This window comes from Callospermophilus lateralis, unplaced genomic scaffold (genome assembly GCF_048772815.1).
Source record: "Callospermophilus lateralis isolate mCalLat2 unplaced genomic scaffold, mCalLat2.hap1 Scaffold_144, whole genome shotgun sequence".
Lineage (NCBI taxonomy): Eukaryota > Metazoa > Chordata > Mammalia > Rodentia > Sciuridae > Callospermophilus > Callospermophilus lateralis.
In genome coordinates this window covers 1,114,571-1,186,659 of record NW_027512584.1, presented here as the reverse complement: position 1 = coordinate 1,186,659, position 72,089 = coordinate 1,114,571, and the positions used below count along the sequence as shown (strand labels likewise).

The following is a 72,089-nucleotide window of genomic DNA, read 5'->3' as shown; positions in this document are numbered from 1 at the left end:
ATAACATAGACAGTTGTTAGACTCATTTGATCAGTATGCAAAGCTGGTAAATTTTTCAAACTATTAGCAGAATTAATATAGTGCAATGGAAATTAATTAAGTTTTTAGAAAATTTTGTGATGCTGGGCACTGAACCCATGGCCCCATACATGATAAATACATTATTTGCCCCTTATCAAATTTCAGAGTTCATTAAGTTAGAAAAAAGTAAATAAGTTCAGTGCAACAGAGCTTTAATGAGCTTGTGTTCTAAACATGAATCTTCTCATGGTAAGTGTTTTGATAAAACTCTTGATTTTTTTTTTAGTGAAAAGGTAATCCTATACAGTATGCAGTAAATTATACTGAATAATTCTAATAAGGATTTTCTGCCCTTTCAGAAACATGAATGTTTTCCATTTTACATGAAATTTTAGGAAAGGAATTAACAGGCATGTTAAAATGAAGCAAATGTTTAAAGAAACACATACCTAAATGTTTACTTTCCAGTCTTATTCAGGATAGAATAAAAATATGAAACAATCTCAAGCTAAAACAATAGGCGTATGTTTTTAAAAATATTTGTCATTTTATATTGTACTGACATTTAACTTTTAGGGAAAATAATCTCCAAATCATTAGTTGTAGTTCTACTGAGATACATAGAGATGCCACCTGAATTAATTTAGAAGATATATTATTAAGCCTAAAATATGATACTGTTTTTTTTTCTTTTTTCTTTTTGAAAATATCATGTTCTTATTTGGCATTATATTCTCACCTAAGGAAGTAGGTGGTCATTTATTCTCCAATTGTAGCCTTTAAAGATCCTTTTGTCACCTGCAGTTCCAAGATAGAATATGTATTTGGTGAAAGAAGATCAACACATTTTGGGACTGCAAAATGAAAAAGAACTCTTGCTTTTGTGCCATTTCAAGTGATTTATTTTACTCAGCAGGCCTCTCTTATTGGCCTGGGAGTTTACTTTGTCCAGTGAGCCAAGAAGGGTTGGCTGCAAGAGGTCCTTATAAGTGCCAAGCTCACACTGATCCAAAAACAACAACGATCAAATCAATAGCCTCTCAGCCTCTGGCAATGGCTGCATACACTAAGTACCACCTGAGAATTTTGTATTTGGTTGATTAACAAATAGAAGGTGGAGGAACAAGGAAAATATCATATTTGGCTCAAGGAAAGATGATAAATTAAATAATGACTATAAATTATTTCAAAATTAAATAAAGGGAACAAAAATTTTCCATTTGGCAAGTAATATGATGGCCGTTATGGTATGAATATCATTTCAATCATCACAATTGCTATATAAATTTCTACTTTTCACAGATGGGAAAGTAAGCCTACATGCACAAGTATTTTATTATTATATGAATAAACATGTTAAAATGAATGTTTTCAGTGGTACAAGGAGGGAAAAAACCTACTTTTTAAATATGTAAATTCAAACTACTTTGCAACTCACCATTAATTTCAGTGTAGAATTAAGGGAGTAAATATTTTACAGCAACATTGGATTTCAACAATTTTAATACAAATGTTTATTATAATTTATTTTCATATTTCATGTTCAAAAATAGTTTAATACTATTTGACTTTTTTTCAATTTCAGCCTCAATTTTTATGTATTGTTTTTTTTAAATACAACACTGCAATTTTATTATACATCATGAAAAAGCAGGCCTTATGAATGCTTATAGTATACTAAGAAAACAGTGATGAAAAACCATGAGCAGAATTTTTGCATAATGATAATGGAATAAGTGTCCATGAAATATTTTCTACATTTCCTATGTAGCTCAGAAAGTAAGTTGTTTTTTTAAAATTTTTTTATTGGTTGCTCAAAACATTACAATGCTCTTGACATATCATATTTCATATATTTGAATCAAGTGGGTTATGAACTCCCATTTTTACCACGTGTACAGATTGCAGGATCACTTTGATTACACATCTACGTGTATACATACTGCCATACTAGTGTCTGTTGTATTCTGCTGCCTTTCATATCCCCTTCTTATCCCCCTTCCCTCCCCTCCCCTCTCATCTTCTCTCTCTACACCATCTACTGTAATTCATTTCTCTCTCGTTTTTTTTCCCTTTCCCCTCACATCCTCTTATATGTAATTTGTATAACAATTAGGATCTCCTTCCATTTCCATGCAATTCACCTTCTCTCTCCCATTCCCTCCCACCTCTCATCCCTGTTTAATGTTAATCTTCTCATGCTCTTCCTCCCTGCTCTGTTTTGAGTTGCCCTCCTTATATAAAAGAAGACATTCGGCATTTGTTTTTTAGAGATTGGCTAGCTTCACTTAGCCTAATCTGCTCTAATGCCATCCATTTCCCTGCAAATGCCATGATTTTGTTTTTTTGTTTTTTTAGTGCTGAGTAATATTCCATTGTGTATAAATGCTACATTTTTTTTATCCATTCATCGATTGTAGGGCATCTAGGTTGGTTCCACAGTCTAGCTATTGGGAATTGTGCTGCTATGAACATTGATGTAGCTGTATCCCTACAGTATGCTCTTTTTAGGTCTTTGGGGAATAGTCCGAGAAGGGGAATAGCTGGGTCGAATGGTGGTTCCATTCCCAGCTTTTCAAGGAATCTCCATACTGCTTTCCAGATTGGCTGCACCAATTTGCAATCCCACCAGCAATGTACAAGTGTACCCTTTTCCCCACATCCTCGCCAGCACTTGTTGTTGTTTGACTTCATAATGGCTGCCATTTTTACTGGAGTGAGATGGTATCTTAGAGTGGTTTTAATTTGCATTTCTCTGACTGCTAGAGATGGTGAGCATTTTTTCATGTATTTGTTGATTAATTGTATATCCTCCTCTGAGAAGTGTCTGTTCAGGTCATTGGCCCATTTGTTGATTGGGTTATTTGTTTTCTTATTATTTTATTTTTTTAGTTCTTTGCATACTCTGGATATTAGGGCTGTATCTGAAGTGTGAGGAGTAAAAATTTGTTCCCAGGATGTAGGCTCCCTATTTACCTCTCTTATTGTTTCTCTTGCTTAGAAAAAAAACTTTTTAGTTTGAGTAAGTCCCATTTGTTGATTCTAGTTATTAACTCTTGTGCTATAGGTGTCCTATTAAGGAATTTGGAGCCCGACCCCACAATATGTAGATCAGAGCCAATTTTTTCTTCCATCAGACGCAGAGTCTCTGTTTTGATATCAAGCTCCTTGATCCATTTTGAGTTAACTTTTGTGCATGGCGAGAGAAAGGGATTCAGTTTCATTTTGTTGCATATGAATTTCCAGTTTTCCCAGCACCATTTGTTGAAGATGCTATCATTTCACCATTGCATGCTTTTAGCACCTTTGTCTAATATAAGGTAGTTGTAATTTTGTGGATTGGTCTCTGTGTCCTCTCTTCTGTACCATTGGTCCACCCACCTGTTTTGGTACCAGTACCATGCTGTTTTTGTTACTATTGCTCTGTATTATAGTTTAAAGTCTGGTATTGCTATACCACCTGTTTCACTCTTCCTGCTTAGAATTGCTTTTGCTATTCTGGGTCTTTTATTTTTCCAGATGGATTTCATGATTGCTTTATCTACAAAAATGCCGTTGGGATTTTGATTGGCATTGCATTAAACCTATAGAGTACTTTTGGTAATATCGCCATTTTGATGTTGTTAGTTCTGCCTATCCATGAACAGGGTATATCTTTCAATATTCTAAGATCTCTTTCTATTTCTCTCTTTAGGGTTCTGTAGTTTTCATTGTATAAATCTTTCATCTCTTTTGTTAGGTTGATTCCCAAGTATTTTATTTTTTTTTGAGGACATTGTGAATGGGGTGGTTGTCCTCATTTCCATTTCAGAGGATTTGTCGCTGATTATATTGTCTCTTCAACATAATAGAATTTATCCTTCTGTTGCAGGAATTTAGCTTGTAATGATTACAAATATGTTATGTTTTGAAAGTCATCATGGTTACTATCTCAATGCAATGACTTGCAAATCTATGTCTCTAACGGACTTCTTTCTTATTCCCAGTTCCCTATCTATAATCTCTTACTTGGCATCTCTGCTTGGTTGCTTTACCTTATTTTTAATCCAGCAAACATAAAAGAAAACTCATAAATCTCTTTGAAGACCCTCCCTTTTCTGTCTTCCTTATTTTAAGATCCAGTAACCCTAACAGAAAGTTGTTTTTTTTAATATAATATTAAAAGTTTCCTTGGAAGGTGAAACTAGCTGTCAGGACAGTAGAGGAATGTGTCTTCAACCATGGGCAACATATGAAATCAGAGGTCAGCAAAAGGAACTTCAGAGCACCCCAGGGGGGAAAGGTGATGTTAAGTGACAATGTTACACATTTGTGTCTCTCAGGAGTGGATGTGTTACAAGTAAAATGGGATGTTTCAAAATAGAATACCACCAATCTACAGGTAATCAACCCAGAGCTGCTTAAAGCAAAGTGTACATTTATTTTAGTTCAGAAAAAATATATTTTGTCGGGTACATCTTATAATAAATCTGAATAAACCAATTTTTCTTTTTGATGAAAGCTAGAAAAAAATATTTATTATATATTCTGTTTCTCTTCCTTAAAAAAATGATTATCTGAAAGGTTTCACGAGGACTAGAATGGAGAATGATTCAAAATTTTAAGCTACTCAGCATCACCTCTCATATCGTGATAGAGTAGCACTCTAGTGAATTTCTTGAGAGTCATAAAGAGCTGCTGAGCCTTGGAATTTAATCTTGCCACAAAAAGACCTTAAGTGAAAGATCAATTTTCCAGGTGAAACTCACCCACCTCTTTCTACATATTAGCAGTTGGATAGATACAGCACAGAGCAAAAAGAAAGGGACTCAGATGATTTGATTCAGGCTAAGTGGCAGATGTCTCAAGGACTGTCCAGTTAAGCTAGTATTTTAGAATGTGAATAGGCCATTTTCAGGCCTTATCATATAATAAAAAATGATATATAAGGGTCTGTATATCTCTAGTAGTAAAAGTCCACGAATGATATGTTTCCTTCGCTTGATAATGAAATAAAGATCTAAAGCCTCAGATTCTTGACTCTTTGGCCCAGGTTGGTTCTTTTCTCTGAAAGAAAAACAGGGACAGTTTAAGGATATGTAGGTCTTATATGTTAGAATGTTTGCATTACTTGTTAGTTTATAAGAGAATGTGAGTATATCCACTTAGGCAGAAAACTCAGTCTAGCCATAGTCAGCTTATCACACAGCAATTGTATCAGTAGATTATCCTGTGTATTAAATGTGACTGCTGAAAATATTAGTGTTCTAAGATTTTTGTTGTTGTTGTTTTAAGTCATAAGATATTATTCCAAGTATACTTCCAAATCTCAGTTTCTAGATTTATATTCTGACCTAAATTACTAGACCATTTCTGTGGCCTCACTTACAATGATAACAAAGACATAATTAATAATTAGACACATAATCTTATAAATACATGAAAGATAGCTACTCTAGTCAATCTGCCTATTAGGGTTTAAGTGACTGCTAAGTACAGCTCCTGTAGTCAACAAATGGCCCCCTTTCTATGCACAAGTACTGTCCAAGGTGCTGAAAATATGTGCATAAATCAGTTCTTATGCATTTCTCAAAGATACAAGCAATTGAAAAAAAAATTATTTAAAATTCCATGATTTAAAATTTCAATAAAGCTACCTATAAGGCAAAAGTATAAATAGTGATCATTGTATTTATTTTTATTAGTTTCAATATGAAATTCAGAATTGAGCAATTACTTTTGTTTCTACAATAAAATATTTTCATGAGTAGGTCTCTTGCTAAGATTTAGGTAGTAGCTCATTCTACAGCCAGAGCCAAGTAAACCAACCAGTTTATGCTGCCAAATAAGAAATCTATAACTTCAAAAGATTAGTGTCAGCCCTGGGGCTTTTTCATTTACTTGAACTGCACAAAACTTAAGTTGCACACTGAGGTTCAGTTTTTCCACATGAAGAGTCCAATCAAATCCTTGAGTTAAGTCACCAGGTACTGAAATGGAGCCTTTTTTCTCTTAAATTTAATAGAATTAGTAATGTGCACATGAGAGAAAAGGTAATATTGAAACTATTCATGTTCACATCAGAAATCACTGTAAAGTTATGAGAAAATAATTTGAAATTCAGTAATATTGTATATAAAGAAATTGACACTGAAATTTTTATTTGCCTGAGAATCTTTAAGTCATTTTTGAAGCCAGTAATGCCACTAATAAATAAGATTAAAAATATTAATTTTTATGTAAGCCTTTATAGAAATGTCTACATACTGAAGTCAATTAAGTTAATTATTTGTTTCAGAGAATCAAACTGCTTAAACTTATCAAGTTGTCAGTAAAAATTTCAACAAATAAAAAGAATTTTGTGGAATCATTGCTTATAAATTGAAAATGCAATAAAATAGCAATACCTTATAGAAAAATTTGAGTTTGGAATATTAAAATTTTACATATTTCCAATTAATTTGCCTATCACTATTTTACTGAGAAAATTATTAAAACAAGATGACGTTCCCCCAGATATTTTTTTTAAAGGGATGACATTTATTCCTTTTCCAAATGTTACAGTAAAATCAGGTGGAAGAGAATGGTTTTAGCAATTAGAAAAAAAAGTACAAATCTGGGGTTTGGCCATTAAAAGTTATTTACAACAATGGGAGAAAAAAAAGACAACAAGAAGTTGTTCACATTACAGACCTCCCTCTCACCCCAAAGCCTAATTATTGCTTATGAAGACAAAAAAGAGAAATAGTTGATCCATAAGCTGGAGGTCTGAGCTTGAGTAAGACATTTATAAAAACCTAGACAGTGGTGGTGCCTCCCTCCAGCTCAGGTGCCACTAGGCACAGCACAGAAGACTAAAAACTCAACAGGGGAAGGCTGGACACTAAGGGTTTGGTAGTATAAGCACCCCACTTCTGCCTAAAGGATTCGTGTCCCAGCTATTAATAAAAAAGTCTTTCTTAAATTTCCCCTTTCCAATGGATGGCATTAGAGCAGATTATGCTAAGTGAAGCTAGCCAATCCTTAAAAAGCAAATGCCAAATGTCTTCTTTGATTTAAGGAGAGCAACTAAGAACTGAACAGAGGGAAAGAGCATGAGGAAAATATTAACATTAAACTGAGATGAGTGATGGGAGGGAAAGGGAGAGAGAAGGGAAATTGCATGGAAACGGAAGGAAACCCTCATTTTTATATGAAATCACATATACAAGGTTGTGAGGGGAAAGGGGGGAAGGGAGAGAATGGAACAACAACAGATGAGGTAGAGAGGGAAGATGAGAGGGGAGGGGAGGGGGGATAGTAGGGGATAGGAAAGTCAGCAGAATACAACAGTTATTAATATGGTATTATGTAAACATTGTGAATGTGTAACTGATGTGATCCTGCAATCTGTATTTGGGGTAAAAATGGAAATGCATAACTCATTTGAATCAAATGTATGGAAGATGAAAAAAAATAAATAAATAAATTTTAAAAAAAATTTCCTCTTTCCATAAATGCCTTTGAAGAAGATCAGGTAAGTATTTTCAGCTATAATAGAAATATGTCTGAATTATTTTGCAACTGAAAATGTCACGAACCAAAAGGATGATTGATATTGCCCTCAAGAACTTCACTTATGAGTATCAGTTAGGAATCGCTATAGAAGTGATTTCTAGAAAGAGACCTGAGAGCCCTAACACTATGTAATTTTTCTGTTTGCAAATACTATGTAATTTTTCTGTTTGCAAATACTATGCATTGTTTTGTTTAGTTTACCATTCTTGCAGTATACATTTCAGGTTTTCCAACATCTCTATTTCCAGCAACTTAAAAAAGGACTTCTTAAGTTTATATTCAAATGTCTATAAAATTCAATATTATGAACATGACTCCTCAAATCATAAATCTATGACATTTATACCAATGTACCTCTAAAAACTAATTTAGTAATCTATAACATTTATAAATTTCAATCTTTTAAAAAGTTAGTAGTTTACCTCTGTCTCTGTGAATGTATTTTAAGAAGCTTTAAATTGGTTTAAAATTGGTTTTGTTTAGAGTTTTCTTAGTGCTTACTTGCTTATAAACTTTAATTTTATTATTTACATTTGAATTAGCAAAATAGTGCAGAAAATGTTATTCTTTTTTTAGCCTTTAATCTCACTTTCTATAGAAAGTAACTGTATAATTATTTCAGCCTAGACTATTTATATTAGATTTATGCTCTGCAGAAGTGACCAATTATTTCATTTTACTATTTAATTCACTATACTTGCAGAATACATTTCAGATTTTCCAACAAATTTATTTCAAGCAATTTACAAAGGGCTTCCTGCACTTATATTCAAATCAAGTACTTGTTCAGATGTCCATGGAATTCAATATCAATCATTCTTGCTTAAGTGAAAAACTGTTTAGAAAATAGTAAATCTCAACAAACCCTAGTATCTAGTTTTTTTGCTGATTGTCCACTGGTATAATTCATTATTTATGACTTTTACCTCATTTGCTAATAGGGAATGCCATTATGGGACTTCAGAAAGAAGCTCCATTTAAATTTTCTGTATGGGTAAGAATGCTCAGAAAGCCCTAATTATATAGAAACACAAATTGTTTTATCTATGGTCCCACAACTAACTGGATTCACTATTGTAAAGATGTGGCAATTTTCAAATTGGTTGAATTTTATTAGTGGACAATATATAAATATATACATATATATATTTATATATGTTTATACATATATAAACATATAACTTATAAAGTATGTGGTATATATATATCCATCTATATATTTATATATATATATATATATATATATATATATATATATATATATATATATGCATTTAAAAGCAATCATCTCCCTTCAAATAAACGTCTCCCTTTAACTTTCCTATCCATAAAGCGTCATCTATAAGAACATTTTATAGAACTATACCTCCACTTGTAACTTAAGTAGGAGGCTACAGCAAGTATTTGTGAGATGTAAGAAACATTCAGAATGAATTTTATTCTTAATGTTTGATTCCTTTTGTAAAAGCTAACGGAAATCTCAGTGCATATTTTACCTATGAATTTGGATAAGGTTTTATTAAGAAACCCAAGAAAAAGTACTTCCTTGAAAAGAAAAGAGAAATTGTACTCATTCATAAAACATAATAATTCTGAAGTAATTGTTTAACAATTTGGAAAAAACTTTTAGCCATTTGATAGGTCACAAATTTAAGAATCAAACTGAAAAATGAGGAGCAATCTCCTAGCTAAAAATGCACTCATGTTTTAAAGTACCTATTTTACTCAACATTTTATTGGCCACATGACAAATATGCCATCAATTTAGGGGACAATGAGTGAAATCATTAGACTGTGCCTTCAGTTGCTGATGATCAGAGAGACCTGGATGAGATGTTTGTTTCCACTGGAAAATATGATGAAAAATAACCCATATCAGACAAATCTAAACAAAATTGAAAGAAATGACAATAACAGTGATACTAAGCATTTAAAAGGGAGTGTTCATCATGCCAGAAGCCTCTCTAGGAAGTGTCCTCATATAATGTTATTTAGCAGAAAAAGAAACTGAGGTACAAATAATTTTGCCCAAGTTTACCCAACAGATAAATGGCAAAGCTGAGATTTGAATCAGGCAAAACTGGGTCCAGATTTGCATTTTTAAATATTGTTTTCAAGGATCATTAGTTATTAAAGAAGGAAGAAAGAATGGTTAGAAATATTGATATGAGCTAACTACTAGGGGAAGAGACATTTACTCCAAAAATTACCTAAATACAGCCCTTAGCAGCACATTTATAATTCTCTGTTTTATATTTCTGTGCAATTATACCTTTATGATATTATTAGGTCCATGTTTGCCCCTCATTTTCTCAAGGTCTACCAAATATTCACTTATAACAATAGCTTCAGTTTCTTTAATTTTCAGAAAAAATACTTAAATGAAAAGAAACATATGACTTATAAAGTATGTGGAATATGTTAATAGAACACTTTGAAATTTTCTATAAAAATAGTTTGCTTACATAATCTAAACGTGATATACCTTTAAAAATTAGCTAAATTATTAAAAATTGGGCATAATAAATGGCAATGAGTTGAGATTTGGTAAACCAAATGGTTTTGGCCTATCTCTTGTCAAAAATATCCATTAATTCCATAGCAGAGATGCTAAAGGAGCATACAAGTTTTCAAGTGATGCTAAGTTGAGACATCAACATATCAAAGTAGAAGAGAAGACAAAACCACTAGACCTCTGAAGACTCACAACCTGAGGAAGTGATAGAATATGAAAGTTTGTGATGTTTATTATTATGTATTTTATCATTATTAGATATTTATGAATTAGTCTAAGATTGTCAACAAATCACAATTCAAGAAAAATGTGCTTACTAGTGTTTGAAAATTTTCTCTATGTCTGTTAATTTTTATGCTGCTTCTAAGATATTCATTGTTTTAATTTTGAAGGAATATGAATGACTGAACTTGGTCCTCACCCCTTTCTGGGCTGGTTATATAGTCTTCCCTAGATGCCAACCTAATTTAATTTTTGACTTGGATGGAGGCTCAACTACCAATGGTCTGTCTTCATTCAGTGATATAAAATGCACACACTCACAAATGTGAGTGTACACACACACACACACACACACACACACACACACGTATAGATACAATAGGCTGGTATTCAGGAGTCCAGTTATTTATACTTGTTCTGACATCAAATTCCCTTTTATGTCTTGGTTAAAAAAAATCTAGTACTAGTACCTTGGATCATCACCAGTTTTATTTAGGGCTTGAGAAGGCAATTAAGTTGATGAGATTTATTTGTTTTACTTTAAAATGCTTCATTTTCAAGTATTTGACTCTTTTTTTCTACCTTATAGAAACATTATAATTACTATCCTGAACTAAACTGTTTTCTATTCATTAGTATGTTAATTATTCACAATTTAAGACTCTTTGGTGTATTTATAGAATATTATTCTTCCTGGATTCTTGGACAATATTGCCAATAAAAAAAAATGCGTCTCTGAAATACTGAAATCATTAGGAACCATGCAGAGAGCATATAACTTCTAGGCTTCATATAATAACTCTTGCAGTCCATGGATAGAGAGATATAGACATACACAGATACATGCATATGCATATAAATATAGATTAATTTTTTAATTTCACTGAAATGTGCTGCCTATTTTAGAAAGTTTGACTTTATAAAGATGAAAATGGACATCTTTGATAACACAATGTTATTATGATGAACTGACTAAATAAAACTGTTGAAACCCCAGAGATAATAGAAAAATCATAACTTCCAAATAGGGTATCATAGTTAGTTTAGAAAACTATAATATCAGTAGTCAGCAAGTTTAGAAAATTTGCAAGTTATATCACAGATTAGCCTGAATAAGATACTTTTTTTTCTTTTCCTCAGAGGAAATACAAGTACCATATGTTGAAGCAAGAAATTAACTGATTTAAAAAATAACAACTTTATGGAGTCATCATAGAAATAACTTTTGGGAATAAAGAAATTGCATTTATATGACCTACATAGAAAAGAAAGCAAAGCATAATGTGAGTGCATGAAATCTTCTCTTATTCATTAAAATGCATGAAATAAAAGTGGTTTTTGTTAGGAGTATGGATGTTTAAGTTGGATTGCAGGAATGCAGTCCATTTTGGAATTTGCAGATCAGATTACCTGACTTTACTTTTGTATAGTGAATGTACACACAGGATACTACAGAAATCTAGACAGATCAACATGTAATGATTATCCCCTGAAAATCTGATCACCATTTTTTACTGATTTTGCCTTCATCGTGAATATAGTTTCCAAAACAGTTTGAAGGAGCCAACAAAAGTGGAATTTAATATAGTTATTTTCAGATCCATTGTATAATTGATCAACAACAGACTAGGTCTGTTAGAAAAAGTCTGGAATTACAAGCTTGGTAAAACCAACGTTACTAAGCAGAAACTCTATGGGAAAAATAAGCAGAGTTTAGGAGGGATGATAAGCAAGACTATGAAATTATGTAGCATCCTAACTTTCAGTTCCCTCCATGGAAACCTTGATTTCCTCCATGGCTCACTCTTCACTTTTTACTTTCTTTGCGCTTACTGGTCTCTGAGTTTTAACTTTTACATTAAACCCTAGAATAAATCCCTTGCCAGAACTCACTGCTTAGTAAAAGTTTAATATGCCCTACAACTATAAATATATTTCTATGTTGAGTAATAAGCAATGTTAACTAATCCTATCACTTCTCCCCTACATCCGAATTGACTAACTGCCTTCCAAAGTGTACTAGAAAACTCACTTCTGAGTAACTTGTCAATTACAAAACTTGGCCTAATAATTATTCCTGGTATGATTGTGAATAGTCTTTTATGTTATACCTTCATAAGCTTATTAAATTAATTTAAGTAATGTCAGTTTAACTTTGTTGAAAAATCTCCATATCCCTCACGTTATCAAGAATCTAAATTATCCTACAGAACACATGTCCTATAAATGCACTCTGATTTTAACACTTTGAACTCACATGTTCACAAATGCTAGGTTTACTTATTTCTTCACTCTACTAGAACCGAATTATTCAAGATTGTAGCAACTAGTTACATGATGTCATTTTAATTTTAAATTAAATTAAAATTAAACACAATTAAATTCAGTTCCACTGAAACTGTGTGTTTCAAATGTTCAAAAGTTGGAAGCCCGGCTGTGAGTGGTGACTGATGCTCGTCATCCCAGTGGCTGAGGAGGCTGAAGCAGGGGGATTGCAAGTTCAAAGTCAGCTTCAGCAACTGAGGCCCTCAGTGAGACCTTGTCTCCGAATGAACTTAGAAAAAAAAGGCTGTGGGTGTGGCTCAGTGGTTAAGCACTCCTGGGTTCAATTCCTGGTACAAAAGAAAAAAAATGAAGAAAATTGAAGCTAGTCTAAACCACATTAAACACATTTCCTTTTTTATAGAAAGTTCTATGGGACTACCATACTCAAGTGTCTTTTTTCCAGTGTGCTCCAATCTATCATTCTATCTCCACTTGCTTCTTCTATAGCTGAGGTCTCATTACAGATTTTAACTACACTTTCAAAGTCTCTTCTCTTGCTACTAATCAATCACACGAATGCCAAACATCCTCACAAACCTCCATCATTTATTTGCCACCAAGTATGCTAAACAATGCCTTATAAAAACCGAGAAAATAAAAAATCCAGTGTGGATTATGCTTGCAGTAAATTCTTTTTTGTTGTCTTTTCATTTTCAAGTAATCAGTCCCAAAGTGCCTATAATTAGTCCCTCCATCTCATTCCCTGGAGTCAAGCTATTCTAAACCATTTTTACTCTTCACAAGGTTTTCTACTTCTCCCGAGGAGTTCTGTGAATGCACTTGCTTCTATCAAGGGATAGGTGCTGCAATAATGGATAGTCTGTCCGTCATGGCCGTACCTAAGGATTTTGAGTGCTTGGAGAGTGATTGGGGAAAAGGCATGGCCAAGAAGTTTCAGGGGCACACACAGGCTGATATGGTAGACTGCTTGACAAGTCTGTGTGCAAAGAAAGTCTTTTGTAGCAAGCAGCTGTCCTGAGGTTTTGTCTGCATGGAGCTGCCATCCAGAAGTGAAGGAGAACAAAGGAAGTCCTGGATGAAGATTGGTAAGGAGGGCTTTACATCTAAATGCTGTTGCTCATGATCTTGTTGGGAAGTCTCTCAGAGTTCCCAAGCAGGAGTTTGGAGCTTTATAGTCCTGTGTTTTGTATATTATCTGTGGTTAACAGATGTTGGGCACAGTCTTACAGGGTATGCAAAGCAGACAGGCACCAGCTAGATAAAATTCATTTGGTTTTGGCCATGTTTAAAACAATTGGATTTGTAAAATTTGAGTTTGGCACCAGAAGGTTTTTGAGCCAACAGGTCTTAGCTTGCTGTGGAGAAATAAATAACCCAGCGGCCAATGTTCCAAGGTGATTTTAACTCATTGATATAATACCTACTTAGTAAAAAAATCTATATCCCAGAAACAGAGCTTCTTTCTTTGAAGTTTCATTGATGACAATCTTCCCTCTTCTTGACTCCTCAGGAAAAGACACAGGATGTTTACCTTGTGTTAATGTGAAGTAGTTTGGATTAATTAGGTGGAAAATAACAAGTTCATTAAAAGTCTTACCCTACTTCCTTCCCTAAAGCACAGAATATGATTCCAGGTGTTTAGGTTGGACCAAGTTTTGCTTTTCCTGCCCCCACCCCATCCTCTTCATCTACTCTACTGATCTTTCCTAAATTTTGATAAAATTTATCTCTGTTTTTTTTCCCATTTCTATCTTTCTTTCTTCTCCTACCCATTTGGAATAAGCTTCTGATATTTTAATAAACATGAAACCTTTGGGTTTGGGGGACTGGCATATTTCACTTAGCTGGATAGTCTCCAATTCCATCCATTTGCCAGCAAGTAAAATAATGTTATTCTTCTTTATGGCAGAGTTATACTTCATTGTGTATATAAACCACATTTTCTTTACCCATTCTTCTGTTGAAGGGCACCTAGGTTGGCTCCATAGCTTAGCTTTTGTGAATTGTGTTGCTATAAACATTGGTGAGGCTGTGTCAGTGTAGTATGCTGATTTTAAATCTTTTGAACATCTACTGAAGAGTGGGACAGGGGGGTTCATATGGTGCTTTCTTTCCTAGTTTTCTTGAGTCATTTCCATGCTGCTCCAGACTTTTTTTTGTAATATAAAATATAGTATTAGGCAAATATTAGTATTAGGCAAATATTAGTATTAGGCAAATATTTTCCTGGATCCACAAACATATGAGGTAAAAATGTTAAAATACAAAATTCAAAGTACAGTTTCTACAGAATGCATAACACTGATTAGCTTATGCTAACTCACAATGGGGTAAGGGGAGAATAGAAGTACTTTGGATTAGATAAAGGGAAATGAAGGAAGATGAGTGCAGTCCATGTTCTGTGGACACATATTCAATGGCATTGGTAGGGCTGAGAATTACAAGGAAAAGAGGAAAAATCAAATCAGTTCCATATGTCTCTATCTACTTTTGTTTTGCAAAAACAAAAATTGATACTGCATTCTCAATGCCACTTTTGATTCAGTTGCAATCAAAGAAGTTTACAATTTCCACTGTCTCCAATGGGATCACAAATGCACGTGGCCACTTTCAGCTTTAGAGCTCACAATTTCAGCATCTGAGTTATGAACAAAGCAGTCCTTTCCTGGAAAAGAGCATTTATGCAAGCACTTGGGGAATTAGAAAAGAAAAAAAAACACTGGTATGATTATCTAGTCAATTTCAACCACCTCTGCCAAGATCATGACTCTGATCATGGGGGCACCTACAGCCCCCATGACTGACAGAATGAGAAGGTGCCAATGAGGCTGGAAGGCACCAGCATCTGAATGCTATAAGTCAGCTTTATCTATGGTCCCTAGAGTCCATGAACAAGCAAAATGTGGAGTGAAAGCTTATATAGAGATAGTTTTTTGTGTTGTTGTTTTTTTTTTTATTTTTTACTTTTTAACATTTAACTGGATAAATGTGGAGTAAAAAGTTTCTTAAGAACGATTTTGAAAAGAAAAAATGAAAATTAATATTATAGCATGTTTTTTTATTTAGAATGCATATTCAGCAATCTGCTTTTATATGAAACATACTAACTCTTAATTTTAGAAAATACAGATTTAATTTTGATGGCAACAAAGTAAACAGTCAAATCCAATTTTGTTAGAAATTTCACCTGTATCAATTGCACGAAAGGTGGAAGAAGACCCTCATCATTATACAAAATACATGTATGATGATGTGAGAGGGGAAGAGAAATGTATCACATTTGATTGTGTAGAGAGAGGTGATGGGAGGAGAGAGGAAGGGAAGGGGGGATAGGAAAGGCAGAAGAATAAAATAGTCACTAGTGTTGCTGTATGCATATACCTGGCCATATAACTCATGTGATTCTGCAACCTGTACACTTGGAAAAAATGAGAAATTATACCCCATTTGATTAAAATGTATTATATGTCAAGATCATTGCATTGTCATGAGCAACTAATAAAAAATAATAGATAATTTTAAAAATTGCAAGAATATGATTCTTGTTGGACCATGTCAGTCCAAATACATCTCAGTAACAATGCCTTAGATATGCATTTCTGGTCAAAAGCTATAATTGAGAGTACTTCTTTAATGGGGAATCCAAATAAGTAAACTTATAACCCCTAATTAAAGAGGAAAATATTTTGGTGCAAAAAGATAGTCATGTTCAAGGCATTAAAATTGAACGGATATTTAATTACAGTTAAACTTGTCCTGAAAGTAAACAACAATAAAAAGTGTCTCTTTAAATAAAGGAATTTTACCTGTATCTAATGACATGAATTTTCTTAATTGGGAATAAGTTGTACTTCTTAAAATCTATCAATTTTGGGGCTGGGGTTGTGGCTCAGTGGTAGAGCGCTTGCCTCACCTGTGTGAGGCACTGTGTTCAGTCCTCAGCACCACATAAATATAAATAAACAAAATGAAGGTATTTTAAAAATCTATCAATTTAAAAAACTTTAGGGGAGGCATTGTGAGATGTTAACTTTTAAACAGTTTATGTTTCTTGAAATAAAAATGTAAGGCATATCATGTCAGGGCCACTCTATTAAATGTATACCTGGAACCTACCCTCAGGCTTTAAATGGGAATTCCAGAAGAATCACCACAAGCAGAGCTTTTAAAAATAAACTCTTAAAATGTATTATATATACACAATGGAATATTACTAAGCCATAAAGAGAAATGAAATTATGGCATTAGCCAATATATGGATGAAACTAGAGACTATCATGCTAAGTGAAATAAGCCAGTCCCCCCCCCAAAAAAAAAACAAAGGGCAAATGTTCTCTCTGATATGTGGATGCTAACTCACATTTGGGTAGGGGGAGAATAGAAGTACTTTGGATTAGATAAAGGTGAATGAAGAGAAGGGAGGGGGAATGGGAATAGGGAAGATTCTAGAATGAATCTGACATCACTTTCCTATGTTCAAAGATGAATACACGACCAATGTAATTCCACATCATGTACAACCAAAAGAATGGGAAATTGTACTCTGCTTTTATATGTTAAAATATATTCTACTGTCATGTATAAATAAAAAAAATAAGTGAACTTTAAGAACATTTAATTCTATGTTGAATGATAATACAAATCCATTACTATCGCTACAATACTTTTTCTCTTCCAGTAAGAAACTCAAAAAAATCACTGACTCAAATATGGCCACAAGATCACTTGCTTTGATGCTCAGCCCCTTGGGAACTTCCTCTCTGTCTTTGGTCACTGTAAACACCTGAACCTGCCCAGACATTGATACTCAGCCTTCCCAGTACAGTTCATAAGACCCCTTTCCTTTATTTGTCATAAAAGTGTTCCTAAAAAATACTTTATTACTTTTCAAAAATCAATAGAAAACAACACAAATACAGAAATAAATAAAATGCATTAGTATAAAAGAAAAATCATACACATAAAACAGAAAACACATAAATAATCTTTCAGAAGAAGTATTGATACATTAGGCTTTGTAAATCACACTTCAGGAATGAGCATGAAGTTTGGTAGCAATATCAAGGAATATTCATTGAAACACACATTACATGCAATTAGAGTTGCAACTATAAACACTAAACCTAATTAGCTTAATGCTACTCTCTTAGGAAAAATTAACTTAAATATGCAGTGAAAGTAATCTAAATATACATGGTGAATTTAGTACTACCATTTTGTAATGACTACTTATCATATTCTGAGATGTTAACTTTTTAGAATTATTAGTAATGGAAATAAGAAGATTTGAAACTAGAAGACTTTTTCGTCTATATGTTTATGACCTCCGAAGTACCTACTGCAGGGAAACCTGAATCATAACAGGTTTTTGTCTCTGCAGATCAGAAACACAACATGCAAGACCATTGGGGTTTTTTAAAATAATTGAATTGACCCTTCAGTAAATGAATGGACAAAAAATGTGGCATATATACACAATGGAATATTACTCAGCAATAAGAGAATAAAATCATAGCATTTGCAGGTGAATGGATGGTATTGGAGAAGATAATGCTAAGTGAAGTTAGCTAATCCCCCCAAACAAATGCCAAATATTTTCTCTAATATAAGGAGGCTGATTCATAGTTGGGTAGGGAGGAGGAGCATGGGAGGAATAGATGAACTCTAGATAGGACAGTGGGGTAGGAGAAGAAGGGAAGAGGCAGGAGGTTATCAAGGATGGTGGAATGTGATGGAAATCATTATCCAAAGTACATGTATGAAGACACAAATTAGGGTGAACATATTTTATATACAACTTGAGATGAAAAATTGTGCTGTATATGTGCAATAAAAATTGTAATGTTTTCTGATATCATTATTTAAAAAATAAATTTAAAAAATTTTAAAAACAAAATAAAAAATTGAGTGTTTATTTAGTTATTATAATCTTTGCAACCACTGAAAAATTTAGGTGTTAATATGGTATTGGATTAATCACCAGACCAAAAAATATTAATTTGATAATGTAAATAATAGATGAACTCTGGTTTCAATGACAGTATATTTTACAATATATTGAATGAGATTTGAAGTCTAACTCTCAGGCCACAGAATGCTCCTGCACATTTAAAAAATGAGAGAGGACAATCATGGGCAATTTAGATATTTTATATTTAAATATCACGTTCTGGGTTTTCCTCTTGTATTGACTGTTTCCTATCAATGTATCTGATAACTAAGCATCATGCTTGATTTTAAAGGGATAAAGAAACTCAAGGCTGTACTTTCACCCAGATCTTTGGAATATTACATAAAGGGAGAAAATACTCAACTCCAGGCTACATCACCAATACTTACAATGATGTACTTAGAAGGGGTAGAGCTTATATTAAGTTGTACTTCCTGAATGAATTAACTCACCTTTCACAGAAAAATCAGTCTACCTCTTTAGAATTTTGTAGAAAGATTTATCTTTAATTGTATTAACTTATTTAATCCTCTGAACTACTATTTGTGCAACAGAAAAAAGTAATTTACTCAATGATACTGGAGTCCTAAGATGGAATGATACATCTCCAAAAAGCAAGTTCACAGCTTCCTTCATACTACCTGGGAAGGAAATCCCTACTATCAGAACAACCTTCCCCTGGCTTCCTCTTATATGATGTCCCAGGATGGTGCTCATTGCCCATCAGGCAGCCATGGACTCTTTTCATCACAGAGATACTGCGTGGTGGCCTGCTGACTAATCCCATTGGCTCTGACATTGGCTCTTTTACTTATTTATATATTTTAGTTTTTCATGATCAGCTCACTGGAATAGTAACCTTTTCATAGTCTATTCTCAAACTAAAAAGATTTGGTAGAACTGGAAATAATGAATAGCTCCAATAATTCCATTCTGACTAAATTTACTTTATGAGTATTTACTAGCAACCAATAAGGAAGAAATTTATCCAAATAAAATAAAAATAAATTTAAAATAAATAAAAACATGAAATTTCCAATTTCTTCAATTTCATTAAAACTCAAATAATTAATTTTTGAGCTATAAGAACAGAAATAAAGATGTAAGCTCTCTCTGAGGAAGGAGCAGAGACAACAGCTGACTCACCATTCGCTGATTTAGACTTGCAAAGCCAAGGCCATGGCTACTGGACATCTCTGAAGAGCTGCTGAAGGACACCCAAGGCAAGGCAGAGGCCAGCAGAGCATCATAGATGTCTGCAGAGAAAAGCAACATATGAAGGTTAGCACACTGGGAGAAGCTCTCCTTTCTCCTCTTCATTCCTTCTCTCATTTCTTTTTTAGTTAAGAGGTTAGAATTTGAACCATCTTGGTCATAAGCCTATTAGTCTTTGCCTGACAATAGACTAATAAGGAAAATAAAAGCCCTAGTTTCCAGTCTTTGTAATTATTTTATTATAACTATTCCCATCATGGCCAAGTCAGTGTGATGTGGCTGGAAGGCACACAATCACACACCATGGAACACTTCTATCCCACACACACAGAAGACACATAAACAGCCTGAAGTGCAGGGAGCATAGCAAGACACCATAAAAAAGCAAAAGTGGTGAGTTTTGATAATTGATTACCTGTATTTTTAAAATGATTTGATTAGTTTCACATTTACATAATTTAATTTTACTTTTTTATTTTTGCACAGATTCTATCAAGAATACTTTTATTATACAGTTATCATATGTACACTTTGCTTTGAGGAATATTTACATGCAGGGAGTTCAATTCTAAAGCTCCATTTTATCCATATCAAGTATAACACACATTCACCTTACAGGGAATGAGCCTCACAAGAACGAGATATGAAGTTATTGCTTTCTGAACAGAGATCCCTGATTAAACAGAATCTTCCAAATCAAGAACAAAACTGTGTATCCTCTTGCTTCTTTATACCCTGTGTACAGATTAATAAAATTTAAAGACATGTTATAAATTACCCCACCAGCATTAAAATAATAATATTAACTTTTATTAATTAAAAGGTAATATTAAAATCGAATCCTATTTCTCAAAAGCTTGTAAGTAGTGCACCAGTATTTACAGATGCCATTAAACTATGCATAAATAAGTCTGTACACTCAACACACTGTTTCTCAAAATACAGAGCCTCCACAGGGGTTTGAGGAGTGACAGGCAGCAGCAAATGCTTAGTTCTCATCCGTTTCAAGTTTACTTGAAAAATCAAGATCTGAAATAAATATGCATATAAAACTTTCAGTTCCTTACAGGAATGTGTCACTCCAAAGAGTCACCCATTTAAAGAGTTAACTTTCAAAGTTAAAAAAAAAAACAGACAAAATAAAAATGAAATGTCAGTAGAAATTGTTCCTACAAGTTTCCTACAACAAGAAGGCCCCTCTGTGCACTGGGTGTGCCCCAATGTAGCACCTGCTCACTGGCAGCAGAGCACATGGTACTTTTGCCTCCTCCTGGAGTGCACCATCACCGAGGTAGGTAGATAATCTGAATATCATTAATCTAAACTTTCAACAGCTAGGCGTATGATTTCTTGTCAGCCCTGGGGAACTTATGAGAAGGTTCTAAAACTCTGTAGCACCACTTTCAGAGGAAGGAGGGATGGGGTTCCAAAAAATAAAGGCTGAACAATTAAAAACAAAACAAAAACCAATACTTGTCACCTTGGGATAATGTGTTCAAGGACAGACACTGCAGTGCTAGAGAATCCGCAGGGATCCCAGAGGGCAGGTCAAGATCCTTCATGCTTCAAGTGACAGAGGACTTTGGATAGTTGGATAAGGGGTTGGAATCTCCTCCCCCAGCAAGGGTGCCTCCAGTCTGTCCCAGTGGAGATGGATTCCTCTGTCCTTTCCCCTCTGGCCCTGTGCTCACCTCCGTTTTACTCCCTCTGCTTCTCAATTTTCTCCAGAGTCTTATTAGAATCTGCTGGACTCTGGTCTCTGGGGTTAATATAGGATTTGTCTATGAGAATCAGGGCTTCTTTGATGTAGTTCTGCACCCCAGACACAGGAGTACAGGTGACATGGCTGCCAAACCCGTGGGTAATCAGGCTAAAATAAGACAAGCAGTTCTGTTTGTAGGTTTCTAAGACCAGGGAGTGCCTTTTGTTGCCATTGTGTGTTTGGTCTTGATTGAGAAGGTCCGTGAATTCTTTACAAACTTGCTGAGCCTCCCACAGTGTTATTCTTTCTTGTTGCCATCTTGGTTTACTCTCCTAGGTAAGGCCTGGTTAAATATTAGGCCACTGGCTTACTAGAAAAATCCACTTCACAGCCCTATGCAAAGCCCCAAGCCAAGTGAACAGCTTTTCCTTCCACCAAGAATGTCAGGAGGATCACAAGAGCAGCTCTCTGTCTCCCAGCTGGAAGTTTCAGGCCAGTCTTGTCCAACTTTTCCCACAACTATCAGCCAGTTTTGGGCTTTGTTTTTTGAAAACACCTCCCAGCAGAGAGGCCTTTAAGCATTCAGAAAATGACAATCACCTCTGCACTTCAGCCACAGTCACTTACATTTGGATGTGGAGCTGAAGAGAGACAATCTTCCCAGAACCGAGCAGAAGACCTCATAGGATTCATCAGGGCTGTCACCAGCTCCTTCTGACAGGGGAGACTCAGGGGGTTTTAAGCCATGGAAAATGGGACCTTTGCAGATTACCGTCTGATCATGCCCAGGCAGGTTTGGGTTGACATTCTTCACCTCTTCTATCTGGTGAGCCATGTTGTGGAGCCTCAGGTTCTTTGCCAGGCCTGTAGCATTCAGGGTGTGCATGTGGGGCAACAGCAGATCTGAGCGGCTGTAGGCATCCCCGAGGACGCCCACAGCACTTCCTCTATCCCAGAGAGTTGAGGAAGCAGGCCGGCCAGGCGCCCTAGTTGTAAAGGCAGGGCGGCACCCTCCTGACTCTGGTGGCCAGGCCAGGACCATTGCTGACTGTTGGCGGCCACAGGCTGGTGCAGGGGGCTAATGGCTGCAGCATAGGCTTTACTCAAATGTGAGTAGGGATCCATGGACTGAGTGTAAGCCAACTGCTGCTAGGGCGGTGGAAAGTAGGGTGGCTGCTGGTATTCAGGAGTCCAGTGTGGGACCGCAGCCTGATGGAGCTGTAAAGATGCTGCCCTGCAGTTAGGTGGGAGATGCGCTGGTGGGGGTGGGGCTGAGTCCTCAAAACCCTGCGGGAAGGTCTGGGCACTGGGTTTCCAGGGCATTCAGAAGCACCAAGTCAGGACATCCGATCCCAAGCCAGATAAGTCCAAGCCTGTGCTCCAGAGGTAGGTCAGCTTGCAGCAAACACTGTGCCAAACGTGCTTGCTCATCAGCCACAAATGTTGGAGTCATAATTTAATTTCAAATAATAACTATATTCTATTTTTTTATTTTTATTTTTTTTAAAGATGAAGGGTATCAGGCAGTGCATTCTTTTAATATTTATTTATTTATTTTATTTTTCGGTGGACACAACATCTTTGTTTGTATGTGGTGCTGAGGATCGAACCCGGCCGCATGCATGCCGGGCGAGCGGGCTAATGCTTGAGCCACATCCCCAGCCCAATGACTATATTTTAACACTGATTTGTAAAACTCATGAAAAGTTAAAGGTTGGCTCTTGCTAGCTGCTGAAAACTGGTACTAGCACATGACTCAATGGGGACATATTGTAAAGATTTTCTGAATGTATCCCAGGACGAATACATAATATATTTCATGCAAATTTAAACAGGAAAATTTAAGTTATGTTTTAAATACACATGGAATCTGATATTCATGTAGAGGCATGGATTCAAAATAGGTCTAAGTCTTGAGGTAATATTAGGTTTAGTATTGTACAATAAGGTTGTTTGGGTTTTGCCAAGAGATCGTGCAACATCAACTCTATATATACTGTGAAATTCAATTGAGTTAATAGAATAAACTTAGAGTTAACATGAAATTTTGAGTTGGGTGAGGAGTCATTCTAGAGGAAAAATATCAGTATTGGGAAACATGAATATACATAAGAATGTATCAGTGAAAAAATTAGACCAAAACATAACATCATGTATGATCTGAATCACAGAAGGACATTAGGTGGGGAATTTGGATACATAGTATGTGTGTGTGAGAGTGTGTGTGTATATATATATATAAATTCTGTGATGCAATGATGTATCCTATAAGTCAATAAATGATGACACAGTAAGTGTACCATTAATAATGTAATGTCTTAGCCAATATCCACTTAAATGTGCACAGTATGTAGGTTTATTGGGGAGAACAAAGAGTTTAGGCTTAATAATGAATTATCATTCACAGTAGGTTTTGAGTGATGTAGTGAATGATAATGTCAGCCCCCATGAGAATCCATAAGCAGGTACATTGGAAAATATGTATGAAATTTGATAAAAATATATAAGTTCTGAGATATAGAAATGTATCTCATATGTTATATGATTATTAGTATTTTTAAATGGAGAATGGCAGAATATAGAAGATGAAGAAGACACAAAATCTACAGTCACCATTGGCATTGAATATTCAATGTTTTACTCAAGAAACACATAGGAGTTCATAGGTATACTGAAATGTCCTACAAATTCAATTTTGGTATTAACATAAGTTGAGGATTTATATTGAATTATCTGTCAGTCACATTACTGTTATGAAATGAATATGAATATCAGATAACATGCATTTTTTTTCACTACACCTCTTAAAAACTTTGATAACTATGGTGTTTTGATAGGGAAATATATATGTTTACTAATTTTTTTCCAGTTGATTCATGAATATAACTCAGGACTTATACATAATATATTTCTTACAAATTTAAAAAAATGAATTATGTTTTAAGTGTATATGTAATCTCATATTAATATACAGGCATGGATTGGAAATAGCTCCAATTCTGGTGGTAATGTTAGGTTTAGTATTGCATAATGAGTTTGTTTGGGTTTTTATTAAGTGATCCTATAGGTTTCTCAAAAATTATGTATGATTAATAGATTGTTCACACCCAAATGAGTAGTAAAACAAATATATGCATTGGAAAACATTAATTTTAAGGCACTGGGTTTGATCCTCAGCATCACATAGAAAAAATAAATAAAATAAAATTATCTACAACTATATATATATATTAATGTAGCAATAATTTCTTGGGCATATCTAAGCACTTCACCAGAATTAAAGGGAACTTTCTTTCTAGTTCAGGCACTTGATGTAGTTTCCAAGGAAGAACTAGAGTAGGTATATTCTTAGGTAGTAAAGTGCACTAAAACATTAATTCAGTGGGGTAGCTTTTAGTGATAAGGTTAAAATATCCTTTTTTATACTAACAAAGCAAAGATACTTCTGAAAATAAACAGCCATATCCCCCCTTTTTGGAGTTCAGTTGCCTAGTGGCATTTTATTATTGAAAGCTCAGTCCTGATCCCTGATTCCAATCCAATGATGAGAACATGGTTTTGAGAAAAAGGAAAAATAAGTTTTTGCTTTGCCAGCAAAGGAAAAATATAGTGGACTCCTGTTCCAGAGGCTGTGATTCTCCCCATTAGGGCCACCAACATGTGCTTAAAGGAGTCACTCAAAGACTAAATTCCAAGTGTTCCCTATTCAGAGTTGTAATTCACTTCTTAATTTGGGTAATAATCAATTGTGAATTTTCAGACTGTGCCTGCCCTAGTGACTCCATAGTGTGTAGAAAAGCAGTGCTCAGGCTGTACCTGCCCTGGGTGCCTCCATGGTGTACACAACAGCAGTTCTCAGGCTGTGCATGCCCTGGGTGACTCCATGGTGTACAAAATATTAGTTCTCAGGCTGTGCCTGCACTGAGTGACTCCATGATGTGTAAAAAAGTAGTTCTCAGGCTGTGCCTTTTCTCGTGACTCCATGGTGTGTAGAACAGTAGTCCTCAGGCTGCACCTGCCCTGAGTGACTCTATCGTGCACACAACAGCAGTTCTTAGGCTGTGCCTAACCTGAGTGACTCCATGGTGTACACAACAGTAGTTCTCATGCTGTGACTGCTCTGAGTTACTCCATGGAGTGTAGAACAGCAGCTGTCAGTCTGTGCCTGCCCTAATGACTCCATGGTGTATAGAACACCTGTCTCAGTCTGTGCCTAAACCTTTCTTACTCCATTCTGCAAAGCAGTAGTTTGCTGTGAGCTTCTCCATTTTGAGTTTATGTGCTAAGGTAGAGTGACCATACCTCTTTGTTCAAGTAAACAGCTGCTTTCTGCCTGATACCCCCACAAGGCATAAGTTACTAAGTTTCTTATGCATGCCAGTGTTATGGTTAAAGCTTTGTCCCGGGTTTCATAAACTGACTTCTAGACCACTCACATATAATTGAATCAAACCTTTATTGAAGCACACCGGTGGTGACTGACCAGAACATAAAGATGTTCTACTGATCAGTTCTAAACAATTGCAAGGGCACTCCTTATAAGCCTGAAAACTGCAAAAGAGACATATGGGGGTCTAGTCAATGCAAGCAAGCCAGGTTACAGAGTGGGAGAATGCAGTCAGGTAGAGGGAAGCCTAACCAATCACAGTTAACCCAATCACCCCAGTTACAGAAACAGGGCCCCATTACCCTAGTTACAGAAACAATACCCCATTAGGTCCATGTTCTTAAATGTTTCTGTAGCAAAAGGAAAAGAACATCTTGCCCCAGTCATTACTCATGTACTTGGAATGTTTGTTTTACAGAATGGAGTCACAAAACAAAATGGAGTCACATATACTATCATATTTACTATCACAATTAGACCCAGTTAAATATCTCTATGAGCCTCCATGCTTCACTTGCAAGACTATTTTCAAGGATGATACCATTATGCCTATAGTTGAGCAAACTTAAGACAATATATATCAAATATCCTTCAGGGAAATATGTTAGGATACCAAAGAGCTGAGAAGTTATTCCTGAGTGTGAGGAAGAACTGGAAGCTTCTTTATATGATTCTACCATGTGATCTCTGTGATCATATGGAATCTCTGTGCACCTGTGTATTTGTCTCTGTTCTCTATCTCTACAACCTACACCTTCACTACCTTCACTGTTAGTTATCAGTATTCTCCCATATGTGACTTTATATACTTAGTTTTGAATCCTAGTTTTGCTGTTAACAAACTATTGCTTTGTCTAAAATTTCTTCTTGTAAGGTAGACATAAAAAAATAGTAAATTAATTAAATCAAGGACACTAAAGTACTTATTAATTAGTTGGGCACCATGCAAAATAAGGTGATATTACTTGTGTTTGTTAAATGTTTTTCTCTTCCATGTGTTTAAATTTTAAATTATACATAAAAACATTTCAGAAATGTGTCCTATAGACTAAAATAAATCTTAGGTGTTTTAACCAATAAACTACTTAACTCCATTAGCACACTATAGATGACAGCCCTTTTCATGAGTGACATTGAACTGGCAGAGGACAGTTGGAAATATGGTACAAACTGAGTGTTAAATAAATATAAACTTGATACATAAAAGTAGGGTGGAAATGAAAGAGAGAGATTCTAGCCTCTGTGCTTAGATCCCTTACATCTCTTCTCCACCTCACACCTAACATTCTTGAATAAAAAGCAAAACTTAATACATTATAAAATCTGTAGTATGGGAACTGAGAGTACATGGATTTGGAAAATCTTTGGGGAAATGTGGAAATTTTCTAAAACTAGTATGGTATTATTTGCACAACTCTGAAAACTTACCAAAAATATTAAATTTTACACTTTACATTGAATTTTTATACCAGGTGAATTTTATGATATGTAAGTTATACTCCAATAAGGCTACTTTAAAAATTCAAATTACATTGTATTTTAAAAGCTTTGAGTGCCTTCAGTGATGCTTATAACTTAACAAAAAACACACACACACATATTATAATTATTAGATAAAGTTGAATGTACTGTTGCTAAAATAGGGGAATAAAACAAGTTATAGCAAACCCAAAAATTAGAACTTAATTCAGAAGATTCAAGTGGCTGTGACACAAATGGATCTGGTACTAGGCAGTTTACATATTTTATTATATGTCCCTTTTACATTTCTCTCTCTCTCTCTCTCTCTCTCTCTCTCTCTCTCTCTCTCTCTCTCTCTTTCCAGGAAACTGAACCTAAGGTACTTGAACACTAAGCCACATTCACAGGACTTTTTGAAATATTTATTTATGGATAGGGTCTCATTAAGTTGCTGAGGGCTTCACTAATTTACTGGGGCTGACTTTGAACTCAAGATCCTCCTGCCTCAGCCTCCAGAGACTCTAGGGTTACAGGTGTGCACCACCATGTCTGGCTACGTGTATCCTTAAATTTTTTTATTATGTCTTGGACTGATTTGCAAAATAATTTAAAAACATGGCGCAGTCAGGCTGCAGCAAAATAACCGGGGGTGACAAACAACTTGTGTACATTGATACAGCAGGAGTGCAGAGCCATTTATTCTAGGACAGGAGGGATATATATATATATATATATATATATATATATATATATATATATATATATATATATATATATATATATATTCCACACAGCTTATCTTAATTAACATAAACTAGATACAACAGTCAACCAATAAGGAATCTCCATACTTAATGGCTCGCTTGCGTTACTTCACAAACCACTCCCTCTGCAAAATGCCAGGCACCATCCTGACTTGTTTACAGACCCTAACAAGTACAAGTTTATATTCCAATGTTTTGTTCTTTTTTAATATTTGTCTTTTAGTTGTAGTTGGACACAATCCTTTATTTTATTATTGAAGAATAATCATCTCTATTTTAAATGGAATGCTATATTTATTCTTAAATGCAATCAATCATGTCATACACCAGAATGTTTTAAATCCAATTGGTGAATGAATCATTTTCCCTTCTTAATATGGAGATTATCATACCATCTTTCTATTTACCCTTATTCTGAGGTAAAACATATTTAACCATGTTTCCAAATGCAAGTATACACTAATTTATACAAAAATAGCATATGCATAAGAAGCTCCAAAAATAAAACCAGAATTTTCTATCTGAAGATTACTGTCACAGTTTCACAAAAATAACAGGGGTGAGTTTCAATTAAAGAACAAAACATTGGGCTGGGGTTGTGGTTCAGTGGTAGAGTACTCACCTTGTATGTGCAAGGCTCTTGGTTCCATCCTCAATACCCACAGGAGCAAGAGTATCTGGCCTTGGGGATGGCACCAGAGAATCCAGAGTCACCCGGGTTGAAGAGTAAAGAAATACCCTTGTGACACATCTGAGGGATACTCCTGTGCAGTGGGCAGGTGGCCTGTCCTCTGTCTTTCCCCAGCTCATAGGCATGGGCTGCCCTCTATGTGTCCCTCCCCACCACAGAAGTAGTGAAGTGCCCAAAGCCTTCACAGAGACCTCCAGCTCTCTCATGGGACTGCGAAACAATATGCTGTAGCTGGGGTGTTTGCAGCCCTGGGGGGAACACCCTCCAGTCTCATTTTTGCAAATAGCATTTATACTAATGTGGGTAAAAAGAAAATGCAGAGAAGAAACTGTATGAGACACTTGAAGTTTCTGACTGAAGCTCAGGTCCTGCTGGTTTAGCACAAACCAATGACAGTCATCAAGGAGGACCATGATGCAGATGCCCTTGAGGCCTCTAGAAGTTCCTCTCATGGAAGCTTGGGATCCATCCAAACTAGTGCATTGCAGCCATGACACACTGAGATGTGCCCCATGCTGGGCTCTGTAAGCCAGTTGGCCTTAGGGTTGGGAATTTAGGCCCCCTGGTGACAGCAGTGGCAGGAAGTTGTAGGCTTCTGTGAAATTGTCACATCATCCTCTTACTTCTTGGGATCATTCTGTGCCTCTTTAAGAGCCCAGTAGCACAGGAGGGCATAACCCAGTGTGTGCATTGAACTTCTTAGTTTGGTAATTGCATGAACTTTTCAAAATCCTTCCTTTCTTCAAAAAATAAGCAGTAGTTATTTCTATCTTTGGAAAATTCCACGAAGCACAATATATTCTCACTGCATAAAATCCATGTACTCTGTGGCACTATCTAAGTTTCAGTATTAGAACTATACTTTCAAATTATTGAATCCTCAATTCAGAGTAATTTCATAGGTTTTTGTTACAAATACTTCCAGCTTTAAATACTTTTAAGCAAATTGAGATGACAGATATAATTTTAAACCTTGCAACAAGAATGACCTCAGACTGTAAATTTTCTCTATCTCATTGTCCCCAAGAATGACAGAAGTCTGGGGGCCACTTGTTTTACTCATCTTTGTTTCTTCTGTGACCAAAAGACTTCAGATATCTCTGTTGATGTCAGAGATTCAAAAACTACACTACAAGGCTTTGAATGAATGATGCATACCTTAACTACACAGAAGAACTGCAGCCAAATACAATGGTAAGAATAACTGACTTGGATTGAGGTTAGGAGAAAAACATCTGTCACAGGACAGAAAGTGGCTTTCATCTTGAAGGTGGAGAGCACCATTGGACAGCTAACTACAAGAATGTTACAGAGCTAATCCTATAACTTGGCTTACTTTAAAAAGTCTTTGCTTTTGATGGTCTCATATGCATGATCAATATTTCCTGAAGGCATTGACCACCTGGTGGAAGGGTTCCCCAGAGGCTTGGTGTGGCCACACTACCTGAGAACATGAAGGTCATTGGCCCTCCACTCTCCAGGAAGCAGGCATTTTTAAAAGGTCATGTCTTTGCTATGGAATGTGTGGGAACCCTGAGTGAGATGCTCAAAGACTTCCAGTGCATGCTCTTCCTGAAGTAGTTGGTAGTTTTGGAATGGACATTTCCCATTGGTGTCTCCTAGTGTTCATGTAGGGTGAGGGCCTCCTTACCTTCCATCAGGTCAGCAAAGATGCAGCAGTAAATTGACATTGTCTCCTGCTTGGTCTCTCAAACATAAGACCTGTGCTCATACCTCGAATCCAGACCTAGCTCAGTCAGGGAGACATGGTCTTGCTGCTCCAGCCACCCTGGACAAGACTCAGTTCTGAGATGGAGTTAAGTCAAATTCCATGATTTTCTCATTTATTGGAATAATATCAGGCAGTTCTTATAGAAGCCATTGGTAGTCACTACAGACTATCACAGAAAGAATTTGAACCCGCTTCTCTCATTTCAGGATTTAAAAAGTGAAATGTTCATTTAAGAGTCTGTTTTTCTTCTAATAACTTGTTTTAGTCCTAAAAATTCTTTTATCCTAAGGGCCATATGTAATAATGTATTTAAAGTAACTCAAAAGAAGTCAGTGAGATTACTAAGAGTATGCTGCTTATTGTCCCCAAGAATGCCAAGAATCCAGGGGCCCCTTGGTTTACTCAGCTTTGTTACTTCTGTGACCAAAAGACCCAACAAGAACAATTTTAGAAAGAAGAGTTTATTTGGGCGCTCATGGTGAGATTGCAGTCCATAGACAGCTGGCTCCATTACTCAGGGCCCCAAGTGAGAAAGAATATCACGGCAGGAGACTGTGGTAGAGGAAGGCAGCTCAGGACATGGCCCCAAGAAACAAGAGAGAGAGAGAGACTCACTCACCAGATCAAAAATACATACCCCAAATACATGCATCATTGACCCACCTCCTCAAGCCGTTATTCTACCTGCCTGCAGTTACCATCCCATTAAACACCATCAGGGAAAAATACACAGTTTGGGTTAGGTTCTCATAACCCAATTATTTCACCTCTATGCCTTGCATGGTCTCACTCACCAGCTTTTGGGCACATTTCACAAGCAAACCATACTGCCACAAAAGGAACCCTAGAGGACTGCACTGCTGGGATATGACATAAGACTTCAGGAATAGTTAAAACCATGGCTGAGAAAATATTATCCAAGATATAAAGGGAAGTCAGCAATCATGCCAGAACACAGTCTCTTAGCGTATTCACAGCACTACTGGGGAAGCCATGAGCAAGAATCTGAGAATCTATTTTAAGATAAAGTAGACACATGCATGGCTTTATATATAAACTTGTTGAAGTATGAAGCTCACCATATTTTGAATTTTCAGTACAATCAGTGTTTTGGGGGAGTGATTTCTTCACAGAATTTTTATTTGCCAAAGTCAGAGTATTCTCAAGAATGTACCTTTGATATCAAGTAGGATTTTATATATGTATATAAAAATATATAATGTGACCCAGGCGACAGAGACAGGCAGTCAGGAAGTTACATATTTGTTAACATTGAAAATTCATTGAGAAGTATTTCAAGGAAAATGTGACTGGTTTTATAACACGTATCCTTGACAAAGCAAAAGGCAAGTCCAAATATACACCATGCCTCCAATGAACTGCCGATACTTCTATTCTTTTAGGATTATTTTTATCCAATTTAGGATAAGTAGTCAGAGTCTAATAGGGTATGGATTAGTATCAGAGATTCAATATTTCAAACAGAAAAATGGAAAATGAGTCTAAAAAGTATGCCAACATGTGCTACACAATAATCTTCCCACTCTCAATCAGAATTATTCCTTGACATGACTATCACCCCAAGTAAGAAACAATGAGAGGAGGAGAGGAAGAAAATCTGTGAATACATATCTGGAATGGAAAATTCTTAGGAGCTCACAACCTTGGGGGTGGCAGAGGAAATCCCAAATGTAGGGGACACATTAAACATTCCACAAACATGGAGCTGTGCTGACCTAATGACTTCTTGACAACCTGCCTCTGAGCTTTGGGCACTTGAAATATAGGTTGGTGTCAGGAACGTTAGCTTAATTGTAGTGAGACCATCAAAGCTTGGTCTACGTCTTTGTGAACAGGAGGATATGGTTTCATATTTTCCAATACAAACATGAGGCAGGAGGGCTGAATCCCCCTTTTGTAAGTAACTGTGGCAACTGGGGTATGAATGTCTTCCTGTGTGGATTTTGAAGACATTGGGTCATCCCCCAGTTTTCATGGTGTTTCTTGCAGATTCCCTGGGAAATTATTGTTTCCTTGATAAAATAAAAGAAGGTCAACTGGGACACAGTGATGGGGGAGTTCTGTCATGTGGGATGAGTCAGGGTCTGCAAGAGAAAACACTAACTGGGATGCTATCCCATATATCTTTCCACTTGAGCGTAGCAATCTGATTCTAAGCATCATCCCAAAACCTCTTCCTGCAACAAGATGCCTTTATGTTTTAGGGTCTGCTTCCTGCATCATGTCAGTCACTTGTCATTTAAAAGCAAATGGCTGAACCACAAGATTTTGGAACACACACGTGCACTCCACTGCCACAGGCCCAGTTCCCAGAGGGCTCCAAATCACTGGCATCTCTGTTGTTCACCATTGTCATGAACTCCAGTCAGTCAAAAAAGGCACTGTCTGCTTCAGTCATGATGAGGAACAGGATATCTCTAGGTTCTCCAGTGATTTCTGGTCATGGGAATCTCAAATATTTCATGGTGTTGGCCTAGCCATATTTCAAAAATGAAGAAGATGGCACTGTGGGTTTTGATTCTATTAGGAGCCATTAAGTAGTGTGGAATTTCCTTTCAATATAAACTCAGGAGATCTCTTGAAGGCAAGGCCTCCAAAGAGTTGCCAAAGATCACAGGAATCCAGGCCCATTGGGGTCTAAAATGTGAGTTTCATGTTTGTTTTTGCTCTCAACTATACCTGAAAAGGCTTTTACAAGAAAATGATATAAAATCCTGCCTGAGATTCCCAGGGCTGTGGACAAAGCCACCCGGGCCTAGATCTCAGTTTCCAAAGGTTCCTCTCATGCCTGGCTCCCTAATATCCCAACACAATTCATGGCAATAGTTCTCTGAGGTCAGTTCCACAACACAGTCTTCACTGGGCATTACACTGGAGTTCAAGTGAAAGTAGACCCATTCATCATTTCCAACAACCACACAAAGTCCACTATTCCAACAATAACACTCCCACATGGCCCTTATCTTCTTCCATATAGACACTCATCATAACATTCTGGCTGTGGGTTTCCATAGGGGGAGCACTCTAAGATGGTGTCCAAAGTAAGCTCTCATGCCCCTCATTTGCCTAAATCATGGTGGCCTGCACACACTTCCTGAGATACAGGATTGATAAAATAGGCCTATAGATAATACTTCTCTGCTTCTCAAATTAGAGGCCTACTGCCTGCAAGGGGGATATTCTTTATGTGTACTGGACTCATGAAAAAATCCAACCACCTGTGTGCTAGTTACTTCAGGCTTGCAACAACTCATTTGACACAGAGGATCCCTATTCTTACTTCATAGGGGTCAGGAGCCTGAGCAGAGGAAGGCAAGAGACTTCATCCAAAATTACTCTTCTTTTTATGCTTTTAGTTTTGGATGGACACATGGGATCTTTATTTAATTTCCTGGGGAGCTGAGAATCTAATCCACAGCCTCACCCAGGGCCAAGAGGCTAATTCAGACACATCTTTTACAAAGCACTTTACCTAAAAACCACAGATGAGGCCTCTTCATTTCCATTTGAAACTGTTTTCTTGAGGTTTCAAAAAGGGGTGGCCTAAGGCAAAGACCTTCCTGACATTCAGGGGAACAGACCATCAGTAAGAAAAAATCCTGTGGAAAGACTTTTCCACAAGATGAACACTATGGCACTGACAGCTCCTGATCATGCTACTTGGGTTGCTATCTATGCTAGCAGGGATTCTCCAGAGAGAACCTTACTGGTCGCACTAATTTTTGAGTTTTCTGAGATGCTTGGCATTCCCTTTAACAATCCATTCCATGGCCATATCACAGAGCTTGGAGGTGGTACACATCTTTAACTCAAAACCCTGAGCCCCTTTAGAAAGTGGCCAAATTCAGGAAGAATACAGGAACTTAGGAACATGGTAGGTGTTACCCATCTGCAAAGCAAGCAGCGGTCCATTCATAAATTGTCCATGAGGAGTGCTAGAAAGCTTTCCACTAGACAGGACACATACACTGCTGCATTCTTCTCTCTACTGTCTTTAACCACAAACCCAGTGGGATCCACTGACATAGAAACACTCACCATTAGCAAAAGGACTCACTAGTAAACAATCCATTTCAAACCCAAGAAGGCCTTTTTCCTGCATGATATCAGAACATGAGACAAAACCACAAATTTAAACACACATCCACTAAGACACACAAACCCCCTCTGGAGTTGGTCTTTGTCTATCCACAGTGTCCTCTGACTGGTGGGTGAAACTATATTCCCCAGCAGTGGCCTGTCCTGTCTCAGCTCTGGTCTCCTTGGCCATCTGTGTGTAGTTGTCAGGAGCCAGCAATGAGCCTGTAACTTCTTTCTCAGGAAAGGCCCCTCTTCAGACTTTTCCTGGCATTTGGCTATCCACACATCACTAGGTGCCCAGAAAGAATGACTCTGGCCTTGGTACATCCAAACAAGTGAGCCCATTGGGACTGGGACTGTCACTGGGTGCCTCACTACCTGGAACCCAAGTTCAGAGAATTCCATCACCAAGGATGTGAAGTGAGGTCACTTCCTTTAGGGAAGTGAATGAGGTCACTTCCTTGGCAACCACTTTGTCCTAACAGTTGTTTCCAAGTATTCCATGAGATGGAGGCTGCCCCATCTTGACGTTTTCATAAATTATAAACATACATATCATAGAAGCCCATGATCAGCTATCCACACAGGCCTGGGAGGGTCCTTCTTCTTTGCATTGAGAAGAGAGAGTCTGATTCAACCACATCCCTTCATCCTGACAGGGTTGTTTTTCATGGAAGATGATTTTAGATCTCACAGGTCCAACCCAGCTGCCTACATTTTCTCCAGGAATTATTTCTGCATCTACCTTTGTGGTTCTGAGCAGCTGTAGGATTCCCTACATCCCTGTATGGCAACATCAACTCTGGACCTGCTGTTATGTGAAAATAGATTGAAGGAACAGAGGATGCTTAAGGTTCATATCATGATCGATTTGGGTTAGGAGTCATTCTGCTGGATGAATACTGGTATTGAACAACTGGGATATTTATAAGAATGTAAGGTGAAATGTTAAGTGTGAAAACAGAAAATTAGGTAAGATATGAAGCACACAAGGGCATTGGGCCCTTGATTTGGATACATAGTTTTGAAATAGGTTCTGCACAGTTGAATCCTATAAATCAATATACAATGGCATAAGATCTTCTACCTGGTCTACTGAATATAAAAGAGAACTTCCAGTGAAATAGAGATAGTAGGTAAGATTGCAGTGTAGGTTTAGGAAGAAGAGTGAGTTTAGGATTGATACAAAAGGCCTTTTGTGACAGAATTTCTGTTAGAGTGTCAATGTGAATATCAGCACACATGAAGTGTCAGCCACAACAAGGAACATGGGAAAATAGATATCAATATAAAAGTTAGAAGATCAGGCAAAGTACAAAATGATTGATAAGATGAGGGATATTTTCAACAGGGGGACAGTTGAATACATTACCTTAGGAAGAAACAAATGTATACTCACCAATAGGATTGAAATATGAAAACAATAGGCAATGTAGGCATGGATGATTTAAGTAATCCATGCTCTCATTAAAATTAGGCTTTGGAAGAATCATAAGATAAGTGTAAGTTTTGCATTTTGTGTCCAGAAAATTACGTGATGAAAGGAATATATAGAGCAGGTGGCATGCATATTTCTTTCACCTTATCTGGGAGCTTGTTTGAAAACCCCACCATTTAGTGTTTGGGGATAAAAATAGGTGTATACAGAGATGATGCCTGAATAGACCATATGGTGAATAAAAAATGTAACACATTACTATTTTAAATAATGGATTGAATTGGTATTTTAATATATACACATTGAATCTGGTATTCACATAGATACATTCAATCCAAGTAGTTATACATCTAGTGATAATATTAGGGTTACTATTTATAACAAATTGTGTTTGAGTTTTCCTTCGAACATGATAATGGAAATCAAAAGTAATGTTTTATAAAAGAACTCTCATGAAAAAGCAAGTAAAGAAACATGGAGAAATACAAGTGTTCTAATGCAGGAAGTGATTGAAACTGAATCATATGCATATAAATTTGTGAATTTGTGGATGAAAACATACATGGTATGATGTATATATACTGAATAAATAGGAATATAACAATCATGAATGAAAATTAACTTGAAAATACACATCATGTTCCATATGAATATACTTGCATTGATATTAAACTGGGTTAGTTACTGTAGAAATCGTAGGGTTAGCACTAAATATTCACTGAGGTTAGTTTTGAGTATTCATAAAGAATATGTATGTCAGGAAAATAAATATTTCTGAGAAATATCTTCTTAAAAGTTGATTATAAATCCACACAGATAAACGTGAAAGAATCAAGGTAGTTTATATATGACACATATTTTTCATGTTTGCAAAACTGTGGAAAATACATATATTATATATTCAATACATTAAATAGTAGCAGTACATATTCCATTGGAAATTCATAAGGGGATATATATTATTCACATATCCCAAAAATATTCATTTTGTTCTACATGGTTTTATGTATAATCTTGTTGAAGCATGAAGCTCACCGTAGTTTGAATTTTCAGTTCCCTCAGTGTTTGGGGGTGTGATCTCTTCACGGAATTTGTTTATGCCAAAGTCAGAGTACTCTCAAGAATGTACCTGTGATAGCAGATAAGACAATATATATGAATATAAAATATATATTATGTCCCAGGCAATAGAGACAAGGAGTCAGGAAGTTACACATTTGTTAACCTTGAAAATGCATAGAGAAGTATTACAAGGAAAACATGGCGGGTTTTATAAAACGTAACCTTGATAAGCAAAAGGCAATTCCCAGTATACACCAAGCCTCCTATGAACTGCCTGTACTTCTCTTCTTTTAGAATGATTTTTATCCATGTTAGGATAAGTAGTCAGAGTCTAGTAGGGTATGGGTTAATGTCAGAGATTCAATATTTCAAATGACAAAAAAGAAAATGAGTTTAATATATATGGGAACATATGCTACATAAAAATCTTCCTACTGTCATCCATAACAATGCCTTGACATTACTATCATGCCAAATAAGATACTATTATAGGAGAAGTGGAAGGAAATTTGTGAATATATATCTAGAATGGAAAATTCTCAGGAGCTCACAACCTTGGGTGGTGGCAGAAGTGATACCAAAAGTAGGGGACAGGGTCAACATTCCACAAACATGGAGCTGTGCTGGCCTAATGGCTTCTTGAAAACCTGCCTCTGAGCTTTGTGCTCCTGAAATATAGGTTGGTGTCAGCAGCATTAGCTTCCTTTGTAGTGAGACCATCCATGCTGGGTCTGCATTTATGTGAACAGGAGGACGTAGTTTCATATTTCCAATACAAACATGAGGCATCAGAGAAGATTCCTTTCTTAGTAGAAAACTGTGGTGACTCGGATCTGAATGTCTCCCTGTGTGGATTGTGAAGATATTGGGTCATCCTCCAGTTTTCATGGCATTTCTTGCAGCTTCCCTGGGAAATTGGTGTTTGTCCATGAAATACAAGAAGGTCAACTGGGATACACTGCTGGAGAGAGTTCTGTCACTTGGGGTGAGTGAAGGTCTGCAAAAGAAAACACCAACTGGGCTGCTATCCCATATATACTTCCCACTTGAGTATAGCAACCTGATTCTGAGCATCACCCCAAACCTCTCCCAACAACCTCTCCCCACAATAACATGCCTTTAAATTTTAGGGTCTGATGGCTGCACCATGTCAATCGCATGTCATTTGGAAGCCTATGACAGAATCACAGGGCCCCACCACAGATGTTTGATCACATACCTGCACTCCACTGCTATAGGCCCAGTTCACAGAGGGCTCCAACTCATTGGCATCTCTGTTCACTATGGTCATGAATTCCAGTCAGTCAAAAAAGGCACTGTCTGGTTCAGTCATGATGAGCAACAGGAGATCTTTAGGTTCTCCAGTGATTTCTGATCATGGGAATCTCAAATATTTCATGGTATTGGCCTAGCCATATTTCAAGAATAAAGAAGTTGGCACTGTGGGTTTTGATTCATTTAGGAGCCATAAATTGGTGAGAAATGTCCTTTTAATATAAGCTCTGGAGATCTCACGCAGGCAAGGCTTCCAAAGAGTGGCCAAGGTCACAGGAATCCAGGTCCATTGGGGTCTAAATTGTGAGGTTCATGTTTGTTTTTGCTCTCAACTATACCTGAAAAGGCTTTTACAAGAAAATGATGTAAAATCCTTCCTGAGATTCCCAGGAATTTGGACAAAGCCACCCGGGGCCTAGATCTCAGTTTCCAAAAGTTCCTCTCATGCTTGGTCTCCTAACATCCCAACACAATTCATGGCACTAGTCTCTGAGTTTCAGAACTCAGTCTCTAATGAGCATTACACTAGAGTTCAAGCTAAAGTAGACCCAGTCATATTTTCCAACCACCACACAAAAGACCATGATTCCAACCAAAGAAAACTTCCACATGGCCCTCATCTTCTTCCATATAGACACTCATCATAACATTCTGGCTCTGGTTTTCCATAGGGGGAGCACTCTAAGATGGTATTCAAAGTAAGCTCTCATGCCCCTCATTTGCCTAAAGTGATGGTGGCCTGAAAACCCTTCCTGAGAAACAGGATAGATAAAATAGGCCTATAGTTAATACTTCTCTGCTTCTCAAATTAGAGACCTACTGCCTGCAAGGGGGAAATTCTTTATGTGTACTGGACTCATGAAAAAATCCAACCACCTGTGTGCTAGTTACTGGAGGGCTTGCAACAACTCATTTGACCCAGAGGATCCCTGTTCTGACCTCATAGGGATCAGGAGCCTGAGCAGAGGAAGGCAAGAGACTTCATCCAAAATTACTCTTGTTTTTAACCTTTTAGTTTTTGATGGACACATGGCATATTTGTTTAATATCCTGGAGAGCTGAGAATCTAATCCACAACCTCAAACAGGGCCAAGAGGCTGTTTCAAACACATCTTTTACAAAGCCCTTTACCTAACAGCCACAGATGAGGCCTCTTCATTTCCATTTGAAACTGTTTTCTTGGGGTTTCACAGAGGGGGTGGCCTAAACCAAAGACTTTCCTAACATTCTGGGGAACAGAACCATAGGTAAGAAAAAAGCCTGGGGACAGACTTTTCCACAAGATGAACACTATGGCACTGACAGCTCCTGATCATGCTACTTGGGTTGCTATATATCCAAGCAGAGATTCTCCAGAGAGAGCCTAACCAGTCCCACTATTTTTTGAGTTCTCTGAGATGCTTGGATTCCCTTCAGCAATGCAGTCCATGGCCACATCACAGAGCTTGGAGGTGGTAAACATCTTTGATGCAAAACCCCAAGCCCCTTCAGAGAGTGACCAACATTCAGGAACAATACAGGAACTTAGAAACATGGTAGGTGTTCCCCATCTGCAAGGCAAGCAACAGTCTATTCATAAATTGGCCATGAGGAGTGCTGGAAAGCTTTTCACTACACAGGACACATTCACTGCTGCATTCTTCTCTCTACTCTCTTTAACCACAAACCCAGTGGGATCCATTGATATAGAAACACTCACCATTAGCAAAAGGACTCACTAGTAAACAGTCTATTTCAAACCCAAGATACCCTTTTTCCTCCATGTTCTCAGAACATGAGACAAAACCACAAATTTAAACACACATCCACTAAGACACATAAACCCCCTCTGGAGTTGGCCTGCATCTATCCTCTGACTGGTGGTTGTAACTATATTCCCCAGCAGTGGCCTGTCCTGTCTCAGCTCTGGTCTCCTTGGCCATTTCTGATGAGCCAGTAACTTCTTTCTCAGGAAAGGCCCCTTTTCAGACCTTTCCTGGAATTTGTCTATCCACACATCACAAGGTGCCAAGAAAGAATGACTCTGACATTTGTACCTCCAATCAAGTGAACCCACTTGGACTGGGACTGGCTCTGGGTGCCCCACTACATGAATCCCAAGTTAAGAGATTTTCATCACCAAGGAAGTGAGGTGAGGTCACTTCCTTCAGAGAAGTGAATGAGGTCATTTCCTTTGCAACCACTTTGTCCTAATAGTTGTTTCCAAGGGTCCCATGAGATGGAGGCTGCCCCATCTTCCTGTGACATTTTCAAAAGATATAAATGTATACATACCATAGGAGCCTGGGATCAGCTATCCACACAGGCCTGATTGGGTCCATCTTCCCTGCATTGAGAAGAGAGAGGCTTATTCAGGCTTATCCCAGGGTATTTGCCATGCAAGATTACATTATGTTTCTCAGGTTTTACATAGCTGCCTACATCTTCTCCAGGGATCCTGCTCTTATGTGAAATTAGATTGAGGGAGCAGAGTATGGTTAGGGTTAATATCATGGTCGATTTTGGTTAGGAGTCATTCTGTTGGGTGAAAATTTGTTTTGAGAAATTGGAGTATTTGTAAGAATGTATAGGTGAAGTGTACAGATGAAAATTTATAACTAGGTAAGATCTGAAACATAGAATGGCATTGGGCCTGTGATTTTGATACATAGTGTTGAATTAGGTTCTGCACAGAAGTACTGTAGACATCAATACCCCATAGCAGAGGATCCCGTACCTCAGTTACTTCAGTGTAAAAGACAACATCCAGTGAAACAGGGACAGTAGGTATGTTTGCAGTGTCATTTAGGCAGAAGAATGAGTTTAGCATTTGGACTAAAAGTCCTATTGTAATAGGGTTTGTGTTAGAGAGTGAATGAGAATGTTTGCATACATGAAGAGTCACAAGTATATATTTGTCCAAATATGTATAAATATAGATGTTAATAAATAAAAGTTCTGAATTAAGGAAAATTATCATGTAAAGTTTCAGAGGGGAATGGGGACTCAATTGGAAATTGGTCAGCATGTTTGTGTTATATTCTGAGAAATAATTTGGCTACATTTTACTCATGTCCTGAGACTTTGTGTGAGGCTGAATTTAAAAGTGAAAGACCAATTAATCTAGTGGAGGAAATTTCAAGGCAGGACATCATTCAGTCCATGGCATGGATATTTCTGGCAGTTTTGAGCCAGGTTTATTCTAAAAATTAAGAGCAAAACTAGATCAAAAACAGTGTAAAAATTTGCAATTTGGCCAGAAAAATGCTTTCAAAACTGGGGTCAAGAAAGATGTGGTTGTGTCGGGAGCATGGTGGCACATGCCTGTAATCACAGTGGCTAGGGAGACTGAGGCAGGAGGATGGATTCAAAGCTAGCCTCAGCAAAATCGAGGTGCTAAGCAACTCAGTGAGTTTCTGTCTCTAAACAAAATACAAAAAAAAAGGGCTGAGGATGAGGATCACTGGTTGACTGCCACTAAGTTTAAGCCCTTGTACCCACCTACCCCCTCCAAAAAAAGAAAGAAAGAAAAGTGTGGTTGTGGGCTGGAGTTGTAGTACAGTGGTGTAACTTAGAACCATATAAAAATAAATAAATAAAATAAAGGTGTTGTGTCCATCTACAACTAAAAAAAAATTATAAAAAAAGAAAGTTGTGGTTGTTTTATTAAAGACATTATAGCTACTAAAGAGATGCTAAGTATTGGCACAAGACCTGATGACTTGAAGGCATGGCAGGAATTGAAAAAAAATCACATTACATCATATGCTCAAGTGTGTAAAAGGAAAAATTCTTTTGAGAAGAGTTCCTGGGCACCCTACACACACAGTTGTTTCACTGTGCTCAGCTGCCCAGTCACTCAGAACTCCTGCAGCTGTAGTCCTAGGAGGCCCAGGTACTGGTCAAGATGGCAGTAGACCATGGCATTCAAGTGGTGCTATTTCTGCAGGAATGCACGATGATGGATTCAGTGAATCATGGAGGTTTCCACTAATGTTTCAAGGAAGGCCTGGGAGGCCAGGCAGAATCTACTAAACATAAAACTTTTGTGGATAGTTATCAGAGAAGTAACTGTTTTTCCCCATTAGGATTGCCAATTTATTCCAATTATTTATCAAATAATTCACTGTTTTTGCACTGTTCTGAATTTCCATCATGGTAATTTACTAAATTCATGTACATATTTTAGGTCTATTTTTAGATTTTTCTAACAATTTCATCATTTATTTTAGATTTTTTAGTATCATATTTTCACTACTCTCACTATGATAGATAATGTGAATCTAGTTTTCACACTTCAAGTCATCTTTTCAAAAATTTTCTGACTAGTTTTGTTTGCTTATTTATTATTAATGTAATACTGGAGTAAAGACTGGAGTCGCTCAGCTAATTCATAATCTCAATATCCAGATTGTGAGTTTGGAAAAGCACTACTTGTTTTACACTTAAAACTCTTGATCTCAAAAATAAAACTTTAAAATAGTAGCAATCTTGAGGTATATTTTAGACATACTACTGAGATAATTTAGTATTCTAAAGTTTGATCTTTAAACACACACACTCACAAATTAGAAGTGGTTTTAGAAATAAAATCCTAAGTTTCATAAAAACAAGACAAAATACAAAAAAACTCCCAATCTATAACTGTATAATCAATTAAAATGTTTCAAAAATGAAGGCCAAAAAAGTAAATAATAACAATAATAATAGTAAGAAAAGGTTCTTTTAGACATGCATAACTTGAAAGAATTCCTGATCAGTTGGTTTACATTATGAATCATGTTGAAAAAATGTCCTTTAGGCAGAAGGAAAATGACACCAGATAGAAATATTCAACTAACTAATTGACTGAAGATTAACAAATATAGCACCTATATAAACAAATTTATTTTTAAAATTTAAGTCTCTTTAAAATTAATGATTATTTAAAGTAAAAATGATGAAATGATAATTTATTTAATACACTAGAAGTAAACTATTGATAACAATCCAAAGGCAGGGGAAGAATAAATTTAATAAATTGGAAAATCTTTCTTTGTGTGTGTGTGGTGCTGGGGGTTGAACCCAGGGCCTTGTGCATGAAAGGCAAGCACTCTACCAACTGAGCTATAGCCCCAGCCCTAAATTGGAAAATCTTTAGTAATGTATATAAAGTTGTATAATATTATTAGAGATAGTGTTGTAAGTTAAAGATGTTTACTAAAAACCTTGAAGCAGCCACAGAATAACAGAATAACATGACAAATATTAATTGCCAACAAAGTAGATAAATTGTGATCACAAAAACTATTCAATCAATCCAAAAGAGGAAAAAAAAAACAGAAAAAAGGAACAGATGGGATAAATAGGAAACAAAGAACAGGGAGAAGAATTAAACCATCCATACTAATAATCATAATAACTATAATAAGTCTAAATGCCCCAATTAAATGGACAATTGTTAGAGTAAATTAAACAATAAAGTCCAAATCATATATCTTCTGCAAGACACCTCTTAAACACAGATAGGTTAAAAGTAAAATGTGGATGGGTATACTATATTATAGTAGATTGGGTGGGGACCTCCAAAAGAGATTTCAATGTTCAAATCCTAGAACCTTTGAATGTCATCTTATTTGGAGAAAGGGTCTTTGTAGATATAAGTTGAGAATCTTGAGATGAAAATACCTTGGATTACCATTGTGTACCCAAAACTCAATGACATATGTTTGAAAAGTAGGGCAGAAGGAGATTAAATAAAGAAAAGAGAAAGAAGCAATAGACTATAGACAGAAAGTATAGTGATGTAGCCAGAAGCCCAGAAATATACCAGGAATCTACAAAGTTTGAAGAGGCAAGGGACAGTCACTCCTGGATACTGAGGGCTGCAGCCCTGCCAACATCTTCATTTCAGACCAATGATCTCCCAAACAGAATAAGTTTCTGCTGTTTTAGGCCAATAAATTTGTGATCATTTGTAACAGTAGCCCTCAGAAATTAATATACATGCTTATGCAAACCAGAATTAGAATACCCAAAATGTGAATGCATGTCATACCAATAAACTGCACACACTTAAAATGGTTAAAATGTTACATGTGTTTTACCACAATTAAAACATTTTAAGGATAGGAATGGGGGGGTGGCCAGAGACAGAGAGAAAAAGGGAGCAGGAACTGGAGTTGCTATACAAATAACGCAAAATTTTACAACAAAAAAGTTACTAAGAAACTAGATCATTCCATAATTAGATTAGTAGACATATTAAGACAACATAATAAGAGAGCTCCAAAATACATTCAGTTAATTGGTTTTTGATTCAAGGGGACATAGACAAATCTGCAATTACTACAACCCTCTATCAATAACTGGTAAAAGAAAAGACAGGTAGTAAGTAGACAGAAGACTTGAATAGCACTATCACCTAATTTGCCTGAAATGGGTTTGTCAAACACTCTACACAACAGCAGGATATTTTTTTTCATATGTATGTGGAACAATAGCCATGTGGTCCAAAGAACATTTTGCAAACCAAAGAAGCCAGATCATAAAAAAAAATACATTTCAATGGAGAAAGAATAGTCTTTTTAAATGAATTAACTTGAAATGGATCAATGAACTAAACAGTACAAATGTAATAGAAAATCTTTATGTCTTTGGGTTAAGCAGAGATTTTATATCACCGAAAGCATAATCAGTAAATGAAAAAAAACAAATTGGATTTCATAAAAACTAAAAACTTCTGTACTTCTCATATCCTATAAAGGACTTGTGTTCAAAAAGATTTAAAGATCTCTCACAACTTAGAACAATTCTTTCAATGATGAAACCCCCCCCAAAATACTCAATATCATTATTGTTAGGGAAATGGAAATTAAAACCACAATGAAATAGCACTAGTCATTTCGAGTGTTTAAAACTATGCATGACCATAGCAAAAGTGCTCTTCAGGATGCTGTTGATGTAAATAAATATGCAAAAAACATATTGCATTATTTAAATGAGTCTTACCGAATACTGAAATGGACATAAAAGAGATGGATGAAATGGGAAGCTGGCCAAGTTAATTAAATGAAGTGTTCACACCTGAGTATGAGATAGAATGAGGAGACTCCACTGGAAGGGCATGTAGGACTGGTAAGTGAAAACGAGGAATGCAACGCAATTACAGGGTAGTGATGCAACTACACTGCTTTTTTTTTTTTAAGTATTGGGTATTTCTTTTAAAACATTAAATTGTATACTTTATTTATTTTTATGTGGTGCTGAGGATTGAATCCAGTATCTCATATGTGCTAGGCAAGTGCTCTACAATTGAGCTACAACACCAGCCCCAACTACACTGCTTTTTATATTTTTTCACCTTACAATTTATTTTTAATTTATTCTAATTAGTTACACATGACAGTAGAATGCATTTTGACACAGCATTCATAAATGGCATATAACTCCTTTCTTTTGGTGGTATATGATGTAATTATACAGATTATATAATCATATATGGACATAGGGTAATAATGTCTGACTCATTCTACTATCCTTTCTATCCCCTCCTATCACTGCCTTCTGCCCAAGCCAAAGTTACTCCATTCTTCCCTACCACACTCACCACATTATGGATCATATCCACTTATCAGAGAAAACATTCGGCCTTTATTTTTTGGGGTTTGGCTTACTTCGCTTAGCATGATATTCTCCAGCTCCATCCATTTACCTGAAAATGCCATAATTTCATTCTTCTTTAAGGCTGAGTAATGTTCCACTGTGTATATACACCATATTTTCTTTATCCATTCATCTGTTGATATATAAAGAACTCAAGAAACAAATAACCCAATCAATAAATGGGCAAAGGAACAGAACAGGCACTTCACAGAAGAAATACAATCCATCAACAAATATATGAAAAAATGTTCAGCATCTCTAGCAATTGGAGAAATGCAAATCAAAACTACTCTAAAATTTCATCTCATTCTAGTCAAATGGCAATTATCAAGAATAAAAGCAATAATAAGTGTGTTATTAAAGATGTGGGGGAAAAGGTACACTCATACATTGCTGGTGGGACTGAAAATTGGTGTAACCACTTTGGAAAGCAGTGTGGAGATTCCTCAGAAAACTTGGAATGGAACTACCATTTGACCCAGCTGTTGCACTCCTTCGTTTATACCCAAAGAACTGAAAATCAGCATAATTCAGAGATATAGCCACATCAATGTTTATAGCAGTTCAATTCACAATATCTAAAGTATGGAACCAACAATTATTTTTTTTTTAAATCTCACCCTATCTAGCTGTTCTAAGATAGGAATTGTACTTCTGTGTAATGCACAAGACACAATATCCTTATCATTAAATTTGACAGTGTATAAACCATAAAGGAAATTGCAGAGTAGGCTGCAACTTCACCCCACATAGTAAAACAGGGTTGTGCAGGAACAGCTCTATAATTCCTTACTTGTTAAATCTAACACCTCTCCCTGGGAATGGGCAAAGGGGAAGTCCTGGTAGGACTGCTTACCACTTACCGCTTACCGCTCCCTGGCTCAGTAATACTGTTAAATGTCCTTCAAAAGATTTTTGGTTTTGTGTAATATTCAACAAGGAAAAAAAACTATTTAAACATCAGGAAGTCATTTTCTTGCATGCATAATATTTATTGTGCAATTGGTTATAGTTATATTTATAAGAAATTAGCACCATTAACGTTTATATGCTGGCCAATTAAATCCTAAAAGTATATATAATTTACCAAAGTAAATAGATTATTTATAGTAAAGCTCTGTTGAATGAAGGAAAACAAAACAATGAGAAAGTCAATAAAAATTACAAGGTTTGAAAAACACTTAGTACTGACACTTCATTGAGCAAAAATAAAGAGTGGGAAACAAAAATCTCCATTATATTTGAATATACTTTTGAACACATGAATATGTTTAGATCTATCTTAACCAAATTATAAGTTGTGTTAGCTTTGGATCACTGTGACCAAAATATCCAACAAGAACAACTTGGAAGAGGAAAGGTTTATTTGGCTCTCATGGTTTCAGAGGTCTTAGTCTAAAAACAGCCAATTCCATTTCTCTGGGCCCAAGGTGAGGGCAAAGATCATGGCAGAATGGTGTGGTAGAGAAGCACTGCTCCATTCATGGCATCCAGAAAGCAGAGAGAGAGAAGGGGTTTCAGGGAAGATGAACCCTTCCAGGGCATATCCCCAGTGACTCACTTCCATCAGGCCTGCCTCAACTGCCTACAGTTACCACTGAGTGAGTCCATTCAAACTAGGATGTACTGATTAGCTCTCATAGTCTAATCATTTCACCTCTGAACATTACAGCATCAACACAAGAGCTTTTGGACACCTGAGATGCAAACTATAACATAGGCAGATAATTTTAGGCTAGTTAGGATTTACTTACTATTTCAAACAGATAACATTTTTATAGTGTCCATGCATGGAAAACTTTGAGGTCCTATCAGACTTCTGTGGCCCTGGAGCCACATAGATACAGATGTCAATAGCCTAAAGTTTACAAAATAAGTAACTTTCAAACTAAATAACTTTCCAATTTGTAGTATGTAAATGAACAACAAGTTTCTTTTAAAGCAATACTATTCTCTTCCCACAATAAATTATAATACAAATTAAAATCAGTTCAAAGCTAAGGGGTTTTAGTATATATACACTTACTGGTTATATTCTTATAATTTCCCTAGAGAAGCTCATTTAACTCTCTGGATGCTTTACCCAGTGAAGGATACAAATTAGTACATTATCCATACACATGTGTGGGAATATTTTATGCTCTTCTCATTTTCTAAGTGAATAGACAGAATCTTTGACTTTCAACATGTGTTTTAGTAAAATGCTTTTGCTTATCAATAAAACAGGTAATAATTGATTCCTTTACTTTTAGGAATATGACTACATTCAAACTAATATAACACTTTAATAGACATGAGTAACAGTATTATAATCATCTTATGACATATTTATTTGTTATATGCATACAGCTATATTAAATAAAAAACAATGAAGAATTTAATAAACAGCTTAGTTATTTGTAATATACATATTTTTTAATACAAAGTCAGATTTTAGAAATTGTACATAGAAAGCAAAAAGCACTTTATATATTCATAATTAACTTTAATATTTCTTTATACTGTACACACTGAAAATGTTTATATTTACTGATAAGGAATGCCAAGTGTATTCATCACCATTTGAATAGCTTGCAGAGAATTGGTGATTTCTTCTATACTATCTCTTCTTAAAACCCAATCCTGTTTAAGTCTGTTTTAAAAAAATAAAAATAAAAATATGGCATTAAAACAGTGTATTTCTTAAAAGAGTTAATTTCTTAAAAGAGTTAATTTTTATCTTTATGTGTTAACTAATTCATGACACATCATTTCTCTTACAACCTTTTCAAAGAGGTGGAAGAACTTCATATTATTGCCAATTATCAGTTCTAGAATATTTCCTTATGATACTGGCTTCTTTGAGGCTTATACTACTTATTTTGCTACCATCTTTTGCTCATTGACCATCTCCTAATTACGAACCTGCTCTTGGACTTCCCCCAACTCCTGCTACCATTCTCATTAATATCAACATCCATATGGCTAAAAAACCAACAGCATTCTCAGTTTTTGCAACCCTTTCCTTCCATTCTTTCTTAACCAATCCTTTATCACATAGTTTACATTCTAGACTTTATCACCACTTCTGATTTATCCATGTTATCTGCTTTAATACAGTCACTGAACCAATTCCTTCACCCTGCTGAGATCTCTAGTTCACTTGACCTCAACACATACCTATTGTTCATTAGAATGTTATTCTCAATTTCCTCCCTAACTAGTTTAGTTATCTCAATATTATTCCATTCTGTTTCTTTCTCTTTTCAAACTTGTCTAGAAAATTCTATTTGGGTTCCAAATTAAATAGAAATATCTTCTTTCTCCATTCCTATACAGATATTGCTAAAGAAACTATACATTTTTATTTTATGTCAAACGGGCATTTGAATTGCCTAGTATGCTTCTGCTCTCCCAGATGACTATTTTATTTCTTTCCTCTTTTCAAATATCCCTTCCATACCCTCTAAGCTACTTCTGAGTTGCTGAGTTTAAAATATCACACCACATTGAGAAAACGGTATCAATCAGGGGAGAGTTTCATGTATCTTCTCACACAAATCCCTACTATGTACACTTCCATCTTCTTATTCTTTCTTGTTAAAAATCTAAATGCCTCACCATTGGTTAGTGGTCAAAATGCGGTATGTATCCATACGATGGAAAGGAGTCATAGAAATGAGTGAAATTTCAATCCATGATCATATTCATTCATCTTTTGGCCTTAAGTGCTATCTACATCCTCAAACCAACAGTACTCCAATTTTTATCTAAAAAATTGTTCTTCTGTTCAACCATAGGCATGATTTTCCAATGGCTTATTTATATTTTCCTCTTATTTATGCTGTAGGTTTCTCAAGCTTATTCAAAACAAAAGCCATGCCATGATGCAACACTCCTGCCCACTCTGTGCTATCCTCTCCTCAACTCACCCTACAGGACTTAAAAATCACATGATGCTTTCTCGGCCATTCTCTTTATCTTAGTAGTTGTCACTATCTTTATTATTTCACTCATTAATCTGTTTGCTCATTGTCATTCTTCCTGAACCACATAGCTTTACGCTGCACAACCAAATTTAAACACTTTGTAGTTCAAGATGCAGCTCTATATGATTTGTACTTCCTGATCATGGGGAGTAATCACATAAACAAACACACCTTAAAAAAAAAGTAACATAAACTAGGTAAACCACAATTATCTTTATGGGTCTATAACAGGCTAAATGGTTACCCTGAAAGATATATCTATGTCTAGTCACAGAATCTGTGATGTTACATTATTTAGAAAAAAAGAAAACAGGTTTTTTTTTTCTTTTTTTGCTGATATACTTAAGTAAAAGATCTTGATATAAAATCATCCTGGATTGGGCTGGGGTTGTGGCTCAGTGGTAGAGCGCTTGCTTAGCACATATGAGGCCCGGGTTCAATCCTCAGCACCACATAAAAATAGAGATTAACATGGAAAATAAAACTGATATAACAAGGTTCTTAGCATTAGGTCTGAACTATTTAACATAAGGAATTTGTTGAATAGCTACTAAATACCCAAAGCTACATCAGTATTATTTCATTATAGTGAAATTGATTCCTTTAGATTTACTGAATAGTCTATTCTTTTTCTTTTTTTTTGGAATAGTCTATTCTTATTCAAATGTTTTTTTCTCTATGGTTAAGAACAATATCTTGTTTATGATAGTGTTAACAAATATATATTTAAATGAATGAATGGTGACATGAAATTATAGAATACAATTAACTGCTTACCTTGAAACTATTCTGGTCCTTATTGGTGTTTCTGGAATAACGGGAATACCTATGGAAGAATTCTTCTTTTGATTATTAAGTATTCTTTCAGCATTTATTTTATGTTTACGAGCTGTAAGTTTGTAGATGCTATAAATGCGGTCCACAACTTTGGGACTACTTCGTACATCCTAAAAAAGAAAGTGTACATTTACTAAAACCTAATAAAAATTCAATCTCTCCTAGAATAACAAAATCAATCATTTGAATACTATGCAGTAGGCTTTCAAGCTTTTAACAATCAAGAGCATGGCTCTCTAAGTATAGCAGGCAAATTATTTTAAATTGTGAAATAATATGTAAGACAATTATAAAGAGGAGAAATATTCAAAAATTGTAAATTTAATTCGATACTGAATGTAAAAAGGAACTATACTCAATATAACCTGTCATATCTAGATACTAAGTCCTATGAATTTTACCTCTTCCAACTTTCTAGAATCATCCACTTACCTCTCATTGACACAACCCTAGGTGAAGCACAATCTCTTGTCTAGCCACTACACATCTACATTTGCCTCCTTTAATGGTCTCCCCATATCTATACATGCTCTCCCAAATTCATTCTTCAGTCAGTAGCCAGGGTGATGCTAAAACTTAAATAGGAAAATATTATTCTCTTGCTTAAAATGCTTCAGTGGTTTCCACAGTTATCAGGGTAAAGGCAGGGCTCTGGTTACTCTTATGTTGATTGTGATACCTAGAGAGAATAACTCAGATGTCTCGGCACAGAAAAGCTTGAGACATATTTATGGTTATGATAGGTGGATAGAGAATTATACATGTCTTATTTTCTACCCTGCTAAGGTAATTTGTTATATTCTCTAGTAAGTAGGAAATTCTTATTTACATGACTAAAATAAATTCTATTTTCAGAATTCAGTTTCTTTAATATCAAAATGAAACAATGAACACACACACACACACACACACACACACCGATACTAGGCAAAAAAAAAAAAAAAAAAAAAAAAAACAACAACAAAAAAAAACCCCAAGTTTGATCACATGCAAAATCCTATTTAGTGTAATGGTTACTAAAGGAAAAACATAAAATCTATACATAAAAGAACATAGAAAACAAGCTCAAAGAAAAGTAACTGATCAATACTTACAGAGGCTCTGTTTGTTGTCTTCAACAAAACAGCCAACAAACAACAAGTTTTTGTGAAAATGCTTCCACCCTTGTTTGCAACTTTGTCACCAGGCTTTTCTCGGTACATCTGCAAAAGCTCCAACAATGTGTGTATACAGTTTTCTACATCATAAACTGCTGAAGTAGTTTTCTCATACTTGAAGAGAACAGAATGGAATTAAAAGTTGTAATAAGCATACAATAAGCATAAAACTGCCCAACTGTAAAGACAGCTTAGAGCCAAATCTTTGAAGTATCTGCCACAGGTACAAAGGACTTCATGAGATAATTTTTTGTTACTCCTATCATATTTGAATCTTATATGCATATTAATCTTTGACTTTCCTAACCACTTCAAAAGTTCCACATAAAACAAATTAAAGCTAAAATATATAAAAAAGAATATCTTGAAGTAAATAAAAGCAAGCTTCTAAAGAGAAGACCATTTTAGCAAGACTCTCTCATGAAAGAGAACTTATCTGTTACAGTTAGTCATAGGGTAAGAAAATGAGTAAGGCAAGATCTAATTGTACTATTTTACATCCTTCTTGAGAGGAAGATTTACTTTAGAATAAAACAAATTTGATACTAAAAATCTAGGATTAGTTTTTCATGCTTTATTTAATGATACTATTACATTCTAGGATTAGTTTTTCATGCTTTATTTAATGATACTATTACATTCATACTGAAATTTGCATGATTTCAAAAAATAATCATTCTAACATAAAAATAAGAAACCATTAATAGCTAACACTTGCATGGTATGTTTATGTATCAAGAACTTTTAAGTATATTAACTCATTTAATCTTCACAGTAACATTTTGAGATGAGTATTATTTTTTTCTATACCCATTTTACTGTGGAAGAAAGTAAAGCAAAGAGAGGCCAAATAATGTATAACAGCTTGCAGAACTGGGATTCAAATTCAGTAGTTTGGGTCTATGTTCTTAACCACTATTCCTCAATATATTGGGTACATTACAGTCATGGTTGTGAGGGTGGGCAAGATACCACTGATTGTATGCAACTTCTGTAAGCATTATCATTCCTTTTCTATAAAATGGGAAATATATGAGTTATTTTACAGGATTATTATAAGGATTAAATTAAATAATGTACAAAAATACTGACAAGTTCTCAATAATACTATTATTCATATTATTATTCATATTATAAAAGTAATAGAAATAAAACAACAAAATAGCATTCATATCTATAGTTATATTCATAAATTAAATATTTCCCCATCAAGACTCTTCATATACATGAATTTTAATATAGAGGCCTAATTTCAAAATTTGGTTTTTTTTTTTTTTTCCTTTTTTGGTGCCATGGATTGAGACCAAGGGTAGTGCTTAACCACTGAGCCAAATCCCCAGCTTTTTTTTAATATTTATTTTGAGACAGTGTCTCACTAGGTTGCTTATAGTCTAAGCTGCTGAGGCTTGCTTAGAACATGCAATCCTTCTGACTCCTTCCTGAGCTATTGGGATTAGGCATGCAGCACCATTCCCAGCCTAATTTCTAATTTAGAGCATTTCTACTCTACTTCGTAGAGACTCATCCAGTCCACACTGGATGTGTGTATATGTGGATGTATGTATTTAATCCTGCAGAGTAATACCTTTATTTTACAATTTATATAAATTCTATCAATTCTATCTATCTAATAATTTGCAGAGTTACATTTTTTGAACAATGAATATTTCATTATTAAAATGGAAAACTACCTTAGCTACATTAAGCAAAACTTGTACAGGATATCTGATGACCTCCATACAAGGAAAACTACGATTACAACTTCGGATTAAAACAAATATTTTAGAAATTGCTCCACTCTCAGCCATGTTCTCACAACAACCTGGAGATATTCTGGTAACAACCTCTGAAAGAGAAAAAGACACGTTAATTTCCAGTAACAACAATGCATTCCAATTTTATATATAACTATAATGTACTAAGTAGAAAAATAAATAAACAGAATACCAATTGAATAGAGAAAGAGGACAGGGGAGGTACTGGGAGAAGAAGAAGTACAAAGAATTGAAATGGAGCAAACTGGTCTGGTGTGGTGGCGCATGCCCATAATCTCAGAGGCTTTAGAGGTGGAAGCAGGATAATTCCCAAGTTCAAAGCCAGCCTCAGTAACTTAGCCAAGCCCTATACAACTTAGCAAGATCCTGTCTCTAAGTGAAAAAATAAAAATAAAAAACAGACTGGGGATGTGGCTCAGTGGTTGAACACCCCTGGGTTCAATCCCTGGTACCTCTCTGCCCCCCCAAAAGAAATGGAGCATATGAAGTTATATGCATTTATGTCAAAATGAACCCCACTACAATGCTCCAAGAAAAAATGAAGTCTTAGTTAATACTGTGTAATCACAATGTTCTTTAAATATTCAAAGATAAAAAATGCATTCCTAATCTTATGCAAGATATTGTTATAACAAACTAACCGAGGTGTTTTAGGGTCTCAAGAATGGCAGAAAGGTGCTTATATGTTAAAAGATAATGAAGTGCAAGTGTGGTTCTTTTGTAGAGTTTATCTTCTTCTCTAATATCCCTATTAACCATCTGAAGAATTAACAGTATAGCTTTAATTTTTGTACAATCATGTTTCTTCCTCCAAGAGTAGCCTCTCCATAATGCCTTAAAGAGATAAAAGAATGATTTTAAGATTACAGCCCGTATTGTTTTGAATTTATATATACATTTATTTCTACAAAATAAATATTTTCAGTAAATTTATATGATATGAACAGATACATTTCAACTAAAACCTCAATTTTGGTTTTATTCCTGTATCAAAAACCATAGTTTTCACTTATCTGAAGTTTAGTTATTCTACCATTAAATTTTTCCTGTCTTTTGCGAAGGAGAAAGAGACGTACTGCTTTCTGTATTACTGATGCAGCCCTATTTTTCTGGTTCATACATTCTTGAACTTCATGCTCAATTTTATGATGCTATAATATTTCTCAATAAATCTCTTTCGTTCTAATTTTGCTCGAAACCATCTCTGTTTAAAATGTGAAGATTTTTTCACTTTTAATGCACACATTTTTAAAAGTAGACAAAAACATACATACATTTATATACATATTTTATATATGTTAGCATTCTTCATAGCCATGTGAAGTTTACATGCTCCTTGAATTCTAAAAGCAGATAATATGAAGCTGCTATGAAGTGAAGGGGGAAGCCAAACTGGCTGTCAATGCTAAACTCTAAAGGAGAAAGAAATAGAAGGTCAAAACGCCTTTCAAACCTCCAGTATCATTTCCCCCTTCTACTTCGTAGAGACTCATCCAGTCCACACTGGATGTGTGTATATGTGGATGTATGTATTTAATCCTGCAGAGTAATACCTTTATTTTACAATTTATATAAATTCTATCAAACTATACAACATTCTGAAAATTATTTTTTCACTAAATATTTTATTCCTACATGCATGTTAATTACACAAATAAGAACTTTATCCAGAATATAGAATTCCTATAAACCTTAATAAAAAAGAACATCAAGTAGAAAAAGGGACAAAGTGCATAAAAAGAAAGATTAGAAAGAGCACATGATACACAGATAAGAACTTGAATAATAAATGTAAAAATTTCAGAACTGCTGGCAATCAAGTAAATGAAAAACAAAATGAGATACCATTTCCAATTCACTGGAATGGCAAAAATCAGGGTGTCTTCTGATGCCACTGTTGTGAAGGATTTAGAGGAACAGGTACCCTCCAACTTTACTAGTGGGAGTATAATAAATGAGTAAAATTACATCAGAGAGTAATTCACAGCTTTATTGCTGTTCCATAAAGAAGTTTTCCAAACTTACAGTCATTCTAATAGCTATATGCTGAAAGTGTTACATATTATATGATCTTTCCATAAGGAATCTGAGAATTGTTCAATATATGTCAAAAATTTCTAAGAGGAAAGTTACATCTCATAGTTTTTCTGCAAAAGACAAACTGACCTGAATACAAATGGCTGAATTAACCCATTTGTTAGCATTCTTCATAGCCATGTGAACTTTATATGTTCTTTGAATTCTAAGAGCAGACAGGTGATAATATGCAGCTGCTGTGAAGTGAAGGAGCCAAGCTTTGGCTCTCTGTTCTAAAATCTAAAGGAGAAAAAGAATATTAATAATCAAGTGTCTGACTTTTTTGATACACCAATATTTTAACTGAAGAAATTTTTTGAAGTACTATAAAAAATGAGTTGATTGCTCAGTTGTATAGCATGTAGAATATTAAAATATTTTATTTTTTATTGGTTCTTTTTAGTTATATATAATATTAGGATTCATTTTGACATAATTTAAAAACAGAATATAATTTGCTATAATTCAGGTCCCAGTACATCTCTTTTCCTTCCCCCACTTCCTGCCCTGTTCCCTTCCCTCTATTAAAGTGTCTGATTCTTAAGATAGTTTTTTCTCTTATGTAACTATCATGATTCAATGTGATTATAATCCTGTATTTCAAAATATTTAGAATAATTTAACTCATGATTCATAGTATGTAAGCAAAATTATAGCATTTAACTAAACTACCCAACAACAGCAATTTAAGACCTTCAATGTATGAATAATGAAAGATATCAATGCTAAAAAACAAAAAAGGCTACTGTATTCCAGCAGAATAGTTAGAAATGGTGATGTTAAATCTGATAAAATTATATGAATTAATTGTTCCAGTATTAGTGTAGCACAAATCCAGTGTAAGATTCTTATAGTATGGCTTTCAACAGTGATCTTGGGGCTTTAGATTTCTAATATATATGAGTAAAATACAAAAGAACTCTATTTTAGGTTCAAATCAGGCTGTTATGTCTATGCCAGTGCTTTATATATTGGAAGCCAAATGTCATGAGCTCCCTTAACAGAATTACCTTTTGCTGAAGATTGGGTGACATCACAGGAATGGTAGTTACAATTCCTTAAGGGCAGCAAAAGGCTACCTGAGTAAAAATTAACATCTTTAACCTATGAAACCTTTCCCTCATACTTCTTTCAGTTTTTTTGTTGAGTCATTATACAAGAGAAATTTTATTTTGCATCTCTGGCAATGGGAAGCAGCAGGGTCCCACAAATTTCCCACAAATCACAGGATTTTATGCTTTTATGTCTGAATTTTATTCCTTCGTGTGTGTATATGTTTATGTACACAACATTTTCTTTATCCATCTAATGATGAGCACTTCAAATGAATCCATAACCTGCTGGCTACTGTGAATATGACTTCAATAGATATATAAGTGCATGAGTCTTTTCAACATATTGATTTTATGTTTTTTGGACATGCACACACACACACACACACACACACACACACACACACACACACACACACATTGGGATTGATAGATCATATGTTGGGATTGATAGATCATATGGCAATGCTATTTAGTTATTTCAGAAAGCTCCAATGCTGTTTTCCATATCATGTTTCTATCATCAGTGTGCAAGTATTTATATTTATCCACATCCTTGCCAGCACTTGCTATTTATTTATTTATTTATTATATTTTTGAAAATAGGCATTCTTCCTGGAGTCAGGTGATATTTCATTCTGGTTTTGATTTGCATTTCCTTAGTAAATAAAGATATTGAACTTTTTCATGTGTATGTTTTCTTTTGAGAAATGTCTGTTAATATATTTAGCCCATTTGTAAATTGGCTTATTTATTGTTTTGCTATTGAGTTGTTTGTGTTCCTTATATATAGTAGATATTAACAGATATGTAGTTTACAAATATTTTCCATAATTCTATAGATTGTGTCTTTGTTGGTTGTCTTTGTTGTACAGAATCTTTTTAGTTTGCTCTAATCCCATTGTCAACTTTTGGTTTTGTTGCTTGTGCATTTAGGGTCACATCCAAAAAAAATATCTATCTATCTATCTATCTATATATATATATATATATATATATATATATATATATATATATATATATATATATATCATGTATCCCTGGAAAAATGTCCTGAATTATTTTTCCTATGTTTTTTTCTGGCAGTTTAAATTTTAGTTCTTACATTTTTGTCTTTGATCTATTTGAGTTGATATTTGTAAATGTTATGGTTTAGTTATGAGTTATGGTTTAGTTATGAAGTGAGTCCCAAAAGTTCATGTGTGAGACAATACAAGAACATTCAGAGGTGAAATGATTGGTATCAGGGTAATGCTTATAAAAACCTTGACCTAATTAGTGCATCAATCTACTTGAATGGACTAACTGGGTAGTGACTGTAGGCAGGTAGAGTGTGGATAGATGAGGTAGGTCACTGAGGGCATGCCTCTGGAAAATATATTTTGTCTCTGGTAGCAGAGCTCTCTGTGGTTCCTTGATGCCCATATTCTGAGCTACTTTATTTTACCATACCTTTCTGCATGATGTTCTGCCTCACCTCCAGCTCAGAAAAATGGAGTGAGCCATCAATGCACTGAGACTTCTGGAATCATGAGTCACAAGTTAAATTTTCCTCCTCTAAATTGTCCTTATCAGGTCTTTTGATCACAGTGGCAGGAAAATTGACTAGAACTATGAGAGATAGGGATCTGGTTTCATTCTTTTGCACAAGAATATCAGTTTTCCCAGAAACATTTTTTTTCTTTTGAAGACATTGTTCTTTCTTCATTGTGGGTTCTTGGCTCCTTTATCAATAATATGTGGGGTGTAAATGTGTGTAATTACTTTTGGGGTCTTTTTTCAGTTCTATTGGTCTTTGTCTTTTTATGTCAATACCATACTGTTTTGATTATTAGCGCCTTTTTATATTTTTAATAAAATAGTGTAATGCCTCTTACTTTGATCCTTTTGCTCAGAATTGCTTTGGCTATTTGGAGTCTTTTGTTATTATGTATGAACTTTACAGTTGTTTTTCTATTTCTGTGAAAAATTAAATTTGTATATTGTATTTGATCTCTTTATTGTTTTAGGTAATATGGCATTTTAATAATAACAATTTTTCTAATTCATGAACATGAAACATCTTTCCATTTATTTGTATACTCCAGAATTTCTTTCATCATTGTGTTGTAGTTTTCATTGCAGATGTCTTTCACCTGTTTGGTTAAGTTTATTTCTTATTATTAATTCTACTAAGGTGGCATATCACTTGAGTTGATTTGCATATACAGAATCACCCTTGCATTTCAGTGATGAATCCCACTTGATCAGAGTGAATGATTCTTTTTAATATGTTGTTAACTTTGGTTTGGTAGTATTTTGTTTAGAATTTTTTTTTTATGTTTATCAGGGATAGTGAGCAATAAATCACTTTCTTTCATGGGATGGCAAGACTTTATCTGGTTTTGATGTCAGGGTAATGCTTGCCTCAGAAAGTATTTGAAAGAACTTCATTCTCTTTTTTTAAGTTTTTTGAATAATTAAAGAAAAATTGGTATTAATTCTTCTTTATGTATTTGGTAGTCAGTTTCACAGTGACATTATCAGGTCCTAGGCTTTTCCTTGATGGAAGACTTTGTATTACTGATTCAGGTTCATTGCTCATTATTGGTCTGTTCAGGTTTTCTAATTTTTTTTATTCAGTTTTGTTGGATTCACCTTTTCTTATGAATTATCTTGTTCCTTGGCATATAGTTATTTGTATTCTGTGGTATCAGTTGTAGTGTCTCAACTTTCATCTCTGATTTCATTGTTTGAGTCCTCTCTTATTTTTGCTAAAAGTTTGCTAATTTTGTTTGATTTTTCAAAAGACCAACTCTGTTCCAACAATCTGTTGTGTTGTTCTTTAGCAGCCATTTATTTATTTATGATGTGATCTTTATTCTTTCTTTTCTTTTGCCAATTTGGGGTTATGTTTGTTATTTTTCTATTTTCTTTAGGTAAATGTTGGGTTGTTCATTTGAGATCATTCTACTTCCTTAAGATAGCGATTTATTGCTTTGTATATCTTTCTTCTTTCAACTGCTTTTACTGTATTCCATAAGTTTTAGTATGTTGTGTTTCCATTTTCATTTATCTCCATAAGCTTTTCTATTTCTCTTTTAATTACTTCAATGACCCAGTGGTTGTTCAGGAGTATATATTTTAATTTCCATGTATTAATGTTTCCAGACTTCCTCCTGATACTGATTTCCACATTCATTTCATTGTGGTCAGAAAAGATACCATATTATTTTCATTTTTAAAAAATGTCTTAAGACTTATTTATTGGCATAACATTAACATAGAACTCATTCCAGAGAGTATTCATATAAAGTTAAGAAGAATGTGTATTCTCCATCTGTTGGATGGAATGTTCTGGAAACACCTATTTGTTATAATTTATCAATAGTATTTTAGATTAAATATTTAGTCTTGGTTTCAAAATACCATTCCCAAATTACCATGAGCAAGTCTTTTAACTTCTATGAATCTCATCTTTAATATATAATGGGGATTTATGACTGTTTAAAGGAAAAACATATATTTTGTCAAATGTAGCTCCATTTTATTAGTAATATCATAACTTATTTTCTAATTTGTCACCCTTGTTTTCATTTTATATTTTTATATGCTTCTAACTTGTTTTAATTTAGAAATGGCAAGATAAAAAATCACACACATGGGCTGGAGTTGTAACTCAGTTGTAGAGTGTCTGCCTAGCACATGTAAGGCACTGGGTTCAATCCTCAGAACTACATATAAATAAAATAAAGGTATTGTGCTCATCTACAACTTAAAATATTTTTTAAAAAACAAAAACACACACATTATACATATACAATCATGCTATATTGGTATAAAAAGCATATAGTAGCAAATTTTAAAATATGTGAAAAATGAGATATGATCTCAATTATAATATAATCTTATTAATTGTAAATAAAAGAGTATGCAAGTCTGGTTATAGGCTGGATATAAAAATTATAAAGCAATTAAAGTTCTAAAACCGATAAAAGAAATTTTGCCAGATTTACTATTGACTGTTCATTGGTAATCACAGTACTTTAAAAAAAAACAGAAGTGAGGCATGTCTTCAGAAAAACAACAAAACAGCAAAAGAAAGCGATGAGACAATCATTTTTATTTTTACATGTTTTCAAATATATCTTTGGATAAGTTTTATTCTTCAAATTTATGACTTAAAACATAAAATTAATAGATTCATGTAACAAACATCTATGAGCCAGCATCTATTCTTAAACCTCTGAATGTCTTAGCTTAATTATGTCATCTATTAAAATGACTTTATTCTAAATGAGAAAATCAAACCCACTAAGTATATGTATACTTTGCAATTCAATTATGAAAAAGTTCTTCACTAAAAATAATTGGGTGGTAATTACACCCCCCACCAGTGTAAAGATTAAGTCAATATCATGTAGAAGCTTATGCTGTACAATCCTTTTGCTATTTTCCCTCAGCAAACAATAAAGAAAGGCTTATGATATATGAAAACAAGCATAAATAAATGAGTAAAATTACTTGTGAGATCTTGCAATCATAGAAAGGTAGATGATCATAACAATAATAACTCTTTAGATTTTTTTAACCTCAGATAGTATTTCTGATTTGTGCAACTGTATTGGGCCTATTAATTTATAGTCATATTTTAATTTTTTTCTGCTTGTACAGGGTTTTGAAAATTATCTCTTCTTCTTTTACTCTATGTATTAATACATGGATAATTAAAAGTCAAAAATACATTTCAGACCTCTGAGATGCCTTATTTGAAAATGTTTTCTTTCCTCAATGGCCTCATGACCTCCTTTCAGTCTTGGCAATTGCTTTTTAATTTTTAAATTTTAATTTAGAAGACACTTAATTTAAGTGTAGCTGATGATAGGAAGTATCATTGTGTAATAAACATGATTTTCTCATTTTTGCCCTTTTTTCTTTCAAATTAATAGAATAAGAAGTTACAACATTTTGAATAAGGTACATTACCTTCTTATTTCCTGTCTTCTTTTCTGATGCAGGTCAGCTAGACCTCAATATAGAAAGCCAGGTCAGTCAAGCATTACTTATTATCCTTTATTGCCATCTATTCTTTGCCTTTTACTTTAGCCTAGACTGAACAGAATCCAGGACATCCAAAAACAAAGATTGTTTCTCCTCTCCTGCTATCGTATCTTACCATTTATCATGACATCACAGCAGCACTAACAACAATGCTATTCTTTAGAGTAGACATCTGTGTTTTACAACACCCCTTTTGCTTAGAAAATGTATCCATGGGTGCAATAATACTGAGATTAAAAGTTATGTTTTGTGGTAGGATATCTATTACAACAGATTGACTTTGGAGGAATTTGGAAACCGAGTCACATAGAGATTGAAATTTGGTTAACTTAATTTTTGAGATGCTAAGGTCATCATAAAAGTGGCCACTATTTTGATTTCTTAGATCAGGCTTTATTTAATACACAATGGCCCCAGAATTTAAAAAAATCAATTTTAGGCTGGGCTCAGCAGCCCACTGTAATTCCTGTGGCTCTGGAGGTTGAGGCAGGAGGATCACAAGTTCAAGGCCAGGCTCAGCAATTTAGCAAGGCCCTAAGTAATTTAGTGAGATCCTGTCTCAAAACAAAAGCACAACAGAAAAAAAATTAAAAATAAAAATTAAAAAAACAGGATGTGGATATGTCTCAGTGGTTAAGTGTCTGTGGCTTCAATTCGCATAGCAAAAATAAAGGAAGAGAGAGATTAAAGAAATCTGATTTAGTTGCCCTCTGGAAGTAATGTATGGATATTAATCTATTTTGGATTATAGATTTTTCATGATTTAGTTTCTTTAGAACTCAGAATCCTTTGTGCTAACTTAATGACCATATATATTTTTCTCATGAAGTCTTCTACTTTTTTTATTGCATTAATCTGCCATCCTTTTGCACTCTGCAAAATTATTCAATGATATGTGAACAGTGCAATAGGGCATAATTGTGGAAATAATTTTCTGTTGTCTATTGAGAAATAATTTTTAAGATTCAAGTATAATTTGTAAGATGAATTTCTGGTCTTCAGGTAATTTAATATGGTGATCAGAGGGTTCTGGATAACAGTTAAATCTCATGTTCCCTGTCCCCAACTGTCTATAATGTAGCAATAACATGTAGAAAACAAGTCTGTGTATATGATCATGCTAGTTTTTTCTTGATAGTTAAATGATTTTTATTGTTTGGTTCAAAAGTTAAGCCTAAACGCTACTAAAATCAGAACTGGCCTAGCAGAGAGGGTCAGGTTCAGTGATTTCTTTGGCTTTTTTTTTTATGGTACTGGGGATTTAATTCAGGGCTCTTTTCCACTGAGCTCTATCCCCCAGCCCAAATCCCCTTTTTTATTTTTAGTTTTTTTTAATTTTGAAACAGGTTTTCACTAAGTTGCTGAGGCCTACCTCAAACTTGTGATTTTCTTGTCTCAGCTTCCCAAGTTGCTGGGATTATAGGCCCATGTCCCTGTGTCCAGTTTCAACAATACATTTCCCCATTGTTATCCAGAGCCTAAAGACACTTGGATGCAAAAAAAAAAAATTCAGAGAGAACAGATTTCAGCAGAAACCAAAATGTATCCAAAAGGAAGGGGTTTAGAATATCCCTTCCATTCTTTCAAGGGTATAAAAAGGAAGAAATTTTTATGTTATGTAGGATGCTTGTCAATGATTATGATTGGAGGATAAATTAACTTTTATAGTTAATTGATCTACCATATACCAACTTAGATCATGCATTGTTTTAGCAAACAGTTCAGTTTTTATAATACTCAGGATGTTCCCACTCAGCAAATTCCTTCCTTTTGACAAGTCAGCAAGTTCAGAGTTGTTACCACAGAACCAAGTGGATTCTGAATCTCACATGGAGTCACCAGTGTCAACATTCTTTCAGGTCCTTTTCTCTCTTTTTTATGGTCACCCTTCACTCTCCCACAACAGAAAAAGAAAACACTATAATGTGGTATTGCAAATGTTGAGTCTAATTACCCATAACTGGAATCATTATATTGCAAATGGCCATGTCCTTGGGAATCTTTTTTTTTTCAAATTCTAAAGGAGATAGGAAGTTTAATAATTAAAGTTTGACTTCCTGGGGAAGATTCTGATTCCCTAGAGCTCATGTAAAGTAACAGAATGATTAGAAGACCTGTCTAGTCCTTGAACATCAATGCATGTGCTTTTACTTCAGATTTGAGGAGCGCTGCCTTTTGGTGGGAGACTTCAGCAGTGTAAGCCTAATAACAAAGTGCATTGTTTTCCATTTTCCTTGATGTTTTCTATGTATACGTGTCTTTCTATCTGGGGCACTTAATATGAAGAAAAACCCTACTAATATCAAACAATTAAAATTGAGTTCATAAACCTGAAAAGAATTTGCTCCCAAAAGGGAGAACAATATGTCTGTCGTCTCTTGCTGGCATCTTTTGAAATTTATATCTTTTCAGTTTTAAATATAGCAAAATAATTCTGGGATTATATTCACCTTATTGACAGAATATATTTTTAGAATGAAATGATTATACCAGGTTTTGAAATCAGTGCATATATTTAAATTTTACAAAATCTTATACACGTGAGATTGTTCTTGGGTCAGTCAAGAATTAACAGAACTTTCTAAAAATCTAGCACAATCTTTTGATTAATCTTTTGAATGATTAGTATGCCATATGTTGTATAATTAATAATGAGAACACTTGAATTAATACTTCCATCTGGTCCAAAATATGTTTAGGAAAAATAGGCTTCACTCTTTGTAACAGATAGGGACTGTGTTTTGTGGCATAAAATAGGAAAAAAAAATCCAAAATAATAGTGGCTTGAACAAGGACTGAGTTTATGTATCTCACTCAAAATAGTTGCAGAAATAGAAATTCAAGATGGGTTAGGCATTTCTACCACTCTCTTGGGAACCGGACTTTGTCTCATGTCAACTCTAGCACTTCTAGGTTCTAATCATATTTCTTAGTGTCCCCAATAATTTCAGCTATCCATTCACATGCCAGGGAGCCAAGCTAATAAAGGAGGAAGAAGAAAAGACCAAACCTTTATAAGGTTTCCTAGAATTCCCATAAAACCCCTTCCCTTATAAATCAATGGCCCAAATTTAGTCACATGGCCACATACAGCAGAAAGACCCTTAGAAATACGTCTTTCACCCAAGTATGGGTCGGTTCTGTTGCTAAAGAGAACATATTTTGGGGAAGTAATGAACGGTCTCTGTTACAATGTTTGAGACATTAATATTCTCAAAAATAATAAAATATTAAAGACTATACATTTTAAAGTGACAGTGAAAGATGGTCATGTTTTAGAGAAAGCTATAATGACAATTTGAATCTATTTATTTTTTTTAAAAAAAACTTTAGCTTGATAATATTGCTTATTGAGTATAAAATAGTAACAGGCAGATGTCTCAGCTTCATCCAGGAGAAGAAGCGTTGTTATTTCCTCTTTCCTTAATCCATTTCTCTTGGTCAGGAGAGAGACAGATAGCATCACCCTTCTCCTTGCTCTCTTAAACCTAGGAAACTCAAGTAGTCTACCTTTAAGTAATCTCGGGGGAGAGAGAGGCTGGGAGCAAAGGAGAAAAGAAAAGTTTATTACTAAAATGAACAATGATAGTATATCATGCAGTAAATTTGAAAAGTGACTTGATCTGTTTTATACATACTAAAGAAGTTCATATTCCTTCACTATGTTCTGCTCATATATTTTGACTACTTGATCAGTTATATTAAAACATTTTTAACAATTTTCTTGTTAGTCCCTAGATTATGCTTGATTTCTTCTTCAGAGCATCTATAAAGTTAGAATCTGCTATGATATTTGGATAGGGCAAAACCACACAAGTATCAAACTAGAAATTGGCTAGTTTTCCCAAAGTTATGGATAAATTTCATTAATTGTGGTTCCACTGAAATTAGACATTTTTTTTATTAAATAAGCATGATTATTGAACAACGTCTAGTTAATATGTGTGAGAGAGAGAATACCTTGTACAAAGCAATCTAAAATGCACCAATAGCTTAGTACACATTAATTATTGTGCTTAATATGCTCCAATATAGCAATTAATATATTTCTTAAGCTTAATTTTACTCAATTATTTTAAAGTAGCTACGTTTAGCTTTATAAATGGATAGTGTAGTTTCAATTTTAAGATGTTCTTTCTATTGTACCCTCTGAGAAACTCTAGATCACACAAGTTGCTCAAGGATGTGTGATTTAAAACCTGTTCTAGTTTATGAATAACCACATCTGACTGCAATTAGGAGAAAATGAAAGGTTTTTTTAAATATCTTTACTGTTTTGACTGTCTTTTTAGGTTATTGTGCTGAATGTTTCTCATATTTTTGGACTAAATAGAATTCTATCATAAAGAAAATGAATGTTTAAATAATTTTTATTTGGCAAAAATATAAATTTAAGAAATTTCAAAGATGAAAATATTGACAATTATTTTTATGATTTAAGAAATGTCATTAATACTTGTTTATCTAAACATAAAACTAATTCTTAACTCAAAAGCATAATGACAGGGACTGGGGATGTGGCTCAAGTGGTAGCATGCTCACCTGGCATGCGCAGGGTGCTGAGTTCGATCCTCAGCACCACATAAAAATAAAATAAAGATGTTGTGTCCACCAAAAACTAAAAAAAATAAAAATGAAAAATATTTAAAAATTCTCTCTTTAAAAGAAAGCATAATGACAAATATGAAATAGAAAAAAATGTTCACAGCAACATAGACATACTGCAGCATAGTCAATAATGAATAATGTTACATCTACTTAACATATAAATCGTGCTCAGGAATAATATAAATTAAAAAATATTAGAACGGTTAACAATATTAGAACGTTCAATGAAGAATTCAAATCACAATAAGATATATATTAGCTATATAATTATTTTATTTACTCTAATTTGTTATATATGACATCAGAATGCATTTCATTTCATATACACATATAGAGTACAATTTTTTTTATATCTTTTGCACACAAAGTAGAATCACACCATTTGTGTCTTCATACATGTACTTAGGCTAAAGATGTCCATTTCATTCCACAATCTTTTCTACTCCTATTCCCCCTCCCTTCCCCTACCTCGGCTTTTCCCCTTTGCCCTTTCTTGAGTTTCTCTAATCCTCCCTCCAACCTCATTATGAATATGCATCCTTATGTCAGAGAAAACATTTGGCATTTGATTTAATAAGTTGGGCTAACTTCACTTAGTATTATATTCTCGCACTCCATCTATTTTCCTGCAAATGCCATGATTTTATTCTCTTTTAATGCTGAATAGTATTCCATTGTGTATATATACCACATTCATCAACTGATGGACATCTACGTTGGTTCCACAGTTTAACAATTGTGAATTGTGCTGCTATAAATATTGATGAGTCTCTGTCCTTGTAATATGCTGTTTTTAAGTCCTTTGGGTATATACTGAGGAGTGGGATAAATGGGTCAAATGGTGGTTTCATTCCCTGTTTTCCAAGGAATCTCTAAACTCCTTTCCAAATTGGCTGCACCAATTTGCAGTCCCACCAGCAATGTATGAGTGTGCCTTTTCCCCCACATCCTTGCCAACACTTATTGTTGTTTGTATTATTAATAGCTGCCATTCTGACTGGAGTGAGATGAAATCTTAGAGTAGCTTTGATTTGCATTTCTCTAATTATTAGATATGATGAATGTTTTTTCACATGTTTGTTGTTTGATTATATCTTGGTGCATTTATTGATTGGTTTATTTGGTTTTTGGTGCTTAGATTTTCGAGATTTTTATATATCCTAGAGATTAGTGCTCTATTGGATGTACATGTGGTAAAAATTTGCTCCCATTCTGTAGGCTCCATATTCACCTCACTGATTGTTTCTTTTACTGAGAATAAGCTTTTTAGTTTGAATCCATCCCATTTATTTATCTTAATTTAATTATTGTGCTATAGGAGCCTTATTTAAAAAGTTGGGGCGTAATCTGACATGATGGAGATTTTGGCCTACTTTTTCTTTTATTAGACACAGTGTCTCTGGTTTGATTCCTAGATCCTTGATCCACTTTGAATTGAGTTTTGTGCATGGTGAGAGATAGGGGTTTAATTTTATTTTGTTGCATATGGATTTCCAGTTTTCTCAGCACCATTTGTTTGACTCTTGAAGTTGAGAAGCATTTGTTTGATGAATGTTATATCTTTTGGGTGATTGGTCCCTTGAGCAGTATGAAATGTTCTTTTTTATGCCTTTTTATTAACTTTTGCTTTCAGTCTGCTTTATTTGATAGAAACCCCTGCTTGTTTCTACAGTCCATGTGAGTGGTATGGTTTTTCCCAACCTTTCACCTTCAGTCTGTGGATGTATTTTCCTATGAGATGAGTCTCTTGGAGGCAGCATATTGTTGGGTCTTTTTTAAAAATTAAATCTGTCAGTCTATGTCCTTTGATTGGTGAATTTAGGCCATTATAATTCAGGCTTATTATTGAGACATGATTTGCATTCCCAGCCATTTTTGTTTATTTTTGATATTTAACTTGACTTGGTTTCTCCTTTGATTAGTTTTTGCTTTACTGTAATACCTCCCTCTGCTTATTTTCATTGTTGTTTTTCATTTCTTCCTCATGGAATATTTTTGCCAAGGGTATTCTGTAATCTAGGCTTTCTAGCTGTAAATTCTTTCAACTTTTGTTTATCGTGGAAGATTTTTATTTCATCATCAAATCTAGAGCTTAAGTTTTCTGGATAGCAGATTCTTGGTTGGCATCCATTTTCTTTCAGAGCTTGATATATGTTTTTCCAGTGTCTTCTAGCTTTGAGGGTCTGGTTTGAAAAATCTGCACATATCATATTTGGTTTCCCCCTATATGTAATCATATTCCTTTCTTTCATGTGTTTTAATATTCTCCCTCATTATGTATGCTAGGAATTTTCATGTGAATGTGCCTTGGGATGGATCTGTTGTGATTTTATACATTTGGCATCCTTTAAGCCTCTCATATTTGGTTTTCCAATTCATTTTTCCTGTTTGGAAAATTTTCTGATATTATTTCATTGAATAGGTTGTTCATTTCTTTGGTTTGGAAATCTATGCCTTCCTCTATCCTTTATCCCTCTTAAATTTGGTCTTTTTATGATATTCTATACTTCTTGAATGTTCTGCTTATGGTTTATTATCATCTTTATTGTAAGGTCTACATTCTTTTTAAGATTATATATTTTGTCTTCATTGTCTGAGGTCCTGTCTTCCAAGTGGTCTAATCTGTTGGTGATGCTTTCAAATGAACTTTTAATTTGGGTGCTTTTTTCCATTTGAAGGATTGTTGTGTTTTTTTTTTTTTTTTTGAACCTCTATCTCCCTGTTGAAGTAATCTCTTGCTTCCTGATTTGTTTATGTAGTTCTTTAACAAAATGATCTTTTGCTGCTTGTAATTTACTCTCTTATATCATCCTTTAATTCACTGAACTTTTTAATTATGTACATCCTGAACTCCTACTCTGTTCTTTCTTCTTTTTCTGATGGCCATAGATTCTAATAATGTAGTATCTTGATTTGTTGGGGGCACTTTCTTCCCTTATCTTTTCAGATTGTTAGTGTGTCTTCCCTTCTAGCTCTGTGGATCCGAGGCATTACCCTATAGGCTTATAATGCCCCTGCAGGGTTCAAATACCTCTCCTTTGAGGGGAAGGACAATATTATCAGTTCACAATCTAAACAATACCTAAGTTTAAACCAAATCAATGCTATTAAAACATTTACATTTTGTCACAATATACAGAAGTGATGAATTCAGTTATTATCTATATTACCTACAATAAACAGTAGGTGTGCAAAATGGTTTAAAGTTTCTGATGGTAGACAAAGAACCAGGGATGAGGTGTAGGATGATATGCTGAGGAGGTAGGAGGTGAGGATATATCTTAGATATTGTATCTTCATAGTGTGAAAGAGGAATCTAAAGAAGAAGGTTTGTAACAGGAGAAGAGAAAGGAAGAAATTTGGGGTAGACAAGTAAGTGGGAAGACATTAGAGTTCATAAAACTGACACACATAAATATTAAGAAAAATAAAAAATAGTAAAAATAGGAGAAAAAGAATATACAACACAACTATAATATCCTATTCAGACTTTCCAGTCCTCGGTATTCTAATTCATGCAAAGTACTTGGTTTCACATATGTTAGGGATGTGAGGGTGGGAGAATAGAGAGAGAAAAGAAGAAAGAACTCACAAAGGAAGAAACAAGGATTGTTTTGGTTGGCAATCAATATCTTTTCTGCTTCCCTTCTCATCCAATGGGGGGGTTGTCTGTTGTTAGCTTTTATCTCTACCCTCAGGATGGTAAAGGTTACCAGGGTGGGAGGGTTGGTCTTGGGTGCAGGGCACCTGGAAATGAGGTATGGCACCCAGGAGTCCCCAATAGGGATCTCCTGTTGGGCCTGCTCTTGTCATGTGGGTACCTGGTCTTATCTCCTTATCTCGCCTATAGACCTCAGAGTTCCTGGTCTCTAGTTTCTAAAGTGTATCTCCCTCACCTTCTCCCTTATTACTTCCTAATCAGGGACCTTTCTCTTCTGAGGTCTTGTGTCTTATGCTCTGGGGGCTGTGCATCTGAGCTGTTTTGTATTGGGCAGTCACTGTGCCAGTTAGCGGCTGCTGGGGAGAAGAAGGAGTTAAAAACTATGGGTACCTGGCCAGCCAGTGTTCCAAACTGGGAGTTGTCCCAACTAAAGATGGTAATACAAGTGACCCAAGATTGAGACAGCTGCTTTCAGCAATGAGGTTAGGGTAGGTGGGGGGCCAGGCGATGGCATTGGGCACTGTGTTCAGAGACACAGGTTTGTAGCCCTCAGTGTTGTGGCTGTTAGCTGTCTGCAGAGGCTGCATGATGTCTCCAGGTGCAAGCAGACCACAGTGCATAGGAGACTATGGTATTGGCTGCAGAGTCCCAAGATGGAGGCAACCTGGTGAACCCCATGTTAATAGATGGGGGTCCACACAGGAACAGCGTCTGGAGTTCCTGCAAGTGGGTCGGTAGCAGCTGAGTATTCTGTGTGGAAGTGGAGTCAGGGATTTTTGCAAAGGTGGGTGGCCAGGAGTTCTGCATGGGTGCTGATGCTGGTGGTCCTGCTCCAGCATACAGGAGAACTGTGTGGGCAAATAGTAGGGTGTCCTGCTCTGACACTGAGGACTGGAGCCCTGTGCAGGCACAGCAGCCCAATTACTTTGTGGGAACAGCTATGAGGGTGGGGTCCTCTATCACTGGCAAATATGCAATATTCTCACTACTTGAGTCCCAGGTCACAGATCGACATAGAATGCTGCCTCCCTCTTGCCTGCCATCTTGGATCCACAATAAGATATATATTTTAACCAGTAAAATTAGCAAGTTTAAATTCAAAGTTAAGAGGAACAAACTCTTTCATATACAGAAGTGAGTCACTGAACAATAATTAGTGAGGAATATCAGGCAAAATGTATCATAGATTTATAACTTTACATGCTTCTTATATCCTTTATCAAGCTTCCCTAACTAGTATTTTTATTCCCATGATTTTTTTCATGAGAAAATGAACAATATTTATGGGAAAATACTAGAATCTTATTTATAGTAGCAGTTACAGGAAACAACATAAATGACCAACAATAGGGATTTGTTAGCTAATTTTTTTTATATTGTTATCTGGTCACTAATAATGTAGGAGGAGAATATGTAGTGACATGGAAGAAGATTGTCAAAAAACTCGTATTTGTAAAACTCATTTTTGTGCTCAAAGAAGAAAACATCTTTACTTAACATAAATAGTGCTCATGAATCAATATAAATAATAAAAATATCAGAAAGTTTTACTAATCACAATAGTAGTCAAAGAATGCAACTTCAATAAGATATATATTTTTAACCAGTCAAATTAGCAAGTTTGAATATTTGAGCTACAGATAAATGTTTTAGCAGTTAGATATATCTACCATGATTTGAAAATTAAACTGTGTATATGTGTCAAAACATCACATATTATACCATAAATAAAAACAACTTTTTATATGTCAATTAAAGAAAAATTTAAAAAAGAGAAAAAATAAGATTTATATATTGGCATATTTTTTTCTCTTTAAACACATACATACATGCTTATGGATGTGTATTTTTGTATGTATTTTTACTGTCCATATGTTAATGAATATTAAAACACACAACATGTGTGTCTATGCTCATACTAATGATGAAATATT

The 72,089-nt window shown here is 35.0% G+C and overlaps 1 pseudogene; it reads right to left on the bottom strand.

Moving 5' to 3' along the window:
* Positions 1 to 21,443: 21,443 nt before the first annotated feature.
* On the bottom strand, positions 21,444 to 56,828 carry LOC143387861 (transcription factor AP-2 gamma-like; annotated as a pseudogene).
* Between the last annotated feature and the right edge of the window lie 15,261 nt (positions 56,829 to 72,089).